The 72089-nt window shown below is 42.2% G+C and overlaps 1 protein-coding gene across 1 annotated transcript; it reads right to left on the bottom strand.

Annotated features, from left to right (window-relative positions):
* Positions 1-19331: 19331 nt before the first annotated feature.
* Positions 19332-67999, bottom strand: MCM6 (minichromosome maintenance complex component 6). The gene is made up of 17 exons (XM_002712120.5): positions 67787-67999; positions 63709-63855; positions 61034-61144; positions 59609-59858; positions 54100-54265; positions 53688-53833; positions 51888-52038; positions 44683-44824; positions 40090-40231; positions 39309-39416; positions 38390-38545; positions 36827-36955; positions 33556-33717; positions 28400-28535; positions 27058-27213; positions 24132-24271; positions 19332-19831 (listed from the first exon to the last, which is right to left on the bottom strand). Exons 1-17 carry the CDS (start codon positions 67891-67893, stop codon positions 19715-19717), a joined length of 2466 nt encoding a protein of 821 aa, XP_002712166.2. The 5' UTR covers positions 67894-67999; the 3' UTR covers positions 19332-19714.
* Positions 68000-72089: the final 4090 nt, after the last annotated feature.

The following is a 72089-nucleotide window of genomic DNA, read 5'->3' as shown; positions in this document are numbered from 1 at the left end:
AAATGCCAGGATTTCATTGTTTTTTACTGCTGTGTAGTGTTCCATAGAGTACATATCCCATAGTTTCTTTATCCAGTCATCCGTTGATGGACATTTAGGTTGATTCCATGTCTTAGCTATTGTGAATTGAGCTGCAACAAATATTGAGGTGCAAATGGCTCTTTTTTTTTCCCCTTTAATTCCATTTGGGTAAATTCCAAGGAATGGGATGGTTGGGTCCTGTGGTAGTGCTATATTCAGGTTTCTGAGGACTCTCCAAACTGTCTTCCATAGTGGCTTTACCAGTTTGCATTCCCACCAACAGTGGATTAGTGTCCCTTTTCCCCCACATCCTCGCAAGCATCTGTTGTTGGTTGATTTCTGTATGTAAGCCAATCTAACCGGAGTGAGGTAAAACCTCATTGTGGTTTTGATCTGCATTTCCCTGATGGCTAGGGATCATGAGCATTTTTTCATGTGTCTGTTGGCCATTTGGATTTCCTCTTTTGAAAAATGTCTGTTAAGGTCCTTGCCCTATTTTTTTATTGGGTTGTTTGTTTTGATTTTGTGGTATTTTTGATCATTTTATAGATTCTAGTTGTTAATCCTTTATCTGTTGTGTACTTTGCGAATAACATCTCCCATTCTGTTGGTTGCCTCTTCACTTTCCTGACTGTTTCCTTTGCTGTAAAGAAACTCTTCAATCTGAGGTAATCCCATTTGTTTATTTTATCTTTGATTACCCATGCCTCTGGGGTCTTCTCCAGGAATTCTTTGCCTGTTCCAATATCTTGAAGGGTTTCTCCTATGCTCTCAATTAGTTTCATGGTGACGTGACGCATCTCTAGTTCTTTGATCCATGTTGAGTGGATTTTTGTATAAGGTGTAAGGTAGGGGTCTTGCTTCATACTTCGACATGTGGACATCCAGTTTTCCCAGCACCATTTGTTGAAGAGGCTGTCCTTGTTCCAGGGGTTGGTTTTAGGTCCTTTGTCGAATATGAGTTGGTTATAGATGTTTGGATTGATCTCCGGTGTTTCTATTCTGTTCCATTGGTCTATCCGTCTGTTTTTGTACCAGTACCAGGCTGTTTTGATTACAACTGCCCTTGAAGTTGTCTTGAAGTCTTGAATTGTATGTCTTGAAGTCTGGAATTGTGATGCCTCCAGCCTTGTTTTATTGTAAAGGATTGCTTTAGCTATTCTCGGTCTCCTGTTTCTCCATATGAATTTCAGCATCGTTTTTTCTAGGTCTTTGAAGAATGACTTTGGTATTTTGATTGGTATTGCATTGAACTTGTAAATTGCTTTTGGAAGAATGGACATTTTGATAATATTGATTCTTCCAATCCATGAGCATGGCAGGTTTTTCCATTTTTTTGTGTCGTCTTCTATTTCTTTCTTTAGTGTTTTGTAATTTTCATCATAGAGGTCTTTGACATCCTTGGTTAAATTTATTCCAAGGTACTTTATTATTTTTACACTTGATCTTAGCCAAAAGGTCGAGAAGCGATGGTACTTTATTGTTTTTGTGGCTATCGTGAATGGGATTGATCTTAGAAGTTCTTCTTCAACCCTGGCATTATCTGTGTATACAAAGGCTGTTGATTTCTGAGCGTTGATTTTGTATCCTGCTACTTTACCAAACTCTTCTATGAGTTCCAATAGTCTCTTATAGGAGTTTATCGGGTCCTCTATATATAGTATCATGTCATCTGCAAATAGGGATAATTTAAATTCCTCCTTTCCCATTTGTATCCCTTTAATTTCTTTTCATTGCCTGATGGCCCTAGCTAACACTTCTAGGACTATATTGAATAGCAATGGTGAGAGTGGGCATCCCTGTCTGGTGCCAGTTTTCAATGGAAATGCCTCCAACTTTTCCCCATTCAATATGATGCTGGCCATTGGTTTATCATAGACTGCCTTAATTGTGTTGAGGAATGTTCCTTCTAACCCCAATTTGCTTAGGGTTTTCATCATGAAAGGGTGTTGTATTTTGTCAAATGCTTTCTCTGCATCTATTGAGATAATTGTATAATTTTTATTTCTCAATTTATTAATGTGATGTATTACATTGATTGACTTTCAAATATTGAACCATCCCTGCATACCAGGGATAAATCCCACTTGGTCCAGGTGAATGATCTTTCTGATGTGCAGTTGGATTCGGTTTGCCAGAATTTTGTTGAGTATTTTTGCATCTATGGTCATCAGGGAGATAGGTATGTAGTTTTCTTTCTCCTTTGTGTCTTTTCCGGGCTTAGGAATTAAGGTGATATTGGCTTCGTAGAAGGAATTTGGAAGGATTCCCTCTCTTTCAATTGTTTTGAATAATTTGAGAAGAACTGGAGTTAGTTGTTCTCTAAATGTCTGGTAAAATTCGGCGGTGAAGCCATCCAGTCCTGGGCTCTTCTTTTTTGGTAGTGCGTTTATTACTGATTCAATTTCTTCCATAGTTATGGGTCTGTTTAGATTTTCTACATCTTCACGGCTCAGTTTAGGAAGGTTGCATGTGTCCAGGAATCTATCCATTTCTTCCAGGTTCCCCAATTTGTTAGCATACATCTCTTTGTAGTGGTTTCTGATGATTCTTTTTATTTCTGTTGTGTCTGTTTCCATTACTATCTTTGATTTTTACAGATTTGGGTCTTCTCTCTCCTTTTTTTGGTTAGTTGGGCCAATGGTGTGTCGATTTTGTTTATTTTTTCAAAGAACCAGCTCCTGGTTTTGTTAATCTTTTGTATTGGTTTTTTTTTTTGTTTGTTTCAATTCTGTTTATTTCTTCTCTAATCTTTAGTATTTCTTTCCTCCTTCTAGATTTGGGCTTGATTTGCTGCTGTTTTTCTAAATCCTTGAGGTGCATAGAGAGTTCATTTGTTTGGTTCCTTTCCAGCTTCTTGATGTAGACACCAATTGTTATAAACTTTCCTCTTAGCACTGCTTTTGCTGTGTCCCACAGGTTTTGATAGGTTGTGTTATCATTTTCATTTGTTTCTAGAAATCTTTTGATTTCTCTTTTAATTTCTTCAATGACCCACTGTTCGTTTAGGATCATGTTGTCCATTCTCCATATATTTGCATATGGTGTAGAGATTCTTGGGTTGTTGATTTTGAGTTTCACCGTGTGATAGTCTGAAAAGCTGCATGGTATAGTTTCGATTTTTTTGAATTTGTTGAGGCCCACTTTATGGCCTAGCAAGCATATGGTCAATCCTAGAGAACGTTCCATGTACGGGGGAGAAATACGTGAACTCTATGGCTGTGGGGTGGAAGGTTCTGAAGATATCTATTAGGTCTATTTGGTCTATAGCGTCAATTAGCTCTGTTGTTTCCTTGTTGAATTTCTATCTGGTTGATCTGTCCATTGGTGAGAGTGGGGTGTTGAAGTCCCCTGTTACTATTGTATTTGAATCTATATCTCCCTTTAAATCCTTTAGTAATTCTTTCAGGTAGCCAGTCGCCCTGTAATTAGGTGCGTATACATTTATAATAGTAATGTCTTCCTGTTGGATAGATCCTTTAATCATTATATAGTGCCCTTCTCTGTCTCTTTTAATAGTTTTTATGTTAAAGTCTATTTTGTCTGATATCAGGATGGCCACACCAGCTCTTTTTTGGTTTCTGTTAGCTTGGAGTATCTTTTTCCATCCTTTCACTTTCAGTCTGCATGCATCTTTGCTGATAAGGTGTGTCTCCTGAAGGCAGCATATAGATGGATTCTCTTTCTTGATCCAATCAGCTAGTCTATGTCTTTTGGTAGTAGAATTAAGACTATTCACATTCAGTGTGATTACTGTTAAGTACTGTCTTTTCCCATTCATGTTTCCTAAACAAGCTGTTTATGTATTTTGAACTTCGTTTGTAGGTTACTCTACATTCGCTGTTTTTTTTGTAGTGAAGTTCTTGTTTTTGTATTTCTGTGTGCAGCACGTCTTTGAGCAAGTGTTGTAGGGTTGGGCGCGTGGATACAAATTCTTTCAGTTTTTGTTTGTCTTGGAAGATCTTTATTTCCCCTTCATTCATAAATGATAGCTTTGCAGGGTATAGTATTCTAGGTTGGCATTGTTTGTCTTTTAAAACTTGAAATATATCATGCCATTGTCTCCTTGCCTGTAGTGTTTGCGATGAGAAGTCTGGGGTGAGTCTGATTAACTTACCCGTGAATGTGATTTGTCGTTTTTCTCTGGCACATTTTAGGATTTGTTCTTTGTGTGTCACTGAGCTGAGTGTTGCCGCAATGTGTCGCAGTGAATTTCTCTTCTGGTCTACCCTGTTCGGAGTCCTGGCTATCTGTTGAATTTGCCTGTTGTTATCCAGCTGCCTTTGTTTGAAGTTTTCTGATATTATTTCATTGAAAGCATCTTCCAATCCATTCTCTCTTTCCACCCCCTCAGGGACTCCTATTACCTGAACATTACACCATTTGATTGAATCTTGTAGGTCTCCGACCATATTTTTTAATTTTTTAATTTCTTCTTCCTGCATTTGAACTGACTGTATTATTTCTGGAAGTTTGTCTTCGAATTCTGATATTTGGTCTTCTATTTCATCTGTTAGATTTCCGAGGGATTCCATGGTGTTTTTTATCTGGTCAATTGAGTTTTTCATTTCCAGTATTTCATTCTGGCTTCTCTTTAGGATCTCTAATCCTTGGGCTTGTTTTTCGTTCAGCTCTCGACACTGTTTCTCATTATTTCTAAGTAATCTGATTATTAATTTTCTGAATTCTTTTTCTGGCATAGTTTCAAATTCTTCTTCTTCAGCCTCTGTTATGCTTGGTTTAGCCTGCTCCATTGGCAAGTTTATATGTTCTTCTATATTCTTATTGTGGGTTTTTGTTTTGTTTTTTTTTGGCATTCCGTATGGGTGGTTTTTCAGGTTGATTTCCTTCTGCTATGGGCTGCTGTGAGTCTGTACCAATATCCAGTGTAAGCAGGCTGCTCTGCCTTCTAGAGTTTGTTTATTTTTTACTTATTTATTTATTTAGTAACTTGAGTGGGCTGGTGTCAGGGCTTTGAGGTGCCAATCTCCACCCCTTGGGGGCCAGTTTCCTTGTTCCTATGTTCACCCTTAGGTGTCTGTGCCTGGGGTTCGTTGGTCAGCCACTCTTTTTCACTGCACCTCCTGTGTGAGGAGTGTTAAGTAGCCCCAGACCACCTTTGGACTCTGCCCCTGCTGCTTCCTCCTTTGGAGCAGAGGCCAGCCTCCTTTAAGCTCGAATGTAAACAAACAAGATGGCTGCACTCTGCCCGCTGCAGCTCTGATTGTGGGTTGGGCAGTTCCTAAGGATCCTGGCGTTTTTGATCCCTCAGTTCGTCCCCTTGGATCCTGCCCTCTTCCCACGGGCGCTATTCAAAATTTTTTTTTCTAGTAACTTGAGTAGACTGGTGTCAGGGCTTTGAGCTGCCCTCCCTCACTGCCCGCCCCTGTGCAAGGAGTGTCCTGTCGCCACCTTTGGGCTCCACCTCCGAAGGTTAGTGCAGAGGCAGAGGCAGTTCTCCTTTAAGCCCGAATGTAAACAAACAAGATGGCTGCTTCCCGCCAGCTGCAGCTCCAATTTGGGGGAGGATTCCTGGATTGTTTAGTCCCTCAATTAGACACCCTGAATCACGCACTCTTTCCGCAGGCACTACTCATTCTTTTCCGTTTTCTATTTCCTCCCCCACTCAGTCGTGCTGTGTCTCAGTGTCCATCCCAGGGTGGGTTGGGGGAGGGGCGGCGGCGGCTGTTACAGCAGTGCTGGGCGAGTGCGCCATCTCACCTCGGCTTCCAGCGCTGGTGTGTACACACTCCTGCTGGTGTCCTGCTCTTCAGGCGTCAGCGTCCTCCTCGCAGGTCCATCCTGTCTCCCCTGTTTTGGAAGAGCTTCCCTTTCCCCAAAACTACAAATTCTCACCCCTCTTTGAACCTTGCCTTCCCGGACCATCGGTGTGCTCCCTCCCTATTCCGCCATCTTGGAGTTCACCATCTATGACTGGGTTTAAATATCACCTGGCAAAAGTTACTTTCTGTGTTTATCTCCTCCCCTATAGAAAAGGCATAATTGGGGCAGGCACTGTGGTACATAGTATATACCATTGCTTGGGATGCCTGAGTCCTGAATCAGAGTGGGACGTGTCCCGGGTCCTCTATTTTTGATCCAGCTTCCTGCTAATGTGCCTGGGAAGGCAATGGTTGATGGCCCAAGTACCAAAGTCCCTGCCACCCATGTGGGAGACCAGAATGGAGTTCCTGGCTGGCATTTAGGGATAGAACTAGCAGATGGTGAATCTCTAATTCTCCCTTATTTGGTCATTCTGCCTTTTGAATAAATAGATTCTTAAAAAATAAAACAATTCTTTTAGCCTGTTTAAAACAATGCAGCTCAGTGGTAATCATTGTCACTTATACACAGATACATACATATGTGTATAATATTTGATTTTCTTTTTAATATTTAATTTCTATAACAAGCTAACATATTCACAATCACAATAATATGTATTGTCCCTCAGCTTTCTTTTTCTCACTCAATAGCTCTGGGAGCTCAGAAAATATAGATTTACCTTTTTTTTTTTTTTTTTTTTTTGACAGGCAGAGTTAGACGGTGAGAGAGAGAGAGAGAGAGAGAAAGGTCTTCCTTCTGTTGGTTCACCCTCCAAATGGCTGCCACGGCTGGCACACTGTGCCGATCCGAAGCCAGGAGACAGGTGCTTCCTCCTGGTCTCCCATGCGGGTGCAGGGCCCAAGGATCTGGGCCATCCTCCACTGCACTCCCAGACCACAGCAGAGAGCTGGACTGGAAGAGGAGCAACCGGGACTAGAACTCGGGGTGCCGGCACTGCAGGCGGAGGATTAGCCTAGTGAGCACGACGCCAGACACATTTTTTTTTTTATTTATTTATTTTTTTTTTATTTTTTATTTTTTTGACAGGCAGAGTGGACAGTGAGAGGGAGAGACAGAGAGAAAGGTCTTCCTTTGCCGTTGGTTCACTCTCCAATGGCTGCCGCGGCCGGCGCGCTGCGGCCAGCGCACCGCGCTGATCCGATGGCAGGAGCCAGGAGCCAGGTGCTTTTCCTGGTCTCCCATGGGGTGCAGGGCCCAAGCACCTGGGCCATCCTCCACTGCACTCCCGGGCCACAGCAGAGAGCTGGCCTGGAAGAGGGGAAACCGGGACAGAATCCGGCGCCCCGACCGGGACTAGAACCCGGTGTGCCAGCGCCGCTAGGCGGAGGATTAGCCTAGTGAGCCGCGGCGCCGGCCTACATTTTTTTTTTTTAATTAAAGATTTTTTATTTATTTAGTTGAGAGGTAGAGCTTCAGAGAGAGAGAGGGAGAGACAAAAATGACTTCCATCCACTGTTTCACTCCCCAAATGGCCACAACAGCTGAAGCTGGGTTGATCCAAAGCCAGTAACTAGGTGCTTCTGGGTCTCCCACACAGGTGCAGGGACACAAGCATTTGGGCTATCTACTGTTTTCCTAGGCTATAGCAGAGATCAGAAGAGGAACAGCTGTGACATGAACTGGTGTCCATATGGGATGCCGGCACTGCAGGCAGAGGCTTAGCCTACTATGCTACAGCACTGGCCCTTAGACTCACCTTTTTACAAATGCATAGCCTTCCATAAGGATGGCCCATATTGAACATTGAGGTTTTAAGTTTCATTTATTTATTTATTTTTTGACAGGCAGAGTGGACAGTGAGAGAGACAGACAGACAGAAAGGTCTTCCTTTTGCTGTTGGTTCACCCTCCAATGGCCGCCACGGCTGGCGCGCTGCAGCCAGGGCATCCTGCTGATCCGAAGCCAGGAGCCAGGTGCTTCTCCTGGTCTCCCATGTGGGTGCAGGGCCCAAGGACTTGGGCCATCCTCCACTGCATTCCCAGGCCACAGCAGAGAGCTGGCCTAGAAGAGGGGCAACCAGGACAGAATCCGGCGCCCCGACCGGGACTAGAACCTGGTGTGCTGGCGCCACAGGTGGAGGATTAGCCTATTGAGCCACGGCACCGGCCTTAAGTTTCATTTAATTAATTAATTTATGTTTAAATACTTATTAATTTATTTTAAAGAATTACAGAAAGGGAGAGAAAGAGAGAGCAATTCCATCTGGTTCACTCCCCAACATGGTAGCAATGGCTGGGGTTGGCCAGGCTGAAGCCAGGAGCTTGGAACTCCATATAGTCTGCCATATTGGTATAGGGGCCCAAGTACTTGGGCCATCTTCTGCTGCTTTCGCAGGTGCACGGCAGGTATCTGGATAGGAAGTAGAGCATACAGGACTGGAACCAGGGCCCATATGGGATGCCAGTACCTCTATGGGATGCCAGTGTTCCAGATTGTGGTTTAAACTGCTGCACCACAACACTGGCCCCACCTTTTAAGTTTTCACATGTAACAAACAATGCTGTAAATGAATATCCTTTCATGCATCAGTCTACTTGTATATTCTCTTTTTTAAAAAAAGATTTATTTATTTATTTATTTGAAAGGCAGAGTTACAGAGAAAGAGGGAGAGAAAGAGAGAGGTGTCTTCCATCTGCTGGTTCACTCCCTAAATGACTACCATGGCCGGAGTTGGACTGGTCCAAGGCCAAGAGCCAGGAGCTTCTTCTAGGTCTCCCACATGGGTGCAAGGGCCCAATTACTTGGGCTATCTTCTGCTTTCCCAGGGATCGGCCGAAGCAGCACCGATCTGAAGCCAGGAGCCAGGAGCTTCTTCTGGGTCTCCCACGTGGGTGCAGAGGCCCAAGGACTTGGGCCATCTTCTACTGCTTTCCCAGGCCATAGCAGAGAGCTGTATCAGAAGTGGAGCAGCTGGGTCTCGATCCAGCGCCCATATGGGATGCCAACACTTCAGGCCAAGGTGTTAACCCACTGGACCACAGCGCCGGCCCTGGAACCCTAATTTTTTTTTTAAACTTTTATTTAATGAATATAAATTTCCAAAGTACAACTTATGGATTACAATGGCTTCCCCCCCATACTGTCCCTCCCACCCACAACCCTCCCCTTTCCCACTCCCTCTCCCCTTCCATTCACATCAAGATTCATTTTCGATTATCTTAATATACAGATGATCAGCTTAGTATACATTAAGTATGGATTTCAACAGTTTGCTCCCACACAGAAACATAAAGTGAAAAATAATAGATGATTTTTTTAAATGATGATGAAATCAGATCAGACCTATTGTCATGTTTAATCCCAGTGAGATTCAAGTTGGGAATTGATAATTTCTTTTCTTTTCTTTTTTTTTTTTTTTACAGAGGATCAGTTTAGTATGCATTAAGTAAGGATTTCAACAGTTTGCACCCCCATAGAAACACAAAGTGAAATATATTGTTTGAGTACTCGTTATAGCATTAAATCTCAATGTACAGCACATTAAGGATAGAGATCCTACATGAGGAGTAAGTGCACAGTGACTCCTGTTGTTGACTTTACAAATTGACACTCCAGTCTATGGCATCAGTAATCTCCCTATGCTCCAGTCATGAGTTTCCAAGGCTATGGAAGCCCTCTGAGTTCTCCGACTCTTATCTTGTTTAGACAAGGTCATAGTCAAAGTGGAGGTTCTCTCCTCCCTTCAGAGAAAGGTACCTCCTTCTTTGATGACCTGTTCTTTCCACTGAGATCTCACTCGCAGAGATCTTTTGCCAGAGTGTCTTGGCTTTCCATGCCTGAAATACTCTCATGAGCTTTTCAGCCAGCTCCGAATGCCTTTAGGGCTGATTCTGAGGCCAGAGTGCTATTTAGGACATCTGCCATTCTATGAGTCTGCTGAGTATCTCACTTCCCATGTTGGATCACTCTCCCCTTTATTTACTCCATCAGTTAGTGTTAGCAGGTACTAGACTTGTCTATGTGCTCCCTTTGACTCCCAGTCCCTTCACCATGACCAACTGTGAACTGAAACTGATCACCTGGAACAGTGAGATGGCATTGGTACATGCCACCTCGATGGGATTGAATTGGAATCCCCTGGTATGCTTCCAACTCCACCACTTGGGGCAAGTCAGCCTGAGCATGTCCCAAATTATACATTTCTTCCCTCTCCCATTCCCACCACCATGTTCAACAGGGATCACATTTCAGTTAATTTTCAACACTTAAGAATAACTGTGCATCAATTACAGATCTAAACCAGTCATATTAAGTAGAACAGATAAAAAAACTACTAAGAGGGATAATGTATTTAGTTGTTCATTAACAGTCAGGGCTATGCTGATCAAGCCACCATTTCCCATAGTGTCCACCTCACTCCAACAGGTTTCCCTCTTGGTGTTCAGTCAGTCGTCACCGATCAGGGAGAACATATGGTATTTGTCCCTTTGGGACTGCCTTATTTCACTCAGCATGATGTGTTCCAGATTCCTCCATTTTGTTGCAAATGACTGGATTTCGTTGTTTCTTACTGCGGTATAGTATTCTAAAGAGTACATATCCCATAATTTCTTTATCCAGTCTATCGTTGATGGGCATTTAGGTTGGTTCCAGGTCTTAGCTATTGTGAATTGAGCTGCAATAAACATTAGGCTGCAGACCGCTTTTTTGTTTGCCAATTTAAATTCCTTTGGGTAAATTCCAAGGAGTGGGATGGCTGGGTCGAACGGTAGGGTTATCTTCAGGTTTCTGAGGAATCTCCAGACTGACTTCCATAGTGGCTTGACCAGTTTGCATTCCCACCAACAGTGGGTTAGTGTCCCTTTTTCCCCACATCCTCGCCAGCATCTGTTGTTGGTAGATTTCTGAATGTGAGCCATTCTAACCGGGGTGAGGTGAAACCTCATTGTGGTTTTGATTTGCATTTCCCTGATTGCTAATGACCTTGAACATTTTTTCATGTGTCTGTTGGCCATTTGGATTTCCTCTTTTGAAAAATGTCTATTGAGGTCCTTGGCCCATCTCTTAAGTGGGTTGTTGGTTTTGTTTTTGTGGAGTTTCTTGATCTCTTTGTAGATTCTGGTTATTAACCCTTTGTCTGTTGCATAGTTTGTAAATATTTTTTCCCATTCTGTCGGTTGTCTTTTCACTCTCCTGACTGTTTCTTTTGCAGTACAGAAACTTCTCAATTTGATGCAATCCCAATAGTTGATTTTGGCTTTGACTGCCTGTGCCTCCCGGGTCTTTTCCAGAAATTCTTTGCCTGTGCCAATATCTTGAAGGGTTTCTCCAATGTTCTCTAGTAACTTGATGGTGTCAGGTCGTAGATTTAGGTCTTTAATCCATGTTGAGTGGATTTTTGTGTAAGGTGTAAGGTAGGGGTCTTGCTTCATGATTCTGCACGTGGAAATCCAATTTTCCCAGCACCATTTATTGAATAGACTGTCCTTGCTCCAGGAATTAGTTTTAGATCCTTGATCAAATATAAGTTGGCTGTAGATGTTTGGGTTGATTTCTGGTGTTTCAATTCTGTTCCATTGGTCTATCCATCTGTTTCTGTACCAGTACCATGCTGTTTTAATTACAACTGCCCTGTAGTATGTCCTGAAATCTGGTATTGTGATGCCTCCGGCTTTGTTTTTGTTGTACAAGATTGCTTTAGCTATTCGAGGTCTCTTGTGCCTCCATATAAATTTCAGCATCATTTTTTCCAGATCTGAGAAGAAGGTCTTCGGTATCTTGATTGGTATTGCATTGAATCTGTAAATTGCTTTTGGGAGAATGGACATTTTGATGATATTGATTCTTCCAATCCATGAGCATGGAAGATTTTTCCATTTCTTGGTATCCTCTTCTATTTCTTTCTTTAAGGTTTTGTAATTTTCATCGTAGAGATCTTTAACGTCTTTGGTTAAGTTTATTCCAAGGTATTTGATTGTTTTTGTAGCTATTGTGAATGGGATTGATCTTAGAAGTTCTTCCTCAGCCATGGCATTGTCTGTGTATACAAAGGCTGTTGATTTTTGTGCATTGATTTTATACCCTGCTACTTTGCCAAACTCTTCTATGAGTTCCAATAGTCTCTTAGTAGAGTTCTTTGGGTCCCCTAAATACAGAATCATGTCATCTGCAAAGAGGGATAGTTTGAGTTCTTCCTTCCCAATTTGTATCCCTTTAATTTCTTTTTCTTGCCTAATAGCTCTGGCTAGAACCTCCAGAACTATATTGAATAGCAGTGGTGAGAGTGGGCATCCCTCTCTGGTTCCAGATCTCAGTGGAAATGCTTCCAACTTTTCCCCATTCAATAGGATGTTGGCTGTGGGTTTTTCATAGATTGCTTTGATTGTATTGAGGAATGTTCCTTCCAAACCCAGTTTGCTTAGAGTTTTCATCATGAACGGGTGTTGTATTTTATCAAATGCTTTCTCGGCATCTATTGAGATAATCATATGGTTTTTCTTCTGCAGTCTGTTAATGTGGTGTATCACATTGATTGTCTTGCGCACATTAAACCATCCCTGCATACCAGGGATAAATCCCACTTGGTCTGGGTGGATGATCTTTCTGATGTGTTGTTGCATTCTATTGGCGAGAATTTTATTGAGGATTTTTGCATCTATGTTCATCAGGGATATTGGTCTGTAATTCTCTTTCAGTGCTGCATCTTTTTCTGGCTTAGGAATTAAGGTGATGCTGGCTTCATAGAAAGAATTTGGGAGGACTCCCTCTTCTTCGATTGTTCTGAGTAGTTTGAGAAGAAATGGGATTAGTTCTTCTTTAAATGTCTGGTAGAATTCAGCAGTGAATCCATCTGGTCCTGGGCTTTTCTTTGTTGGGAGGGCCTTTATTACTGTTTCAATTTCTGTCTCAGTTATGGGTCTGTTTAGGTTTTCGATGTCTTCCTGGTTCAATTTAGGCAGTTTGCATGTGTCCAGGAATCTATCCATTTCTGATAGGTTTCCCTGTTTGCTGGCATACAAGTCCTTGTAGTAATTTCTGATGATTCTTTTTATTTCTGTGGTGTCTGTTGTTACATTTCCTTTTTCATCTCTGATTTTATTGATTTGGGTCTTTTCTCTTCTTTTTTTAGTTAGTTGGGCCAATGGGGTGTCAATTTTGTTTATTTTTTCAAAAAACCAGCTCTTCGTTTGGCTGATTTTTTGTAATGTTTTTCTTGATTCAATCCTGTTGATTTCTTCTCTGATGTTAATTATTTCTCTTCTCCTACTAGATTTGGGTCTGATTTGCTGTAGGTTTTCTAGATCCTTGAGGTGAACTGAAAGCTCATCTATTTGGTGTCTTTCCAATTTCTTGATGTAGGCACCTATTGATATAAACTTTCCTCTTAACACTGCTTTTGCTGTGTCCCATAAGTTTTGGTATGTTGTGCTGTTATCCTCATTTACTTCCAGAAAGTTTTTGATTTCTCTTTTGATTTCTTCTATGACCCATTGTTCATTCAGGAGCATGTTGTTCAATCTCCATGTGTTTGCGTATGCTCTAGGGATTCCTGAGTTGCTAATTTCCAACTTCATTCCTTTATGGTCTGAGAAGCTGCATGGTATGATTCTAATTCTTTTGAATTTGCTGAGACTTGCTTTATGGCCTAGAGCAAGTCTCAGCAAATTCAAAAGAATTAGAATCATACCATGCAGCTTCTCAGACCATTGGAACCCTAATTTTTTAAGGTTTCCATGTCAAACCCACTTAAGGGTTTCTGTACTTTTTTTTTTTTTTTTTTTTTTTTTAATCTTTAGATCTTCAACCACTGTGAATTCCAGCTTTGGCAGGTCAAGTTTTTTTTTTTTTTTTTTTTTTTTTTTTTAAGATTTATTTATTTGAAAGGCAGAATTATAGAGAAAGAGGAACAGTCAGAGAGAGAGAGAGAGAGTGTGTTTCTCTGCTCCATCACTCCCCAGACGGTCGCAACAGCCAGGGCTGGACCAGGCCAAATCCAGGAGTCACATCCAACTCTTCCATGTTTGTGGGAGGGGCCTCTTCCACTGCTTTTTCCAGGCCATTAGCAGGGAACTAGATTGCAAGTGGAAGAGCTGGGTCAGGAATTGGTGCCTGTATGGAATGCTGGCATCACAGGCAGCAGCTTTACCTGCTCTGCACAAGGCCAGCCCCATGGCAGGTCAATTTGTAACACATTGAATAGACTATTCCCTCCCCACTATTTGAAATGCCATCTTAACAGTAATGAAAAATCGATAGATGTAGATGTTTCTGGACTTTGATTAATTTATCTATTCCTGTGCTAATACCACACAACCTTAATTACCATAGTGCAGTAAGTACTTTCTGTTTCTGATAGGACAAGGCCTTTAAGATCTTGCTTTTTTTCCCCCTAAATCTTCTTGGTTATATTTGCATATCTTTTTGCATATGACCTGGATATAATTCCCTTTCAGAACATCTACATCTACCTCATTTTTGTGTGTATACCGCAGTAGTATAGTTATGTCACAACTTATGTAATGATTTCCTTATTGATAGACATCTGTTGGGATTTGATTGACAGTCATTATATTTACAGATCAGTTGACAATTTAAAATATCCAAACCTTCCCATTCTAGAACATTACATCTATTTCTTTATCTGAAATATTTACCTAATTGTCTTCATAAAGATCTCATATACATTTCTGCTAGCGTAGGCAGACAGCTAGATATGAGTGGAGCCCAGATGTCCCAGGAAGTCTCCAGGACTTTCCATATCATAACAACTCAGAAACTACAGGGTTGGCAAATTACCATACCATCAGTCTTATCGTGACCTTAATTAACTCTAGGTTCATTATAATATAAGCATTGTGGTTTTGGCTGCCACCTGCCTCTAGAACCACCATGACAGATACAAAAGGACCTCATTAGGAAAGAAAATACGTGGCACCTCTATTTCAGGAAAGCCTCATCTATTCCCAGAGTTCTCTCTATCCCATGCATATTCTTGTCCTATCATTACAAGTTGAAAAGAAAAAAAAAAAAAAAAACCCTCAGACCCTCGGGGCAGATGCTCTTCCAGTCCAAGCCTGCTTGCTCTCCTACTCTGGAGAGTGCACTTTCATTTACAATAAATTGCTTGCTTTAGTTAATCTTGATGAGCCACATGATTCTTGGAGCAGCAAAAAGAACCTGGACATATCCTCTGGGGACACATCATTATCCATTAATCCCTTCACCTTCCTGACAAGTACCGGTAGAGGGGCTGGTTTTGGCATCCCATATTGCAGCTCCGGTTCAAGTTCTGGCTGTTCCACTTCAGAACCAGCTCCCCGCTAATGTGCCTGAGAAAGCAATAGATGACTCAAGTACTTGGGCCCCTGTCATACATGTGGGAGACCCAGATGGAGTTCCTGGTTCCTGGCATCAGCCTGGCTCAGCCCCTGCTGTTGTGGCCTCTTGGGGAGTGAACCAGTGGATGGAAGCTCTCTCTCTTCCTTTCTCTGTCACTCTGCCTTTCAAATAACTCAGTATAGACACAGGTTCCCTAACTGGCCTCAACTCCCTTAACTCCCTAACTCCCTTAACTGGCTGTTAAAGGCTGTTGCAATAAGAACTGCTGGATCCTAACTTACCTGATGGTAGCTAAGTCTCAGTAATTGTTAGGCTCAGAAACCGGCAGGATCATAAAGAGTAATGTTTTTTCCTGGATGAAAGCCATAAAATGGGGACACCTTGTAATACAGAAAACTCATATTTTCCCTTAAAAAACCTGAAAATAACGCTCTGATTTTCTTCTTAAGGCACAGAAATAAACAGGCACCCCGGGTTCTAGTCCCAGTCGGGGCACCAGATTCTGTCCCGGTCGCTCCTCTTCCAGTCCAGCTCCCTGCTGTGGCCCGGGAGTGCAGTGGAGGATGGCCCAAGTCCTTGGGCCCTGCACCCACATGGGAGACCAGGAGAAGCACCTGGCTCCTGGCTTCAGATCAGTGTGGTGTGCCGGCCACAGCGGCCATTGGGGGATGAACCAACGGAAAAAGGAAGACCTTTCTCTCCATCTCTCTCACTGTCCACTCTGCCTGTCAAAAAAAAAAAAGAGTAATAAGGGGCTGAAGCACCTGCAGTGCTGGCATCCCATATGGGTGCCAGTTTGAGTCCCAGCTACTCTACTTCTGATCCAGCTCTCTGCTATGGCCAGGAAAAGCAGTGGAAGATGGCCCAAGTGCGTGGGCCCCTGCACCCACATGGGATACCTGGAGGAGGCTCCTGGCTCCCGTCTTTGGATTGACCCAGCTCCGCTTCTTGCGGCCATTTAGGGCGGATGGAAATCTCTGCCTTTGCCTCTCTGTAACTCTTTCAAATAAATAAATAATTCCTTACAAAAATATTAATGAAACAATGCAACAAACTTTTGTTTTTAAACTATCTTACGAGCAACCTTCGACCCCTCTGATGTGTGAGCTGGTAGAGGTAGGGGCTGGAGGAGAGTGAGGAGCTTAAGTTAGGAGACCTGTGCCTGACCAGGAGTAGCTAGCTGTAGGGAAGGGTGGAAATTGGCTGGAGGAGGTCCTGGGGAGCCCCTGCTTTAGGAGCGGGATCTTGCCAAGCAGGCAGTCTGGGGGTAAGCAGCAGCCGCTTGCTGGGTGGGTCGCACTTCAAGCGCACTTTGGGCCCCATGCCTTGGCCATGGTACTGAGCTAGGTGAAACCAGTATGGGTGTCCTTTCTTTAATGCCCGTTAAGTGTGTGGTGCCTTGAGCAGAATTTGGGTCTCTCAACCAGCTCTGATGTCTATAGCACTTGCTGTTGTGCCACGCATACACTTGTTCAACTACACACTTTTATGTTCTCCTTTGTACTGCCTGTCCCCTCGCTTCAGTACTGATGTATTGGTTTGCACTTGACAATACATTGGAGTTAACAATGAATGCACATGCAACCTGTCCTATAAACAATTACCTTAATCCCCAGCTAGAGTGGGTACTTCAGTAAGATTTACTCTAATGTGCCTTGGATTCAGGTTTTCAGATTTCCATATTAGCTGCCTTATGTTCAGTAACTGATACACTTACTGGTTATTCAATTCATCCAGTGTTAACTTTTTTTATTTGTCCACTGTTATCAATTAGAAATGCAATCTGAACTCTGCTTATCCCTTTTGCTGTTGTTGGAAGAATTATTTAAATATTTAAATTACTTGCTTTGAATGAGAAGTTTTGTATTTTTCAGCAGAGTATTTTTAAAATTTATTTGAAAGGCAGAGAAATCAATTGTCTTCCATCTGCTGGCTCACTCTCCTAAATGCCCCCCAACAGCCATGCTGGTTCAGACTGAAAGGAGTCAGGAACTCCGTTTGTCTCCCACATAGGTGGCAGGAACCCAAGTACTTGGTTATCATCTGCAGCTTCACAGAACATGAGCAGAAAGCTGGTTTGAAAGTAGCCAGGAATTGATCTCAGGCACTCACAAAGGGATGTAGGTGTGTTAAGTGGGCTTCAGTTGCTGGCCACAGTGTCCACTCTAGCAGAATATTTGATTACTAACCAAAGATGGGGTTTTAAACTGCTATACCCATTATTACTTATTTAAAGTTTTCAAGAAAGCATTTCACGGCTGGCGCCGCGGCACACTAGGCTAATCCTCCGCCTTGCGGTGCCGGCACACCAGGTTCTAGTCCCGGTCGGGGCGCTGGATTCTGTCCCAGTTGCCCCTCTTCCAGGCCAGCTCTCTGCTGTGGCCAGGGAGTGCAGTGGAAGATGGCCCAAGTCCTTGGGCCCTGCACCCACATGGGAGACCAGGAGAAGCACCTGGCTCCTGGCTTAGGACCAGCGCGGTGCGCTGGCCGTAGCACGCCGGCCGCGGCAGCCATTGGAGGGTGAACCAACAGCAAAAGGAAGACCTTTCTGTCTCTCTCTCACTGTCCACTCTGTCAAAAAAAAAAAAAAAAAAAGCATTTCAAAGAGTGAGACAATCTTTTATCTACTGGTTCAGTCGCCAAATGGCCCAGCAGTCTGGGCTGGGCCAGGCTGAAGAGAGGAGTCAAGAACTTCATCATGGTCTCCAAAGTGGGTGGCAGGAACTAAAATACTTGAGCCATCACCCACTGGTTCTCAAGCACAGTAGCAGGGAGTTGGATCAAAGCACAGCAAAAATGCCTGAAACCCACAGTCCAATATGGGATGTGGTGACCCAAGAACAGCTCAACCCACTGTGCTACAATGCCTGCCTGTTAATTTATTAGGTTGTTTTCTTTGAAGTATCACATATTTGACTACTTGTTAAGGACTTTTTGAACTTTCATCTACAAGGATAGTTAGGCTCCAATTTGGCATGATCTACCTCTTTGAAAACTTAAGAACTTTAAAAACTACCTTTTTGAAAACTTAAGCAATCATTGATTAGTTGATGATTATGTTAAAACCATCTGCATGTCATCACTTAAAAAAAAATCATTCACTACCAAAGGAAAAAATTTTTTAAAAATTTAAAAATCCTGAACTTTAGAAAAATTGCCTCCAAGACTTAATTTTTTTTCAAAGATTTATTTATTTGAAAGTCAGAGTTAGCACAGAGGAGAGGCAGACAGAGACAGAGGTCTTCCATCTGTTGGTTCACTCCCCTATTGGCTGCAATGGCTGGAGCTGCGCTGATCCAAAGCCAAGAGCTTCTTCTGGGACCCCCATGGGTGTGCAGGGGCCCAAGGACATGGGCCATCTTCCAGTGCTTTTCCAGGCCATAGCAGAGAGCTGGATTGGAAGACGAGCAACCAGGACTTGAACTGGCACCCATATGGGATGCTGGCACTGTAGGCTGTGGCTACACTCGCTATGCCACAGCGCAGGCCCCAAGACTTTATTATTTTACTTATTTATTTTTTGACAGGCAGAGTGGACAGTGAGAGAGAGACAGAGAGAAAGGTCTTCCTTTGCCGTTGGTTCACCCTCCAATGGCCGCCGCGGCTGGCGCGCTGCGGCTGGCGCACCGCGCTGATCCGAAGCCAGGAGCCAGGTACTTCTCCTGGTCTCCCATGGGGTGCAGGGCCCAAGGACTTGGGCCATCCTCCACTGCACTCCCTGGCCACAGCAGAGAGCTGGCCTGGAAGAGGGGCAACTGGGACAGAATCCGGCACCCTGACCGTGACTAGAACCTGGTGTGCTGGCGCCACAAGGCGGAGGATTAGCCTAGTGAGCTGCGGCGCCGGCTGCCCCAAGACTTTTAATTTTCATATTCATTCTCTAATGACTCCTTGACAGGAAATGGGATGTCTGGCCTGCAGGTTATATAAGGCCCCCAAAATCATTTGATTTGGCCCTGCCAAGGCAACCACAAAAAGGACTTGAAGTTCAATTAATCTACAGCAGGCTAATTTTTAGGTTGATAATTTTGTGTAGCCCATGAATATCCAAATAGACCTTGAAAGAAAAAAGGTTCCCATCCCTTCTTTTCAGGAACCAAATCCTAAACTGTAATGCCATACTTTTACTCCTCCACCCCAGATTGAGCACAAACAGAAGCAATAACAAGCCTAGGAGAAATAACTTGTTTCAATAAACTGGATTTATTTTATTTTTATGAATAAAAGCAATAGCTGGCAATTTAAAAAGTTATTTCTTCAGTAACATATCACATACAATCACAGTAATGGGCCTGTTCTTATTCATGAAAACTAGTCTTACACATTATTGGGTTCCAATTATACTAGAACAAAAAGCACACTAAAGAAAAGTGGTAAAGCCTACTGTTGGTATCAAAGCATAGGATAGGGATGTGACATATACAGGGCCAACTCAGTTCTTGTTTTTCAAAACAAATCCTGAAGCATCACTTGCAGAGACACTTCTTTCTCTAGCAGGAACCATCCAGGCTTCAGATAGGAGGTGGTGTGCACAGTTCCCCAGCTCTGGTCAGTAACTTCGAATATCTCAATCTTGGAGCAAGTAGTTAGGGTTAACTACCAAGTAGGGATCTTCTTCATAGCTCTCACTTCCCTCTGTGGAGCCTTTCAATCCAGCTTGGGTGAGCTCAATTAGAACATGATCCTGTCAAACATGAACATTTGTCCTCAGGTCTCCAGCAATATTATGGAAATGTCCATATACACTGATGCTTCTGAATGCTTGCTACTGACATTTTCTTTCATGTCCCCCCTCGCAACATTTTTTTAAAGGTACCTGTATTTCACTTGCTTTTCTTGTTTCTTTTTTAAACAAGATTATTTGAAAGGCAGAGTTACAAAAACAGAGAGATCGAGAGCCAGAGAGATCTCCCATCTGCTGGTTCACTCCCCAAGTGGCCACAATGACCAGGGCTGAATGCAGCTGAAGCCAGGAGCTTCATTTGGGTCTCCCACGTGGGTGGGCAGGCACATTAGCAGGGAGCTGGAATAGAAGTAGAGCAGCCAGGATACAAACTAGCAACCATATGGGATGCCAGTGTCATAGGAGACAGCTTAATTTACTAAACCACCAGTCCAGGACTGTATCTTAAAAATCACTATTAACATTCTCTTAAGGAGCCAGCACTGTGGCACGGTAGGTTAATCCAACGCCTGTGGCACCAGCATCCCATATGGGCATTGATTCTAGTCCCAGCTGTACCTCTTCTGATCAAGCTCTCTGCTACGGCCTGGGAAAGCAGTGGAGGATAGACCAAGTCCTTGGGCCCCTGCACCCACATGGGAGACCCGCAGAAGCTCCTGGCTCTTTGCTTTAGATCAGCCCAGCTCTGGATGTTGCAGCCATCTGGAGAGTGAACCAGCGATGGATGACCTTTCTCTCTGTCTCTCCCTCTCCCTGTCTGTAACTCTACTTGTCAAACAAATAAATAAAATCTTAAAAAACAAAAACAAAAAAACACAACATTCTCCTAAATCCCTTTTTATAAGGATGTTGACCTTTTCATATATTTCCTTTCTGAAAAGTTAAATTCAACAGATACAGTGATTTTACTAAGATTTCAAGGCTCATTATATAAAATGCTTATAAATTTATGAAGACAGAAGTAATATTTGAATTTTAAGATTACATGATTATGCAAAATTCTACAAAATATTTAAAGGTGTATTTAATTTTATTTAATATTAGTTACTTTTTAATTGCTGGCTACTGAATGTATTCATATACCACCCATTCATAATTCAGTTAGATGTAGACTCAAGAGAATTCATTGAACATTTTTCACCTGAGCTAATAAAAAAAAAGTAGATTATCATCTAGCTTCAAATCTTGGTTACAGATTTCAAGCCCATAGTATACATATCAGCTAAAAATGTCTACTATGAGACCTCACAGGCAAGCCCATGGAAATGAACTCCAAAGAGACTTATTTAACCCTAAGATGGGCAAAGCCCCACAGTATGTGCACTGAGGCCACCAAGGGAATCTGGATACTTTGAAGCCCACACTGCACATACTAGCACACCTTCTCACATAGCACATTTGATCAGCACAGTATAAGTTCTATGGTCTTCTGAAGCAAGGCAGCTGTGCTGAGAAAGGTAATCCTGCTTTATCAATTTCATGATGTGTTCTGGAGTCCTGGTGTGGGTTTTAAACTGGATCATTTTCCACTACACTGATCCCAAGGGGCACAAAGGAGGGAGGGGCTGGCCCATGCTAGAACATTATCCACCACTAGAAAGGTTAACACTGTGCATGCTCCACTTTAGATTTAGCTTGATATTCATATATCTCATATATTAATTCTGATCGGAGTAGCTGTTTTCAATTTCCTACACACACACACACACACACACACACACAGTAACCATGTGCTGATCTAACCCCACAAGTAAGCAGTTTTTCAGATAACACAATCCTGATACATGCTTCAAAAAGTTAATGGAAAAATACAAATAAAACTTAAATTTACTTTGGTGCTAAGAATTTCAAAATCCATGCATATAAAGGACATTCAAATATTTTGTGGAAAATGCCAATCATAAATAAACCATGTATGGATTCTAAAAAATTTGTGTACCTAAAATAAACTTATCCTTTAATTCCATTCTTCCAAGGATCTACAAGTACCCTCATATATAATAAGCACTGCGAAAATAAATTGTCGTGATGGTTGAACCTCTGCCATTTGAACAGAAAAATTAAATCACTCAACAAATATTTGATCTCTCTTATGTGCCAGGCATCACTGCAAATTCTGGGAATACTGTAGTAAGTCCCAGGGCTGGCACTGTGGCGAAGTGGGTTAAACCACTGCCTATAGTGCCAACATTCCATACAGGTGAGCTGGTTCAAGTCTTGGCTGCTCCATTTCCACTCCAGCACCTACAAATGTGGCTGGGAAAGCAGCGGAAGATGGCTCAAGTCCTTAGGACCCTGAACTCACTTGGGAGACCTGGAAGAAGCCCTGGGTCCTGGTTTTGGCTTGGCCTATCCTGGGTTATTGTGGCCATTTGGAGAGTGAACCAGCTGATGGAAGACCTCAATGTCATTCCCTCTCTAACTCTACCTTAATAAAAAAAAAAAAAAAAAAAAAGGCCCCGCACCATGGAATTTACTTTCTAAGAAAGACAAACTAATTAACTACATACAGAATCACTATCAGGCAATGACAAGCATTTTGAAATCAAAGCTTCCAATGGCCCAAGTCCTTGGGCCCCTGTACCCATGTGGGAGACCCAGAAGAAGCTCCTGGCTCCTGGCTATGGATCGGTACAGCTCTGGCCATTGCAGCCATCTGGGGAGTGAACCAGCAGATGGAAGACCTCTCTCTTTGTCTCTACCTCTCTCTGTAACTCTGTCTTTCAAATAAATAAAATAAATCTTTAAAAAAAAAAAAAAAAAAAAAAAAAAAAAAAAAAAAAGAAATCAAAGCTTCCAAAGAGTAATGTCTCTGCTAACACTAGTATGGATGTGGATATCTGGGAAAAGAGAAAAAGGACAAATGCAAAGGCCTTCGTGTTTGGTCTAAGAACAGGGACAAGGCCAGTGTTACTAGGGGAGAGTAGACAAGAGGAAGAGTGCTGTGGTATGAGGTGCATAAGGGAGACAGAGCTAGATTTTGTAGGGTTCTGCAGTCAAGGGTGAGAAGACTAGATTTTATTTTAAATGTGAGAGAAACACTGACAAGCAGGGCAGTAAAACTATGTTTTAAAAAGACAAATGGAAAAAAAAGACAATTGATACTAGGCAAAGAGCCAATAAAAAGGGGTCAGGAGGTGCCCGAGGGAATCCAGGCATGGTGCCTTGGGTGGGCTGCTGAGGCAGTGAACAGAGAATATAAACACACTGAAGGGAGGCTCACAGGATTTGCTGCTAAAGAATAATTCTGAAGGGACAGTAAAACTAAGAAATCAAGAATGAGTCCAAGATGTCTGGCTTACAGCAACTGAGTAAAATGGGGACACGGAGGTGGGAAACTGTTGCATGAAATGCCTGTTAGTAGGTAACTGGCTGCATCTATCTCAGGTTCAGCGGAGATGTAAGAAATGAAGACAGAAACTTGGGAGTCATCAGCAGATGGAAAATTCTTAAAACCAAGTAGATTAGGCAATGAATGCAAATGGTCTAGAGTACAGCAAGAAAAAGTTTCAGGAAAAAGGATTCAAGATATATCCAGTGAGACAGAAGACCCAGGAGAATGAGGTGACTCAGAAGTCCAGGGACTTCTAGAAGATTAGTCTAGAAAGAATGATCAACTGTGACAAATTTTGCTGACAGGCTGAATACCTAGAATGACGAGTTGACAAATGGAGAAAATGTATTAGGGCCTTTAAAAGAGTGGATGAATGCATCAACTAGGAACTGCATCATGCTATTATGAGTTTGACCAGACAAAAGTTATGAAATACCTGCTTGAAACTTGTGGTCATGAATTTAAATAAAATGGGATATGTGGTTATATACTTTTCTCTGAGTACTTTTAGCTACCCAGAGATAAATTTAACCAAGGGTTGGGTTCTGCCAAGTAAGGAAGACAAAAAAGGACAAAGTTCAAAGTATGAGACAACAGGGATTACTGGGCTGTGTAAGGTGTGAACTAAGGATATCAGGAAGATAAAACCTAGGAAATAGGTGGTCAGGATACTTAAAGGTTTACTGTATGACCATGGGTGCATAAGGTTGCTGGGGTGGGAAACAAAAACATTCAGATAGCAGCTCCAAAGCAACATTCCTAGATTTAACTTGATTTTATGTTCTGACTATTTTAGTAGAGGAAATAAGTCACTTGCTGCTAATTCTCCCTTGTTTTACAATGAGTAATTCTGATCACATTCTAGTAACACAAATATCAAAAAACATTCTCTAATGAACCTACAAAAATATAAGACATGAACACTCTCCTTCATTAATACTATGCCAAGTGCAGTTAGGTACGTACATAGTGCGTGAGTCGATGAATAACTTTCTCGATGATTCTCTTTTTGTTTATAAGTTCCTCTTCAGAATCTATTTCTGATTCGATTTCCTTCAAGTACCAGTTAACAAGCTTGCTTCTCTTTAATGCTGACTCATCCTCTTCTGCAACAAAAAGCATGTTTTAAAAGGATTATTTTCTGGCAAACTGTATTGCCAAAACAAATTGAACTGCCAATCTTGTTGTCTACATACACAACAAGGTCTTGTACACATTAGATAACTGTCAACCTATCAATAGTACATCTGATGAAATAAGGTTTACAATGTTAATTATATGACTGAAATAACCTGTCACAGTACCATATCCAGAAAAGGAAGAATTCTAAATAAAATAGAAACAGGTTTCTTAAAACCTATTAACATTTCGAAGTATGAAGGTTTTTTCTTCATGCTTTATTAGCTATGAAAAAGTCTGCCAACAGCAAGTGAAAGAATAAATTAGGAATGAAACAGCAGCAAACAAAACTTAAATGTGAGGCCACCGTTGTGGAGTAATGGGTTAGGACACTGTCTGCAACACCATCATCCATATGGGAGGACACCAGTTCAAGTCCCAATTGTTCTACTTCTGATCCAACTCCCTGCTAATGCACCTGGGAAAGCATCGGGAAACGGTCCAGGTCCTTGGGCTCCTTCATTCACATGGGAGACCAGGATGAAGCTCCTGGTTGTTGTGGCCATTTGGAAAGTCAATCAGCAGATGGCAGATCTCTAACTCCGCCTTTCAAATAAATAAAATCAATCTCAGAAAAATGAACAAAGCTTAAATGTAACTTTTCCTCTTTGGGAAGAAAGACTTTGAGTCAACCAAGAATCCGTGGGTTTTCACCTAAAATAATAAACTACCAGTTTATTTTAAGAAAGTCTAGCCATAGAAACTCTGTTTCTTAAAAACATGAAAGTTACAGCCAGTGCCATGGCTCAATAGGCTAATCCTCTGCCTGTGGCGCTGGTACACTGGGTTCTAGTCCCAGTCCGGGCGCCAGATTCTGTCCTGGTTGCTCCTCTTCCAGTCCAGCTTTCTGCTGTGGCCCGGGAGTGCAATGGAGGATGGCCCAAGTCCTTGGGCCCAGCACCTGCATGGGAGACCAGGAGAGGCTCCTGGCTTTGGATCAGCGCGGTGTGCCGGCCACAGTGGCCATTGTGGGGTGAACTAATGGAAAAGGAAGACCTTTCTCTCTGTCTCTCTCTCTCTCTCTCTCACTGTCCATTCTGCCTGTCAAAAAAAAATTTTTTTTAATTAAAAAAAAAAAAAAAAAAAAAAAAACCAACAACAACAACAACAACAAAAAAACACCATGAAAGTTACACTCTCATCAGAAAAATTGAGGCCTGAATACCATATCTATCTCAGAAATAAAGTGAATAGAAGAAAATTCTAGTTTCGATTCCAGCCATCACAAAAAATGAGGGGCAGGGAGGACGGTTTAGCCTTACCATAATAATGGCTTTGAAAAGTTTTATGAAAGCTGTACTAAAACTTCCGTGAGTGGGTGCTAACTTTACCTTTGTTCCATCAATGGTCATCTACATCTAAAACAGTCCCATGAGAGAGAAAGAAAATAATGAGATGTAAATAAACATAAGAACATATTGAGTCCCCAAAGCTCTTGAGAAGAAAGTGAGAATAAAACCTGATGTGCAATGCAGTGGCCACATTACTGCCTTCTCTTCTCGCACTTGTCCAGAGTTCCCAAGAACAAGCCCAGAAACTACAAGTCTCAGATCTTTACTAAGCTAAGACAACTGCCAATGTTTTCTTTCTCTATAACAAAATGGACACTGTGATGGAAAAAAAAATCTAGAAGCCAGCATAGTTATCTTTTAAAATTTTAAATAAGAATTACCTGATGATTAGCTATCAAATGGAAATTTAAGTTCTATTCAATTACATTGTTTTTCCATCTGCCTTGTGTCTAACTTCTGGGTAATAAAATTTTGAATAAATAATGTGGTAAAGCAGTTAAGGTAGAAATGTACTTGTATCCATATACTGCACTGAGTGATAGACACCATGCTTTACTGGTCTGCTACTGCCTTTGCATTGTGTAGATTTCTTGGGCTCATTTTGCATGTGAAGAACAAATACTGGGGCCAGTGTTGTGGCATGGGGGGAAAGTTGCCACCTGTGAAGTTAGCATCCCAAATGGACATCTATCTTTCCCTCTCTCCCTCCATAACTCTCTCAAATAAATAAATCTTAAAAAAAAAAAAAAAAAAAAAACTCTGGGAGTCCATCTATTTTAAATAAAGCCATTGTGGGTAGTAATTCTGTATCTATAAAATAAATCATGGGGCCAGCACTGTGGCAAAGCAGATAAAACTGCCACCTGCAGTGCCAGCATCCCACGTGAGCCCGCCAGTTCAAGTCCCAGCTGCTCCACTTCTGATCCAGTTGTCTGCTATGGCCTGGGAAAGCAGAAGATGGTCCAAGTCCTTGGGCCCCTGCACCCACATGGGAGACCTGGAAGAAGCTCCTGGTTTTGGATTGGCCCAGCTCTGGCTATTGCGGCCATCAGGGGAGTGAACTAACAAAAGGAAGACCTCTCTCCTTTCAAGTAAGTAAATAAATCTTTAAAAAAATAAATAAATAAATAAATCTGTGTGCTTATTTATGTTATCAGGTTCCAAATTCTGCTTTAAAGCTAGTAACACAGGCCCAGAATATTAACAAGAATGATCCATAAGCCTTTGTCTGACAATGAGCTTGTAGGAAAACGTTCAGGCCAGCAGGTATGCTGACATTCCAAATTTACCTTGTTAATGTGAGCCTAACAACTTACCATCTTTTCTAATAGAATACAATTGTGCAGTAACCAGAAGTGAACTATGCAAATACAGCTTGTGTAAATGAGTAAACATGTACACAGTGCTATGAATCGTCTTACCTTCTTCCATCTTTCTGAGGTGAAGCACTATTAGGTTAGAGATGCGGCAGTATTCAGAGAAGCCCAATCGTAAGCAGGGTTTGGGTACAGGATCTTGATTTACAGCTTCACTGTAGCCATTGATTCCATTCACAGGAGCAGGGCTGTCAGCATGACCTAAGTGAAAAAGTAACTACCTGAATGTTGTTTTAGTGCCTGCAACAGGCTCTTATCAAGTGTTAACACAGACAAATACCCTACTTATACTAATTTCAAAGCAATACAGTTATGCACAACACCTAATAATTTTACAAAAAATTGGAAGGAAATTTATAAACTTTACTAGTGAATACAAAAACTCAGTTGGTATGAACGTGGAGTGGTAGATATAAAGATTTCATGATTTAAAAGTTCACTTATTGGGGCTGGTGTTATGGTGTAGTGGGTTAAGCCAGCATCTCATATAGGTGCTGGTTTGAGTTCCAGATGCTCCACTTCTGATCCAGCTCCCTGCTAATGCACCTGGGAAAGCACAGGAAGACGGCCTAGGTCCTTGGGCCCCTATGGGAGAACTAGATTAAACTCTTAGCTTCAGCATGGCCCAGCCTTGACTGTTGGAGCCATTTGAGGAGTGAACCAGTGGATGGAAGATCTGTCTTTCCCTCTTTTTAACTCAAAATAAAAACATCTTTAAAAAAAATTCATTTGTACTACTGTGTACAAAATAAAAAAAAATCCTGGCATTTGTCTGCTCTACTGGGCTTCTAAAACGTTTTTAGGGACCAGTGCTATGGCATAGCAGGTTAGGCCTCCGCTTATGGCACTAGGATCCCTTATGGGTGCTGGTTTGTGCCCTAGATGCTCCTCTCCCAATCCAGCTCTCTGCTATGGCTTGTGAAAGCAGAAGACGGCCTCAATGTTTGGGCTCCCGAACCTGTGTGGGAGACCCCAGAAGAAGCTCCTGGCTTTCTATTGGTTCAGCTCTGGCAGTTGCAGCCTTTGGGGAAGTCAACCAGTGAATGAAAGACCTTTTTCTTTGTTTGTAACTCTACCTCTCAAATAAATAAAAATCTTAAAAGTTTTTAATTAAAAAAGCAAAATAACAACATAAATAAGGGTCTAGGCCAAGCAATTTTAAGTCTGCTACCACCATTTTGGTGTTATTTTCTTTCACCCATTCAAGCACATATATTATATAAATGGTTTAATTTTACTTTAACTTGCAAACAATTCAATTCAAATGCATTTTCTTCTCTTCTGCGACAAAGACTTTATAACCACTCAAACCTGCACTTTCACCATCATGGCAGCTCAGAAAACTTTTTGGTTCCCATCTGCAGAACAGTCATATAAAATATCTCACCATTGATGCCAACTGGACCCTCATCTACCTCCATCTGGGTCTCTTCCTCTTGATCTAGATTGACATCAGGTGTTTCTACACGGATGATTGATTTATTCAGTAACCGGAAAGCTTCCTTCACATGTTTAGGTTGGACCTAACCCAATAAAAAGGAGGTAATTCAGTTAACTGAGTTTTCTTGATGTACCAGATGGTCTTTAGATGATCTCTCTCACCACAAAAACACAACGTGATATGCTAGCACAACAAAGTTTTTTGTATCAGAATTGCTGAAATGGTGGACATTACTAAGTGTTGACAACAATGCACAACTCTCATTCATTACAGGCGAGAATATAAACTGTTAAAACTCTATGGCATTTTTAACACAACACATGCAAAATCTACTATCTGACAATTCCACTCCTTAGTGTATAGTCACAGAAATGTAAACATATATGCATTATATTATCCAAATGTCTGTAACAGGAGAACTGGTGAATAAATTATGGGAATTCACCAATATTGCATGACAATAAGAACAAAAAATGAAATGGAAAAATGATTTTATGTTAAAAACCAAGAAAAACAGCAAAATACCAACATGTTGCATGTTCAACAAGAAACATGCAAAAACTTATGAAAAGAACTGCTTAAAACACTGAAACAAAATAGTTAGGTGCAAAGATACTATTGGCAGTAGTCATCACAACTACTCATAAATGTTTGCTGTTCTCATTCATCCACTTGGTTAAGAGGCACTTCCATACCCAAACTTAGATATGGACAAACTTTTCTGGCCAGTGAAATATCAGAAGTGTAATTTCTGGAAAGATGGCTAAGAGTTGCTTTGTGGCTCACCACCTTTTCTCCTTCCTGTCTTCTGTCATCATGGAAACATATGTCAAGATTGAACCTTTGTGTCTGACTCTGAATGACACAAGGACGATATCCTGTTGACCCAACAGACTTGCAGAATCAGCAAAAAATATTTTAAGCAGCTATGATTTTTACAGTAGCACAATCTAGCCTGTTCTAACTACTACAATATTCTAGAATAGGAAAAATCACTATAAAGATGTCAATTGTTCAAGTTAATATATAAATTTAATGAAAAATAACCAATAATATTAATAATAAAAAGCCTAAGTATGTAACAGCCAAAAAGAGAACACACGGGAACCAGCCTAACATTTAAAATGTAAAGCCCCTTGGGCTGCCATTGTGGCCCAATAGGTAGAGCTACCACCTACAATGCTAGCATCCCAAGTGAGTGCCAGTTCAAATCCCAGCTGCTCCATTTCTGATTCAGCTCCCTGCTGAAGCACCTGGGAAAGCAGTAGAAAATGGCTGAAGTGCCTGGGCCAACATGACACCCACCTATAAAAGAGAACCAGGATGGGAGTTCCAGGTTCCTGGCTTTGGCCTGGCCCAGGACCAAATGCTACAACCATTTGGAGAGGACCAAAGATGTCTAACTATTTCAGATAAATAGAAAACTTAAATTCATTAAAATATCTTGTCAATGTAAGATATGAACAGACTCAATGGGATACAACAGAAAGTCTAAAAGAGATCTTAATAAACCAAGAATGTACAATAAAAGTATACCAAACTAGAGTGAAAAAGATGATTCAATAAAGTGTTTTGGAACAACAAGTAAACAACTGAGGAGAATACAGTGATTCACACTTCACATTTTATAGCAGAAAAAGTATCAAACATTTGAATGATTTTAAATGCAAACAATGAAATATATACTTGCTAGAGAAAATCATGGGTGTATTGTTCTATAATCTTTCTTTTAAAAAATTTTTTTAGACAGGCAGAGTTAGCTAGTGAGAGAGACAGACAGACAGAAAGGTCTTCTTTTCCATTGGTTCACCCCACAATGGCTGCTATGGCCAGTGCACTGCGCCAATCCGAAGCCAGGAACAGGTACTTCCTCCTGTTCTCCCATGCGGGTACAGATCCAAGCACTTGGGCCATCCTCCACTGCTTTCCCAGGCCACAGCAGAGAGCTGGACTGGAAGAGGAGCAACCGGGACAGAATCCTGCGCCCAGACCGGGACTAGAACCCAGTGTGCCAGGATTAGCCAAGTGAGCTGCGGCACCGGCCTGTTCTATAATCTTAAAAATGAGGAAGGTATAGGGGTTGGCACTGTGGCCTAGCAGACAGCCTCTGCCTGCAGCAACAACATCCCATATGAGCACAGCTTTGTATCCAGGCTGTTCCGCTTCCAATCCAGCTCTCTATGGTCTGTGAAAGCAGAAGATGGCCCAAGTGCTTGGACCCCACCACCCACATGGGAGACCCAGATAAAGCTCCTGGCTTTGGACAGGCCCAGCTCTGGCCATTGCAGCTACTTGGGAGTAAACCAGTGGATAGAAGATCACTTTCAAATACATAAACTAATTAAAAAAAGAGAGAGAGGCAGCAAATACCTTACATTTATGCAGAATTTTTCATATCATATGCTTCAAATACTCAATTTTCTTCAGAGAATATATTCATGTGTGCCTGAAATGTGTGCATTGAATTTTTTTTAACTTATTTGACAGGTAGAGTTACAGACAGTGAGAGAGAGACAAAGGTCTTCCTTCCATTGGTTCACTTCCCAAATGGTCACCACAGCTGGCGTTGCGCCGATCCAAAGCCAGGAGCCAGGTGCTTCTTGCTGGTCTCCCATGCGGGTACAGGGGCCCAAGCACCTGGGCCATCCTCCACTGCTTTCCCAGGCCACAGCAGAGAGCTGGACTGGAAATGGAGCAACTGGGACTAGAACCCAGCGCCCATATGGAATGCCAGCACTGCAGGTGGAGGATTACCCAAGCGAGCCACGGCACCGGCCCCTATATTATGTAAATTTGGTACCTAAAGATTAGTTTTTATTTTCAAAATTTTCATTTACTCAAAAGGGAGACAGACATATAGAAAGTGAGGTCTCTTTGCCCCCAAATTATGTTGGACATATGTATTAACTTGGCATTTGTTCCTCTTGGGGCTTGAAATGTCAATCCTCTTTAGACTATACAATGAAAGCCATTTTCTAAATAGATATATTTACAATGACTAAGTTAGTATTGCTTAGTAGATAGAATTGATGCTTCTTGCCTTTAATCTCCTTGCTATGTGTTGGACCACTGCCTACACCTTGCCTGATTGGTAATAAATTGTTTTTGTTTTCATAGTAAAAAAAAAAAAAAAAAAAAAAAAGGCAAGTGAGGTCTCAATCACTAGTTCACCCCCAAAATGCCTGTGATGTCTAGCACTGGATTGGGCCAAAGGTAGAACTCCAATCCAGTTCTCCCTTGTAGGTTACTTGACCCCATCACAGCTGCCATTAGCAAGAAGCTAGACTCAGGAACCAGAGACCAGTATTACACCCAGGCACTCCCATATGGGTTGCAGGCATCTTAACTGCTAGACCATACACCTGCCCCAGGATGAAATTTTTTTTTATTTTATTTTTTGACAGGCAGAGTGGACAGTGAGAGAGAGTGAGAGTGAGAGAGAGAGAGAGAGAGAGACAGAGAGGCAGAGAGACAGAGAGAAAGGTCTTCCTTTTGCCATTGGTTCACCCTCCAATGGCCGCTGCAGCCAGCGCACTGCACTGATCCAAAGCCAGGAGCCAGGTGCTTCTTGCAGGTCTCCCATGCGGGTGCAGGGCCCAATTACTTGGGCCATCCTCCACTGCACTCCCAGGCCACAGCAGAGAGCTGGCCTGGAAGAGGGGCAACCGGGACAGAATCCAGCACCCCGACCAGGACTAGAACCCAGTGTGCTGGCGCTGCAGGCGGAGGATTAGCCTATTGAGCCACGGTGCCGGCCCCAAGATGAAATTTTTTAAAATGACCAAAATTATTACAGCTTGCTCTAACACAATACCAATTTTACAACTCATTCAGAAAACAGCACAATTCCCAAAAAGTATAAATGTCAGCATGGTTGTTAAGAATCCCCTTTATATATTCCTCCAGGTATTCTGTGGTCTCACTAAACTTTCACCCTAGAATGCCCTTTCCTCAAAGATCTCTTGCCTATCAAAACTCTACACACCCATTAGTGATTAGAATTCAGTATCAGCACTTCTACAACCTCCTCCCCCTTCCTTTAGGGATAAAGGAATTGATCTCTGTACTCTTCGCTTGTGATGTTCTATCACAGGGTCACAGGGATTTTCCTTGCATTTTTCAGAAGCTTAATGAAATACATATCTTGTCCCCACCACATTATCAGAAAAGGAAAGCAAGGGCTCTCTTACTCATCTTTTTTCCCAGACAAATGCCTATTAAATGTCAGGTAAATCAAATAATACTAGATAAGTTTGTGTGAAACTACTTTGATAGCAAAGCACCAGATAGCAAAGAATTTGAAAACTTAAATGGGGAAATTTTTAAGCCAAAAATTTCATCTAGGGTAAAAAAAAATGGTGATTGAAATCAGAGTAACAGACACTTCTAGGGAAGAAGGTGAAGCCTGGCAAAGGGGAACTTTCTAGGATGATGGAAATGGTTTCTATCTTGTGCTCACCGGTCACAAGACATTCAAATATATGTATTTTACATATACCTATATATAATACATACAAAAACATATTATATGTCACCAATCTGTACATTGCCTTCTATGTAAATTATACCTCAATTAGACTACAAAAAACACCAAAACCAAACTATTACAAATGTAATATCTAAACTAGATAAAAGGGGGTTTTGATTGAAGAACTACAGAGCTTTGACACCCTTTCCCTCCACCTCTCCAACACCCACTGACATATGCTTGTAGCATCCAATGCTCAAGCAACAGTTTAAAAACTGTACATTATACAAACCTAGGAGGAGAGTTCTCTTTAAACCCAGAGGCTGCATTATCTTATCTGTATTCCAAGCCCAGCACAAAATATATGGTCTCAAAATGCTTTTCCTGAATGAATGGTTGTGAGTGGTAACTCAACTCTATAAACACTCAATAATCTATGATGTGATTATATCACTATTAATCACTTGATAAAAACCTTGTTAAACAGAAAGTCCCAGGGTCATGTGTCCTGTGAGCACTCTACAGTTATAAATAAATATGCAGTAAAGTTTGGTATGTCCCATATTGAAGATAAAAACACGCCTACAAGGCAACAAATTTGTCTTTGATCTCATCATGTCCAAGTGACTGATACCTCATCACAACAGTGCATCCGGGCCATAGCTTCAGAGAGACGGATCATGCTCTCAAGCTGTCTCACTGTAATCCTCCACGATGACTTGGTTACTCCAGATCCATCCCTCTGGCGGAGCCTTTTATACTGTTCCACAATGAAATCCTCTGATTCTTTGGAAATCTGTTTCGGAACATCAGTGAAATTAGAGACACTTTTATTTGGTGACAGGTACTTTAATAAGCTTACAGGTCATTCAGGTGGCAACATTTTGGGGAACTAAGCTAGGTGAAATTCTGATATCAGTGATAGTGAATTACTATTAAAAAGACTTCTGAGGTGCCAGTGCTGTGGCATGGTGGGTACAGCTGCTGTCTGTGGTGCCAGCATTATATATATTGAGAGAGAGAGAGAGAGAATATTTGAATCCACTACAACATTGCTGAGAAATCAACAGCAACATCTGGCGCCCAACGTGGGGCTCGAACCCACGACCCTGAGATTATTGAGTCTCATGCTCTACTGACTGAGCTAGCTGGGCCAGCGTATACATCACAGGAATTTAATTCCTTCCTGAAATCTTGGCACATACAGTCTGCCACAGGAATCCCATACAACCCACAGGGACAGGCAATCATAACTCATAGGATGATTAAAGATCTCTTACAAAGACAGAAAAACAATCATATGCCCCCAGACCCACAGCTTGCTTTGACTGACGTCCTTTTCACTATCAGTTTTCTTACTTTTGATTCCAAAGGGATCAGCCCAGCTTATAAACACTGGGGATCCTTTCCATCCCAGACCCCAGACCCTATGGTTAGGTGGAAAGACCCCCTGACAGGAGAATGGAAAGGACCACACCCTCTGCTAACCAAGGGTCAAGGATATGCTTGTGTCTTTCCAGAGAATGAGGAACAGCCCATTTGGGTACCAGCCAGAAACATCAAGCCTGCAACTGACAGCCAACCAGAACCAGATGAACAAGACTGAGAATCCGCCTTGTTAGCATATGCACCTGCCCTATCATCCTACCCTGAGAAACTGCCCATAACCATATTTGTTACTGTTTTATACCCCACTAACTCTGGTCAGCCACTTGAACGGCCCACAGCCTGTGTGCGGTCACGCCATTCCTGATTACCATTATTCCTCATTCCTACCCCTATCTGAGCAAGCACTCCTGTGGTCTCTCGATTTGAGCGCTGGTTAGTCAATGACGGGTAAGATCCCCTGGGGGACAACCTAAGACAGGCACAGCGGCATACAGAGACCACATGGAAATGGGGTCAACAACGGTATGGCCAAGAATCATGCCTCCCGCTGCTCAAAAATAAACAAAAAGGGGGAAATGTGGTGGAATGAGGTGAAAAGGTCATATCAAGATGGCTGCTGAGGTGAAAAGCTCATGCCAAGATGGCCACTGACGAAAGAAACTGCCTGGCAACAGGCCATGATTGGATGGCTTCGGAAACCACATGACAACAGAGCCTGACTGACGGTAGGCAGTGATTGGATGGTTTCAGAAACTGCCTGGCAACAGCCTGACTGGCAACAGGCTGTGTTTGGATGGCTTTGGAAACTGCATGGCAACAGGCTGTGATTGGTTAGGGCATAGACTGCCCCTTGACCAGATTGGCTGGTCTTGGCTATATAAGCTGTTGTACTAATTAAAATAAACGAGTCTGCGGGCTGCTCGCCTCAGGCCTGCTTTCACCTGACTCCCGGTGTCTGTATGGTGACTCCGTGCCTCTTGCCCCCACCACGCTCCTCCTCTCAGAAATGAATCAATTGCAACATTGTTGAGAAATCAACTGCAACACTGAGGTGCCAGTGCTGTGGCATGGTGGGTACAGCTGCTGTCTGAGGTGCCAGCATTATATATATTGAGAGAGAGAGAGAGAGAGAGAGAGAGAGAGAGAGAGAGAATATTCTACCTGCTGGTTCACTCCCCAAATGGCTGCAACAGCCTAGCATAGCTGGTCGATCCAAAGTGAGGAGCCAGGAGCTTCTTTGGGGTCTTCCATGTGGGTACAGGGGCCCAAGGACTTGGGCCATCTTCTACTGCTTTCCCAGGTGCATTAGCAGGGAACTGGACTGGAAATGGAGCAGCTGGGATTCAAACCACGCCCATATGGGATGCCGGCATTGCAGGTGGCGGCTTTACTTCTTAGGCCACAGCGCCAGCTCCTGGACATTTATTTTTAAAAATAAATGGCCAGGTAGGTATCCTGGATACCCCAACAGATTGAGTCCAGTAAACTACATCATTTATTAAACCTAGTGATTCATATTTGTCATAGTTACTTGGAAGAATCCAGTAAGTTTTCCCCAGAGAACCTATTCAAGAACATTCAACAGACTACTTAAATAATTTTAAGATTCTTAAAAATGGAGGAAATAAAAGGATGTCATGGTCTGCAATAATTCCCTACCTTTCCCAATTAAAAGAAAGTGTAATTAATACCTCACAAATAAAATATATGGAATATAGATGAAATAAACTGCTTTCTAAAATGAAAAAAAAAAGGGGAGGTGGGGTGGTCAATGCTGCAGTGTAGTGGGTAAAGCTGCTGCATGCAGCGCTGGCATCCAATACAGGTGCCAATTTGAGTCCGGGATGCTTTCCTTCTGATCCAGCTCCCTGCTTACGTGCCCAGGAAAGCAGTAAAGGATCACCCAAGTTCTTGGGGCCCCTGCCTTTGGACCCCATTGAGGCCATCTGGGGAGTGCACCAGCAATGGAAGATCTCTCTCTCTGCTTCTCCGTTTCTCTCTGTAACTCTTTCAAATAAATAAATCATAAAAAAATTAAAATAACAAATTAAAAACAGGTTTAAAAACTTAGATTGAGGGGGCCGGCGCTGTGGTGTGGTGGGTTAACACCCTGGCTCGAAGCACCAGCATCCCATATGGGTGCCAGTTGGAGACCCAGCTGCTCCATTTCCCATCCAGCTCTCTGCTATGGCCTGGGAAAGCAGTAGAAGATGGCCCAGGTCCTTGGACCCCTGCACCCACCTGGGAGACCTGGAAGAAGCTCCTGGCTCCTGGCTTCAGATCGGCACAGCTCTGGCTGTTGCGGTCAACTAGGGAGTGAACCAGCAGATGGAAGACCTCTCTCTCTACCTCTCCTCTCTCTGTTTCACTCTGACTTTCAAATAAATAAATAAATCTTTAAAAAAAAAAAAACCCTTAGATTGATAAAACAAGTATTAGTTACTGCCATATAACCTATTCGTTTAAATTCCACTTTAATATACTCATGCTTTACCCCAATACAAAAGAGCAGTTACCTTGGGTTTAAACTGTCTTGCAAAAAGAAGATACCTCCTGATATCATCAAGGGAATAGACACGATCAATAAAGTCCTCAACACTTGAATGCAAGTCCACTATCCGCCTGGCAATAGCATAATCTGTAACCTAATGCAAAATAAGAAAATCACTTTAACCATCACATCTACTTCAGACGATCCCCAAAAGAAATGATTCATTGCTAAAAACAAGCTCTAATATGCAACTGAAAGAAGCATTAATAGGCACACCAAGTTTGTGAGAAAAGTCTGATAGTAAGTTTGATATGCCTCACTCTATTCCTGAATATCCAATTTTAATAACAATAGCAGAGCTAACATTTAAAGGGCCCTGAGTATATGCCTGACATGGTTGCCATGACCATATCCAAAAATATTAACTTATGCAATCTTCACAAAAACCTTAGTACGTAAGTCATATTATCCTCATTTCTCAGATGAGCAAATCTAGGCCCACAGAATTTGTTCAAGTTCACAGTGAGTAGTTGAGTCAAGATTTCAATAGTCTCCCTTCAGTGTCTGTGCTTTTAGTCACCATGTTCAGAAAATAATCACACAGAATTGTTAACAAAAAAAAGCTACCAAAAATATATAACTTGTTCTGAAATAGCTCAGTAACAAAAATGTGTACATACTGAAAAGCAAATGAGCAGTTAACAGTTAACACGAACAAGGTCAACAGGAAATAAAGTGTTCTACACACCAGTATTTTTCTTGTAACTCCAAGTGTGAAATTATTTCCAGTTAAAGTTCTATAAAACTATTTTCTCTAATGCTTTAATGCAGCCTAACCTAATCACCCCAAAACTAATTTAATCAGTCATGTGCTGAGATGCACAAAATCAGGCAACCCCATTATCTGTGGTTAAATACATTTGTAGAGGAAAAGAAAAAAAGACAGCCACTCACAAAATAGATGACTTTTAAAGTTCCCATGATAAACAAAAGCTGGGCATTGTGCTGAATGGAATGTAGAACACCTCCATATTCAGTAATTAAAATATAGCCAATAGTATTAGTATGAGCTGTGACACCTTGTCATTTAGTAGTTCAGTTTATATCTGAGCTGTGCAATATTTATCAATATTTAAGTATAAGTAGTTCTAATGAAGTATAACAGAATTCAAGTAAACTCAATTTTTCACTCAATCTTTAAACTACCACATAACCAGGGGAAAAAAACTAATACATTCAACAGCTTGAAGGGAGGAAATGGGAAAATGAATGATTCATCATGAAAAAAAACTTCCCTGGCATCCAAGTGTTTTCAAGGTGACTGAAAAAACAAAACCACCACCAACAAAAAAACCTGTTTTATAAAAATCTAAAAGCATATGGACAGCAGCTGATTGTAATTTGTTTCTTTTTTTGAAAATTAAAATAGTACTTACCAAACTCTTTACCCAATCCTGTGTCACATTTAGGGTAACAAAAGGTCAGTACACATCAGTACAATATCAGGTGTCAGGCAGTGTATTTTCCAGCCCTGTGTTAATTATTCAAAATGAAAAAGGAAGCTAGCAGTGACAGCTCACGTGATTACCTCATTGCATTCATCCACAAGGATAAAGAAGAGATCAAATCGGGACATGATGGGAGCCGACAAATTTATGTTCTGTTTCAATGATTTTGATCTGTCATAGTGTCCACTGATTGGGTTTGCTGCTGCCAAAATGGATGTTCTGGCATTTAGAGTAGCCTGACCACAAAAGAAAGAATTGTGACAGTGTTAAAAGAACATCTGGACTAGCTGATAAACATGCAATAATATGCTCAATCTTCCTCATAATTTGTTATTTTTCACCTGTTGGATCAGTAAAAATTTAAAGTAAAGTAATACACAGTGCAGCCTACTGGAACTCCTATATAATTTTGATGATATGATGTGCGCACCTCAACAATTTGTTTGGAATTTATTCTGTAAGCATTAGTAAACCTATGTTCAAGGATGTTTACTACAATACTTCTTGTAATACGGAAGACTGAAAATGATTCAAATGTGGCTCTATAGGATTCAAAAGAACCAAATTGTGTGGTACATTCGACTGAGTACCAAGGAGTAATTAAAAAAACAGAGTTGATCTAAAATGTATTGGCAAAGAAAAAGTGTCAAAATGTGTTGGTTACACTCCTTGTTTAATTTTCAGTTAAGCAACTTGATTGGTTATTTTTGTTTTAACTGGAAATATGCTTTATCAAAGAATACAGAAACTACACTCATGAATATTTTGAGAGGTGAAATGCTAAAATTTTCACAAGTACTTCCTTTACCTTCTGTCACAGGAACATATTTAATAGTATTTCAACCAACTATCACAAATTGGGATTAATAATTCTCAGGAATGTATTTTCCATTTTACTGAACAGCAATACATGATGAAGTAAAGGACTTCATCCAGATGCGTTTTTCTAGTACCACATCAATCTACAAAGCATTACACAGTGGAACAAAACAGACATACCTTTACTCCTGCTTTGGTGATGGATATGGTTTGCTGTTCCATAGCTTCATGAATGGCAACTTGATCCCGCATGTCCATTTTGTCAAATTCATCGATACAACACACACCCTGTAACCAAACAAATCTAGCATAACAAATTGCCTTTCAGATGTGATATGACAAGCACACCCAAATTACACTACAATATCTTTCTATCCCAATAAGTGAAAAATAGGTAAGTATTCTCAACTCCTTTTTCCAGACAAGACTATTCATCGATCCCAGAACTACAAAGGAATCACATACTTGACTCATTTAAAACTAAGAGCAAAACTAAAAAATATACAATTACACTTTAATTGAATGTTGAAACTTCATGTACAACTCAGTATCAAGACATCCTAAGTCATCTCAGCATTGATTTAACGCTAAGAGAAAGGTGAAGGTGGAGTATAATGAATCTAAGTGTGTATACCTACCATTCACATGAAGTCAAATGTTCAAATGCAGTGAGTGTCTATGTTAGGACCTATTCATGTAAGTTGTTACAATCTAGAAAGGATAAATGCTGGAAAGTATCAGTCACAGCAATTACCCATGCTCAGCTCAGGGCAGGCAACACATTCTAGAATAGCTCATAAAGTGATGATTAATGAAGAGAATCCAATTAGATTCTAGATTAATAAACTAATTTATCAAAGAATACTTTCATTTTGAAGGATGTCTTTTTACTAGAAACTTAGAGGCCTTTACTAAGAGGGTAGGAGGCATTCCAACTTCTTTATATGTAAAATGTTCTTACATTGTCAGCCAACATCAGAGCTCCAGCCTCAATGACAAACTCATGAGATTCTTCATCTCTCACAACAGCTGCTGTTAAGCCAGCAGCACTGGATGCTTTGCCACTGGTGTAGACAGCTCTGGGGCTGAACTCTTCCACGTGCCTGTTCAAGATGATCAGACAGACTCATTAATATGTAAATATCAAGCAGGCTTTCTAGTAATACCAACTGGCAGGAGTTACATCAAGGAATGTTTAAAATTTCTGAAAGAACACCTGAAAGTGGCAATTAACCTGAAATGAGGCATAAAGACACATGACACAGACTAAATGGAAGCCTTTGGCTTTTCAAATATATTCAAATCTTGGGGCTGGCACTGTGGTGTAGTGGGTAAAGCCACCACCTGCAGTGCTAGCATCCCATGTGGGCACTGGTTTAATTCCCGGCTGCTCCACTTCCGATCCAGCTCCCTGCTATGGCCTGGGAAAGCAGAAGATGGCACTGCTTGGACCCCTGCAACCCTGTGGGAAATCTGGAGGAAGCTCCTGGCTTCAGATTGGTGCAGCTCCAGCCATTGCAGCTAACTGGGGAGTGAACCAACAGAAGACCTCTCTCTCTCTGCCTCTCCTTCTCTGTATAATTCTGATTTTCAAATAAATAAATCTTTTTTTTTTTTTTTAAAAAAAGCACAATATTGGCCTTAAGATAGACATATGCATGCAGGACAGGCACTGTTGTGCAGCGGATTGAAGTCCTGGGTTGTGTCCCAGCACGAGTCCTGGCTGCTCCACTTTTTTTTTTTTTTCTTAAAGTTTTATTGTATTTATTTCAAAAACAGAGTTGCAAAGCATGGCAGAGTCAGAGAGAAAGGGAGGTTTTCCATGCACTGGTTCACTCCCCCAAGTAACGGCAATGGCCAGAGCAGAGCTGATCTGAAGCCAGGAGCCTCTCTGCAGGTCTCCCCAATGGGTACAGGGGCCCAAGGACTTGAACCATCTTCTACTGATTTCCCAGGCCACAGAAAAGAGCTGGATAGGAAGCGCAGCAGCCAGGACTCGAACTGGCACCTACATGGGATGCCAGCACTGCAGGCCATGGCTTTAACCCGCTGTGCCACAGCGCCGGCCCCTACTCTACTTCTGATCCAGCTACCTGCCAATGTGCCTGGGAAAGCAACATCCATGTGAGAGACCTGTAATAAGCTCCTGGCTTCAGATCAGCTGAGCTCCAGCCGTTGCAACCATCTGGGGAGTCAATCAGTGGATGGAAGACCTCTCTCTGTTTCTACCTCTCTCGGTAACTCTTTAAAAGAAATAAAATAAATCAAAAAGGGGAGGGGAGGGGAGGGAAGGGGAGGGGAGGGGAGGAAGGAAGGAAGGAAGAAAAGGACTTATGAGCAGGCTTTCCAAAGTTTGTTGAAACAGAATTAAAAGATGAACTTATTTTGGTTCTAAAAATTTTCAATTCATTCCTAACTTTTTGATAAGAATGTTTTTTTATTTTTTATTTTATTTTATTTTTTTTACAGGCAGAGTGGATAGTGAGAGAGAGAGAGAGAAAGGTCTTCCTTTTGCCATTGGTTCACCCTCCAATGGCCGCCACGGCTGGCGCGCTGCGGCCGGCGCACCGCGCTGATCCGAAGCCAGGAGCCAGGTACTTATCCTGGTCTCCCATGGGTGCAGGGCCCAAGTACTTGGGCCATCCTCCACTGCACTCCCTGGCCACAGCAGAGAGCTGGCCTGGAAGAGGGGCAACCGGGACAGAATCTGGTGCCCCGACCGGGACTAGAACCCGGTGTGCCGGCACTGCTAGGTGGAGGATTAGCCTATTAAGCCGCGGTGCCAGCCGATAAGCATTTTCAATGGATTTGTTGAAGACACCCTAAGAGAGGTTAATGGAATATAACTAAATGTTCAGAAATAAACTGACATTTATGGTCCATTCATTTTCAACAAGGGTACCAAAGCAATTCTGTAAGAAAAAGTACAGTCTTAGCGTTGAGTCAACTGGATACCTCTATGCATATGAAGGTGGACATCATGGACATCACATACAAAAATTAATTCAAAATGGAAAGACCTAAATTTACAAGTGAAAACTATTTAAAATAATTGAAATAATTGAATAATTGAAAGCAGAGACTCAGATATCTGACAGGCCAATATTCACAATAACAGTATTTACACAAGGTAAAAGGTAGAACTACCCATATGTACATTTATGGATGACATAAAAGACAGTGTATATACACAAAGGAGTATTAGCCTTAAAGACATTCTGGCACATGTTATTGGATAAAGCTTGAAGATACTATACTATGTCAAACAAGCTAGAAACAAAAAGGATAGGCTTAAGCCACCACTTGAGATGCCTATATCCCATCAAAGTCCCAGCTACTGCATTTGCAATCCAGCTTCTTGTTAATGCACTTGTAAGGCAACAGATAATAGAACCTGGGTTCTTGCCACCCAAATAGTAGACCAGAATGGAATGTCTATCTCAGCTTCAGTCTAGCCAGTTTCAGCTGCTTCAAGCATTTGGGGAGTGAATCAATACAGAAGATCTTCCTGTGCCTTTCAAAAAAATCATACTTATTCATTTAGAATCTTTAAGAATACAGTTTCAATTTGGGAAGATGAAAAAACTACAGATGGATGATGGCTACACAACATAAATGTACTTTATGCCATTGAACTGCATGCTTAAAAATGGTTAAAATAACAATTCTTACATGTATTTTATCACAATTCTAAAAAATTGAAAAAAAATTAGTCATTGCTCATAGCAGTATTATTCTTAAAAGCTAAAAAGTAGAAACAAGTTAAATGCCCACAACTGGGAAATAAATTAAGTGTGGTATATCCACAGGACAGAATGTTATTTGGCAATAAAAGGAAATGAAGCACTGATATGAGGCTTATACGAAGCACTGATAAATTCTACAACATGGCTGAACCTTGAAAACATTATACTAAGTGGAAGCCAGTCAGGCTTAGATAACATGTTCCAATAGAGACAGTGAAGCAGATTAGCAGTTGTTCATGGCTGGGGGAACAATGCAGGATGACAGCTATTGGGTACAGAATTTCTTTTTGGTTAATGAAAATTTTCTAAACTTAGTTTGATAATGGTTATATAATCCTGGGGAAATGCTAAAAAAACATTAAACTGTACATTTTAAGGCAACGAATTTTATGACATGTAAACCATACTACAATAAAGATGTTAAAAAAGCCAGTTATAAAAAGCTATTTCTGCCCAATACAATCACATACAATATAATACTGCTACAAGAGGCAAGATTACAGACAGGTTTCTGTGTTGTTTTTTTGAGTAGAAATGAGAACAGAAGGGGGAAAAAAAGTATCCCTCTTTAACATAGAACTATCATCCTCAATCTAATCATAACAAAGGAACTACTTAATTATAAAAGCTCCAAAATAACTAGAAATGTTCTATGATATATAGCAGTATCATGTTAAATTGCCAAAACAATTAAAAGAAAGGCATCTTAATGTCATATGAAGCTTTTCTTGTGTTTTCGGCAAACAGATTAGTTTTAATACTCATGGCTCAATGTTTTCACCTACAATGAGTTCAGCATGTTACTAAAGCTGAGAGTTTTTGCTTGCCTCCCTGAAAAAAAGGGTTTAATTCACATGCCCATCTGGATGCAGCCAAGACAAACATTTCTATCTCTCACACACACCCCACCCAGAATGTAGCAGGTTTTCAGCACCTGGTTGAGTTTGGAAATACAGGTGGGTGTTTGGTGTAGTTATTAAGATGCCACTTGGAGGACTGGTGCTGTAGTACAGTGAGTGAAGCTGCTGACTGCGGTACTGGCATCCCACATGGACACCGGTCCAAGTCCCAGCTGCTCCACTTCCTGGGAAAGCAGTGGAGGATGGCCCAAGCTCTTGGGCCCCTACATCCACATGGGAGACCTGGAGGTGGCTCTTGGCTCCTGGCTTTGGATTACAGCAGCTCTGGCCACTGCGGCCATCTGGGGAGTGAACCAGCAGATGGAAGACCTCTCCCTCCCTCCCTCCCTCCCTCTCTCTCTGTGTATAACTCTGACTTTCAAATAAATAAATCTTAAAGATTTTTTTTGTATTCTTAGTTTCAGCAATTCTATACATAGGAATTTCCCCAAAGCAAACAAACAAAATGTATGAATACATTTATGATTATCAATGTGTAATCACTACGATAAATTACCCTGTTAAAATGTCTCACAGCGTTAGGGAAATAATCTTTAGTATATGCCAACAACAAAAAAGGCAATTATAAAAATAAATATGGGAAAATGTTTAGAGTACATTAATATAAAAATATGTACACTGAGATTTATAACAACAAATATATATTCATGAATTCTAAGACTTTTATGTAAAGATTATACAAAGGTTAATTCTAGGCAGGACTGGAATCAGGCAATTTTTCCCTCTTCCAAAAAAATTGCAAAATATTACATCTAATTTTAAAATTTACTAATATTTAATTTATGAGTTATACAGTCAATTTACATTTTTCTCACTCTAGTATACCGACTACATTTGTGGTAGCACAGCAAGTCTAGGACTACACACACTTTCTTTGTTGTCACTTACTTAAGAAACTGGCTCTTAGCTGTACTCGGGTCACCAACAATACAAACATTTATGTCCCCTCGAAGAGAGGTCCCTTCCCCTGTTGTCTTTGGAACTCCACCAAAGAGCATCAGCAGGACACCCCGTTTTACTTCATCATTGCCTAAAATCAAAAAAAGCTACAGATTAAGAAGTAGTAATTGTTCAACATGAAGTTAAAACACTTCCACAGGAAACTACAAAGCCATGTTACCAACCAAAAGGCAGAGGTAGCTGAGGCAAGGTATTAGACTGGAGTCAAAACACCAGGCTTCCCATCTTGGTTTGTGCTATGTGCTAAGTCACCCAACTACTTCAATGTCTTCTCGAACCACAGAAGTCAGATTCCAATGCTCACCATCCTATCAGCCTTTCCTTGTCCTTGAGTCCTACTTCCTACACAAAGCCTCTCCCAATGTATGAGTTCTCAAACATCTCTCTTCTTAACTGAACTAAGAGGGGTCTAAGAATGGGTCATGGAAAAACTATGCATGGATTTTTTTTTTTGTGCCAAAATAAACATCTTTTAATTCCTTTTTCCTGTACACTCTTAATTTTTCCTCTATCTCAACAACAGTCTACCACATTTGTTCTAATGAAAGCCCTTGTTGTTTCATCAAGAATTTGAAGAAATGGGGCTGGAGTTGTGGTTCACAGGGTTAAGGTGCTGCCTAAGACACTGGCATCCCAAACGAACCCTGGTTTGAGTCCCTAACTGCTCTGCTTCCAATCCAGTTCCTTGCTAATGTGCGTGGGAAGGCAGTGAAAGAAGGCCCCTGTTACCCACACGGGTAACCTGGATGGAGTTCCTGGTTCCTGGTTCTGGTCTGGCCCAGCCCCAGGCACTGCAGCCATTTAGGGAGTGAAGCAGCAGATGGAAAATCTCTATCTTTAATTGCTTTTCAAGTAAACACCCCCTGACCAAAAAAAAAGTTTAAGGAAATGGTTTATGACATTTCTTTTTTTATCACCTAAATACAGGCTAACGGAACTGATATGGATTAAATAAGACGCTGAATGCAATCTATAGCTGCTTCTATCTAAAACCTATTCATAAAATCAGTAAGAAGGAAGCCTACAATTATTTTAGAGTATTATGCTATTAAAGGAAATTTTTTTGAAGGATTGTTATCTGTCAACTCCATCAACAAAGTACTGGCATATTTATACAAAATGATTTTTTTTCCTCCCCTTCCCCCGCCCCACAAACTGATTTTTTTTTTTAAGTTTTTTTTTGAGAAGTAGAGTTACAGACAGAAAGGGAGAGAGAAAGGTCTTCCATCCATTCTTAAAAAATAGGAAGTTATGAGCATTGTGGTATAACAGATGAAGCTGCCACCTGCAATGCTGGCATTCCATATAGGCACCACTTTGAGTGCCAGCTGCTCCACTTACAATCTAGCTCCTTGCTGATGTACCTGGGAAAACAGCAGAAGATGACATAAGTCCCTGGGCCCCTGCATGCATGTGGGAGATGAACCAGCAGGTGGATACTTTCTCTATATTTCCTTCTAACACTGCCTTTCAAATAAATAAACCTTAAAGGGGCCAGTGCCGTGGTATAGTAGGTAAAGCTGCTGCCTGCAGTGCCTGCACCCCATATGGGCACCAGTTTGAGTCCCAGCTGCTCCATTTCCAATCCAGCTCTCTGGGAATGACCTGGGAAAGCAGCAGAGACTAGCCCAAGTGCTTGTACACCTGAACCCACATGGGAGACCTGGAAGAAGCTCCTGGCTCCTAGCTTCAGATTGGCCCAGCTCCAACCGTTGCAGCTATTTCGGGAGTGAACCAGTGGATGGAAGATCTTGCTATCTGTCTCTAACTCTGCGCTTCAAATAAATGTAAAAAAAAAAAAAATTAGAAAGTTGGCCAGAGCCGTGGCTCAATAGGCTAATCCTCCGCCTAGCGGCACCGGCACACCGGGTTCTAGTCCCAGTCGGAGCGCTGGATTCTGTCCCGGTTGCCCCTCTTCCAGGCCAGCTCTCTGCTGTGGCCCGGGAGTGCAGTGGAGGATGGCCCAAGTCCTTGGGCCCTGCACCCTATGGGAGACCAGGAGAAGCACCTGGCTCCTGCCTTTGGATCAGCGTGGTGCACCTGCCACAGCGCGCCAGCCGCGGCAGCCATTGGAGGGTGAACCAACAGCAAAAGGAAGACCTTTCTCTAGATCTCTCTCTCTCACTATCCACTCTGCCTGTCAAAAAAAAAAAAAAAAAAAAAAAAAAAAAAAAAAAGTTAAAAATCCAGGTGAAGGCTGACTATGCAAATATTTAGGCAATCTGAGGGCTGCAGTGCCCTAAGGTTTGTCTCTGTAATATCTTTCTTATGAAAAGATATATAAAAAAAAAATCACACATCAGTGAACCAGCAAGATCTGGATTCAGGCAGTAGTACAACTGATGTGGAAACTGTTGCAGACATTAAAGAACTTATTAAAATAATGTCAAGAAACATGGAAAAATAAGGAAGAACAGGCCGGTGCCGCGGCTCACTAGACTAATCCTCCGCCTTGCAGCGCCGGCACACCAGGTTCTAGTCCCGGTCGGGGCACCGGATTCTGTCCAGGTTGCCCCTCTTCCAGGCCAGCTCTCTGCTGTGGCCAGGGAGTGCAGTGGAGGATGGCCCAGGTGCTTGGGCCCTGCACCCCATGGGAGACCAGGAGAAGTACCTGGCTCCTGCCATCAGATCAGCGCGGTGCGCCGACCGCAGCGCGCCAGCCGCAGTGGCCATTGGAGGGTGAACCAATGGCAAAAGGAAGACCTTTCTCTCTGTCTCTCTCTCACTGTCCACTCTGCCTGTCAAAAAAAAAAAAAAAAAAAAAATCAAGGAAAAGTAAGGAAGAATGGCAGAACTACTGCTTACAAGAAGTGACACTCTCACTGATTCAAATATTCATGCAAGTGAAATGTCTGACTGCTGAATTTGGTAAATAGCACAAAGAAGCACCTGAAATAATTATTCCCTTAACTGAAGATGTTCTGTTAACAGGAAAAGAAGAGTTTCAATGCTTGAGGCATCGGGGCTGGCACTGTGGTGCAGCAGGTTAACGCCCTGGCCTGACACGCCAGCATCCCACATGGGCACTGGTTCTAGTACCAGCTGCTCCTCTTCCGATCCAGCTCTCTGCTATGGCCTAGGAAAGCAGTAGAAGATGGCCCAAGTCCTTGGGCACCTGCACTTGTGTGGGAGACCTGGAAGAAGCTCCTGGCTCCTGGCTTCGGATCAGTGCAACTCTGTCCGTTATGGCCATCTGGGGAGTGAACCAGCTGATGGAACGCCTCTCCCTCTCTCTCTCTGCCTCTCCTCTCTCTGTGTACCTCTGACTTTCAAATAAATAAATAAATCTTAAAAAAAAAAAATCATCTTTAGAGAGTCTTATCTGCTATTCAAAACATGAAAAAATTAAAGGAAACTTATGAAGGGAGAAAGAGTGTTTGGTTGAACAAATAATGGGATTTCTTAACGTACTACATGGTAAACTGAAAAATTAAGTTGTGACATTTTCTGAACCAAGAATCTCTAATAGGTGCCAGTGCTGTGGCATAGTGGGTATAGCCGCTGCCTGCAGTGCTGGCAAACCATATGCGTGCCGGTTAGAGTCCTGGCTTCCCCACTTCTGATCCAGCTCTCTGCTATGGCCTGGGAAAGCAGTAGAAGACGGCCCAAGTCTTTGGACCCCTATTTGGGAGACCAGAAAGAAGCTCCTGGCTCCTGGTGTCTGACTAGCCCATCTCCAGCCATTGTGGCCATTTGGAAGTGAACCAGCAGGTGGAAAACCTCTCTCTGCCTCTCAAATAAATAAATATTTTAACAAATCTCTAATAAGCTGAAAATTAAAATGTTTAACATAAAATATAAGGAGAAACTATTGATTACCTTGGGTGAGTTTCTAGAAGACCATTTACCTCTGCCTAAGGGAAGTGTTAAAAAGATTTCTATTAATAATATTTCTCGTGATCCCTATAACATAATTAGGGATTCCTTTTGGTCACCTCATATTGAGCTTCTGCTGCATACTGGAAATGTCTTGAGATATCCAGAAGAGCCAAAAGTAAAATTAGAAGCCATCAGTAAAAGAACAGTCTCTTATTCACCAATAAAACAATCTTGGCATCCAAATATAATGGAAACACAGAATTATTTGGATTGAGAACATTATTTACAAATGAAAGCACAGTCCATCTTCCCTTTATCCTTAAATGATACATGCTACCATCCATTATTATTTTAAAATGGTCTTTTCTTATTCAGTCAGTGCTTTGGTGTTTTAAACTGTATTAGGTAAAATATAAGTAAAAAATATTCCTGAATTAAAAACATTTAATGTACCTTATATAATATTCTTTGGAAAATTATTTATTTATTATACTGCTAATAACATTTTTCTTTTAAAATCTATGACAGTATCTTTATGCATTTTGAGTTCCATCCAGTGCAAAATCCTTTATATTCAGTAATGGAAAGGCATTTAATTGGCCGATAAATTTTAAAAAATTAAAAGATTTATGTATTTATTTATTTGAGGGGCAGAGTTAGACAGAGGGAAAGACAGGAAGAGTTCTTCCATCCACTAGTTCACTCCCCAAATGGCTGCCAACAGCTAGGGCTGGACAGACCTGCAGCCAGGAGCCTCTTCTGGGTCCTGACACGGGTACAAGGGCCAACACACTTGGGCCACCTTCCACTGCTTTCCTAGGACACCAGCAGGGAGCAGCTGGATTGGAAGTGGAGCAGTTGGGACTTGAACCAGCACCCATATGGGATGCTGGCACTGCAGGTGGAGGCTTAACTTATTGTGTCACGGCACCAGTCTCTGCAGATAGTTTTTAAATTGAAGTCTTATCAATGTAGAAGACTATGTAATTTAAAATATTTAGCAAATTTGTTTTACGCATGCTGCCTTATTTCCAGATCCGCTAAAACGAAATACAGTGTGCAAAGCCAGCCTAAAAACTAAATGGAAACAGGTATTATATGAGAAGTGACATTATTAATCCACTTGAGTCTGCTGATTATCAATAAGAGGTATTCACTAAATTTTGTTAATTCTTTGTGAATTTTCTGTAAAATAAAATTCTCTCAAAAAAAAAAAAAAAAAAAACCCACCCCAAAAACTTAAAGATGCAAAATGTTTTGAGGGTATGGTGGTTTTCAAATAACCCGCAAGTTGTTTGACATGCCTCAGTGTAAGTGATCAAATTTAGTTCTTTTTCCATGAGTGTCAGCTGCACTTGCTTTTAACAAATAGCACACAGAAGTAAAGGTCTATAACTTCTGAGCCTAGGTCAGGAGACATTTTACTTCCTCCTTATTTTGCTCCCTTGTATCAAGTGCTCTGTAAAAAGCAAGCTGCTATGTCATGAAAATACTCAAAGAGCCCTCCCATATCCATGTACTGGTTCACAACTAGTACTAACTGGTAAGCCATCTGAGTAAGCCTCCTTCAAAGTGGTTCCTCTATCCCCAGTCAAGTCTTCAGACAACAAAAGGCTCTGCCAATGTCTTCACTGCAACTTCAGTGAGAGATCTGGAACCAGAATCATTCAGGTAAGGCTCTCTAAATTCTGACCCACAGACTGTTCAGGTAATGCTTGTTGTTTCAAGTTAGTAGGTTGCACAGCAATTGATTAACTTATGAGGGGAGTATAAAGCATAAAAATGTTGACATAGACTCACTGCAAGGGAATAGTCTAATATCTATGAAGAGTTAACATAAAAGGTTTCAATTGTTCCACTGATCAAAGGTGCAGACAGAAAAAAAAAGTTAATTTTAAATAACTGAAAATATTTACCCAACAGAAATACTCATAACCTTATGAGTGTTTTCTACAATTCCAATTAAGTAGGGACAACAAGGACAGAAGAGTTAAAGGGTTGGGGCCAGCACTGTGGCACAGTGGGTTAAAGCCCCAGCCTGAAGCACGCATCCCATTTGGTTGCCAGTTCTAGTTCCTGCTGCTCCATTTCTGATATAGCTCTCTGCCAAGGCCTGGGAAAGCATCAGATGGCCCAGGTCCTTGGGCCCCTGCACCCACATGGGAGACCCGGAAGAAGCTCCTGGCTTCGGACCGGCTCAGTTCCAGCCATAGTGGCCATTTGGGGAGTGAACCAGAGGATGGAAGACTTCTCTACCTCTACCTCTCTCTGTAACTCCGTATTTCAAATAAACAAAAATAAACCTTAAAAAAAAAAAAAAAAAAAAAAGTTAAAGGGTGAAAGAACAAACCTGAATATTTAATTTTATCTTTCAATACATGAAGGGGATTTAATAATAGTGAGCAGCTGGCAGGAGCGACATGAGCCAACCTCATTAAGGTTTTGGTCAAGAATATACAAGCATATACTATGGGGGTCCCATAAGATTACAGTGAAACTGAAAAATTTTTATCTTCTACTGATTGTACCATTTTGATAGTCCATCTATTTTTGATGAAGCTATTGTCAACAATCTCATTGTGCTACAGTCACACAAAAGTACAGCAGTTTTGTACAATACATAATACTTGAACATGATACTAAATGACTGTTACTAGTTTATGTATTTAAAGTGCAGTTCTGCCATAAGGTAAGGAAAAGACTAAACAAATTTTATTTTAAAAATTTTCTGACAAAATACAAGGACATTTCAAGAATTTCATGACAAAGATACAAAAATATGGAGTTTATTGTGGTGTAAAATTTTTTGAAATCCATGCATAGTTTTTCCATATCTATTTTCCATGCATTATGAAAAAAATCTTTGTACCAAAATATTAATACTTTCAATTCCATTTTCCTAAGAATTTTTGAAGTATCCTCATATACATAAAATTTACCGTTTTAAACCTTTTTAAGTGTGTCAGTTACCTGGTGTTAATGTTAAATTATTTAACAATTACTATCCCTTTTCCAGAACTTTTTCATTATCTCAAACAGAAACTCTATCCATTAAATACTAACTCTATTTCCCCAACTTCTACAGTACCTGATAACCTCTGTTCTACTTTGCCTCCTTGCATCTATCTATTCTGGGTCGTTCATCTAAGTTGAATCATAATTATCTGTCCTTTTGTAAATGACTCCTACCAAATCCACTAAAAATTTTTCATATGACTTAGTGCTTTACAATCATTGTATATATAAAAACATTAATGCTGTTTATAATCATTATGCTGATTTTAAGCTTCAGCCACAAACGGAAGAACTCTTACCATGTATAGTAGGAAACAAGCTGGTACAAAGATTGTGGTATAGATTTTTATCTTGACTCATTTCAAATACTTTCTCCCACTCCTTCACAGTCATTTGGTTCTTAATGCTCTCAGCTGTCTGTTCCTCATCTCTGAGCTCTTTCCCTCCAAACTGAGGGATGGAGAAAAAAGGAAAAAAATATTAGTAAAGAAGAAGCCAAGGGGCGGGCGCTGTAGTGTAGTGGGATAAGCCTCCGCCTGCAGCGCTGGCATCCCTTAACGGGCGCGCCAGTTTGACTCCCTGCTGCTCTACTTTCGACCCAGCTCTCTTCTATGGCCTGGGAAAGCAGAAGTAGATGGCCCAAGTTCTTGGGCCCCTGTACCCACGTGGGAGACCTGGAGGAAGTTCCTGGCTTGGCCCAACTCCAGCTGTTGCAGACATTTGGGGAGCAAACCAGTGGATGGAAGACTTTTCTCTCTCTGCCTCTCCCTCTCTGTAACTCTGCCTTTCAAATAAATAAATCTTTAAAAAAAAAAAAAAAGCATCCAAAATAATATTAAGAAAAAACTTCACTACAAACAGAAAATAGACTTGGTAAGTCAACATAATTTGACTATAAAGTTCCATTATTATTTTTTTTTAATTCCTAAAGTTAATAAGACCTCAGTTTACAAGAAATACTTAAGGCTTTGTCATTATCCATTCAGTTGAAAAAAGCTATCACGAGGGACCAATGCTGTGGTATAGAGGTTAAGCCACTACCTGCAGCACTGGCATCCCATATGGGCACTGCTAATTTGAATCTGTTCCACTTCCCATCCAGCTAGCTTCCTGCTAATGCACCTGGGAAAGCAGTGCAAAGTCAGTCTAAGTCCGTGGGTCTCTGCACCCATGTGGGAGACCCAGAAGCTCCAGGCTCCTGACTTTAGCCTGGGCCAGCCCTGGCAGTTACAGCCATTTGGGGACTGATCCAGAGGACGGAAGATCTCTCTCTTTGTCTCTTCTTTTCTCTAACTCTGCCTTTCAAATAAATAAAAATTTTAAGACAGCTATCACTATTTCAAAATATTATTTAGAATGGATATGAATACTCAAGAGATGAGCCATAGAATGCTAATCACTGATTTATTTGAAGAGCAGATTATGTTCATCCCTTTTCTAATACTGGATTATTGGGACAGGCACTGTGGTATACCGGGTTAAGCTGCTGACTGCAGCGCCAGCATCCCACATGTGCACTGGTTCAAGACCCAGCTGCTCCACTCCCAACCCAGCTCCCTACTAATGTGCCAGGGAAAGCAGTGGAGGGATGGCCCAAGTGCTTGGAGAGATCTGGAGAATAAGTGGGAGATCTGGAGGAGAATTCTAACTCCTGGCTTCAGCCTGGCCCAGTCCTGGCATTCCAACCATATGGGGAATAAAATCAACAGATGTTTCTCCCTCTCTAATTCTAACTTATAAATAAAATAAATCTTAAAAAATATATACTGGGTTATTTTCTAAACCCTTTCCCACTCAGGACACAGAACTAAGTTAACTGAATGACAGTTTCGCCAGGAAACCATCACCCTCAGAAACAGCAATTAACTTCACTTCCCACATTGCTGCTAAACTTTATTTATTCAGGACACAGGAACTATGACAACACAAAACCAAAAACAATACTGATAATATGCATGGCATTTAAAGCACTGAGCTCTTCAGGAAAATCTAAGAATTAGTTTTAAATGTGAAGAATCAAATTAAACCTCAAACCCCTACTTTTAATTCTGGCAGCTTAAGAAGAGGTGTTTTTTAAACTCAGCCACATTAAGACTTACCCTTGGGTTTGTTGGTGCAACAAAGCAGGCAAGAAAGACCAGCCTGTAAGAAAGGTCCCTGACACCAAGAGCCCGGAGTCCTCGAATACCTTCTGTCTCATAACCATCAACACCACTGACACGGGAATTAGTTTCTGCACGTGCTCCTGAAAGATTGAATGGTAGGTTGCATTGCAGATCTAACATTAAATGTGCTGAGAACCAAAACTGATCAATCAAATGAAAGCAATAAATTTAAAGATTTCACATAAACTTTGAAAACTTTCAGAACAGCATCATTTGTAGCAAAGGCATTTTTTTTCTTCATATTGCCTTCCTCAACTTCTGATTGGTGGTCAAAAAGACAAGATATAAAAAGCTAGGTAACCTACAGTTCAGGTAACAGAATTTATTTCAGACACAGATTACTGACCTGGTGTGCTAAGCTTGGAGACGTCAGGCACAACTATCAATGTCCCTGTGAAGTCACATTTGTCACCAGCTTGAGCGGATTCCACAGCCTCGGCCCTCAAGATTACTTCTAAACTGCGGGGGATACTCCCTCGAGGAAGCTCAGCTTGAGTCTCCTGAATGCGAACCTGCAACAAACAGCCAAGAATGATGCCATGCAATACAAATTAACTGCCGTACGTAACAAAGTGTTTATTTTGAACCATCTTACTGCTTAAAGTTTTTTTCAAGGGCTTTTTTTTAAAAAAAATATTTTATTTATTTGAAAGTCAGAGTTACACACACAGAGAAGCAAAGGCGAAGAAGACAAAGAGGTATTCTATCTGCTGGTCCATTCCCCAACTGGCCACAACGGCCAGAGCTGCATTGATCCAAAGCCAGGAGCCTCCTCCAGGTCTTCCCATGCTGTTGCAGGGGCCCAAGGACTTGGGCCATCTTCTACTGCTTTCCCAGGCCATAGCTGGATAGGAAGTGGAACAGCTGGTCTCAAACCGGCACCTAATATGGGATGCTGGCACTGCAGGTGGTGGCATTACCTGCTATGCCACAGTGCCAGCCCCTTTTTTTAAAGTTACTTAAGAGGCAGATAGTGTGCTCTCCTTACCTTCCACTGGTACTTCCCAAATGGCTTGGGCAGGGTTGGGATGAGGCTAGGAACCCAACCAATCCAAGTGTCCCACAAGTGGGAGAAACTCAATTAATTGCAGCCAACGTTGTAACATAGCAGGTTTAAGCTGCTGCTTGTAATGATGGCATCCCACATCAAGAGTGCCAGTGGGGATTCCCAGCTACTCTGCTTCCAATTCAGCTTCCAGCTAATGTCTCTGAGAAGGCATAGGCTAATAGCACAAATACTTGGGCCCCTGCCATCCATGTGAGAGACTTGGATGCAGTTGCTGGCTGCTGGCTTCAGTCTGGCCCATCCCTGGTAGTGCTGGACATTTAGGGAGTGAACCACCACATGAAAGATCTCTGTTGTTCTGCCTTTTAAATAAATGAATGAATAAATCTTAAAAACAAAAGATCAAACTACTTTAGCCATGACTCCTGCCTCCCAGGGTGCACACACATTAGCAGGAAGTTGACAGAAGCAGAGCTGGGACTCAAACTCAAGTACTCTAACATGGAATGGGAATGTCCCAAGTAGCATCTTAACTGCTATGCCAAACTCCCATACCACTAATGGTCTTTTCTAATCTGTCAACATTCATCCTAAAAATTCCCACCCTTAATCCTATTTTAGTCAAACTCAATTTGGTGAGAGATCACCTCTATTAAAAACCTTTAGGGAAATGCATGAAGTTTGTATTTCTTAAATAAAAGGTTTCTTTGGGGGCGGGGGGAGGGGGGGAATAAATTGCTTTTTAACAACAAAAAAACCCTTCAGGAATAAGTGTTTGGCCTAGCTGTGAAGATGCCAGTTAAGACACATTTGTTTTATATTAGGGTACTTAGGTTCAATACCTGCCTAAGGCTTGACTACCTTCATTAATAATGGAGACAGTAAGAGGCAGCAATAATGTTGTAAGTCATTAGGTTTTGTCACCCACAGGGGAGAGCTAGAATGTGTTCTCAACTGTTTTCTGTTGTGGGCATCTGGGGAGTGAACCAGTAGATGGGAGCTATGTTTAATGAACTTACAAAATTGAAAAACTTTACTCTTAAAAATAATGGTTTTCTTTCCCTGTGTTCCAAATAACTCCTGTAAATATCTATTTTGTTTCACTTCTCCTAAACTTCTCAAGTGAATTTTATAAAAAAAATTTCAGGCCGGCGCCGCGGCTCAATCTGCTAATCCTCCGCCTTGCAGCACCAGCACACCGGGTTCTAGTCCCAGTCGGGGCGCTGGATTCTGTCCCAGTTGCCCCTCTTCCAGGCCAGCTCTCTGCTATGGCCCGGGAGTGCAGTGGAGGATGGCCCAAGTGCTTGGGCCCTGCACCCCATGGGAGACCAGCAAGAAGCACCTGGTTCCTGGCTTCGGATCAGCGCGGTGCGCTGGCCGCAGCGTGCCGGCCACGGCGGCCACTGGAGGGTGAACCAACGGCAAAGGAAGACCTTTCTCCCTGTCTCTCTCTCACTGTCCACTCTGCCTGTCAAAAAAAAAAAAAAAAAAAAAAATTCAAACATACCTTTATACCCTCCACTGCAATGCAACAATTGTTAACCATAACAGGTAGACGCTAATGGAGTTTTACAGTACTATTTTAAAGTATAAACATCAAAACTTTGCCCAGAATATTTTAGCACTTATTTCTAAAATAAAGACAATCTTTTATGTAATACCACTATCACACTAGAGAATTAAACAATGGTTAACCCCGTTAATATCTTCCACTATCAAATGTCCCCAGTTGTCAAAATCAACTTTATTTTATTTGAAAGGCAGAGATGAGGGAAGGATACTCCCCAAGTACTTATAACTGGAGTTGGGCAAGGCTGTAGCCATAGGTCTGAACTCAATCTAGGTCTCCCACATGGGTGGCAGTGGGACCCAGAACTCAAGGCATCATCTGCAGCTTCCCATAAAGTGTAGTTAGCAGGAAGAGGGAATCGGAATCAAAGTCAAGACATAAGCCTGGACATTCTGATATAGAAACAGGTGTCCCAAGTGGCTTGTGTTTTTTTTAATTTGAAAGGCAAAATGACACTGCAAGATAGACAGATAGTGAGAAATCTTCTATCCACTGGCTGACCTCTCAAAAGGCCTCAATTGGGCAGGGCTGAGCCAGGTCGAAGCCAGAAGCCAGAAACTCCATCCTGATTGCACACATGAGTGGGAGGGGACCAAGCACTTAGGCCATCATCCAGTTTTCCCAGGTGCATTTTTGCAGGCAGTAGCTTAACCCGGCTCCAAAGTAGCTTTCTAAAAAACTTTAAAAATTTTTATTTATTTGAAATTCAGAGTTACAGAGAGAGAGGGAGATACAGAGAGAGAGAGAGATTTTCCATCTCCTGGTCTATTCCCCAAATGGTCCCAAGAGTCGGAACTGGACCAGTCTGAAGCAAGGAGCCAGGAGCTACTTCCAGGAATCTCATGTGGATGCAGGGCACCAAGCACTTGGGCCATCCTCCGCTGCTTTCCCGGGCACATTAGCAGGGAGCTGGATCGTAAGCGGAACAGCTGAGACAAACCAATGTCCACATGGGATGCTGTTTCAGGCGGCGGCTTATCTTCTACACCATAGCACCAGCCCCCTAAGTGGCTTCTTAACTGCTGTACCAAATGTCAGCTCCAAGAACATCCTTTATTATAGTTATGTTCTTTCCCCCAAACCAAGACCTAGTCTAGACACATGCTTTGTATCTCACAGTCACATCATGTGGTAGACACACAGTTATCTTCCATCCTCTGGTTCACTCACCAAATGCCTGCCAACAACCAGGGCTGAGCCTCAACTTCATCCAAGTCTCCCATAATGGCAGGGGACCAAGCACTTGAGCCACCATCTGCTGCCTCTCAGGATGCATTAGCAGGAATGCCAGACTGGACATGGAGCAGCCATGACTTGAACTAGCACTCCAATATGAGATGCAGGCATTTGAAGCAGTGGTTCAACCTGCTGTGCCACAACACATGGCCCGCATCATGTTCTTTTAATAAACTCTCTCCTAAAGTATTGATGCTTCTTATAAATTATCAGATTGGCTTAAGAAAATTAAGCTTAAGAAAACTGCCTTAAGAAAAACAGAATTCAACTTTACTCGTTTTACTCTGATCATTTCTCCATGCTAAAGCTTCTCTTCTTTGCATATCCTATAGAAATTTACCAAGGTCTGAGAGCTTCTCTCTCTTTTTTAGAAATTTATTGGAGTCGGTGCTGTGGCACAGTGGGTTGGTTACACCTCGATCCACGGTGTTGGCATGCCATATGGGTGCTGGTTCATGTCCTGGCTGCTCCACTTTCAATCCCGCTCCCTGCTAGTAAGCCTAGGGAAACAATGGAAGATGGGAGACCCGGAAGAAGCTCCTGGCTGCAGACTTCAGCAAGGCCCAGCCCTGGTCATTGTGGCCATTTAGGGAGTGAACCAGCAGATGAAAGATCTCCCCTCACCTCTAATTATACATTTATTTGAAAGGCAGAGTTAGAGATAGGAAGAGACAGGAAGAGATCTTCCACCTGCTGGTTCACTTCCGAAGTGGCCCCAACGGACAGGACTGTGGCAGGCTGAAGGTAGGAATCTGGAACCCCATCCAGGTCTCCCACATGGGCATCAGGGGCCCAAATGCTTGAGCCATCTTCCACTGCTTTCCCATGCACATTAGCATAGAGCTGGATCAGAAGTGGAGTAGCTGGGACTCACACTGGTGCTCATATGGAAATACCAGCATCACAGGTGGTGGTTCAACCCTGAGCCATGATGCTGACTCCTCCTCTTCATTCTTACTACCATCGCTTCTTACCCAGGCAACTAAAACTACCTGTTAAGATTTATTAAACACTGTCCCATTAAATTTCCCCTGGAAAAAAAAAAAAAAAAAGAAAAAAAAAAAAAGAAAAGAAAATCTGAGTCAGTGTTTGGTCTTCAAATCAGAGTACCTGACTTCAAGTCAGGAATCTGCTCCTGATTCCAACTTCCTGCTAAAGCACATCCTGGAATGTAGCAGGTGATGGTTCAAGTGGTTGAGTTCCTGCCACCCATCAAGTACAAATGGACTGAATTCCCAGATCCTAGGTTCAGCCTGGCCCAATCCAGGCATCCTGGGCATTTGGGGAATGAACCAGGAGATGAGGACTTTGCCTCTTAAATAATATAGCTGTATCTCCAATTCTTACAGACAGTGCTGAACTTGTCAACTAAGATTTAAGGATCCAAACACCTATAGGCTTCATATGAAATCATCTCTCAGCTGACCTCCAATTTGGATCTTAACACTTCAATCATGATCATCTCATAGCTTCCATCTTAGCCTGTCCATTCACTCATGCTTTTTTTTTAACCAATTCAAAGTTTTATACTAATATATTGCTACTTCTCCTAAGTTTTCTTAACTCCAATTCTTCTTCATCATTATCATAATAGCTACTGTTTATTCTTTGACAAATATATTTCTTTCCTTTCTCCCCTTTCATATTTATTTGGAAGAAAGAGAGACAAACAGACAGTGCTCCCATCTGGTTCACTCCCCAAATGCCCACAATGACAGACTAGGCCAGGTGCCAAAGCCAGGAGCTAGGAACTCAATCCAGCTCTCCCAAGTGGGGGGCAGGAAACTAATTACTTGAGCTATCACTGTTCCCTTCCAAGATCTGCATTAGCAGGAAGCTGGAATCAGGATACAGAACTGAGATTCAAACCCAGGTATTCTGGTATGGGACACAGGAATCTTAACTACTAAACACACATCTCTATGGTCACTTTCAACGATAATTCACATAAAGACTGAATTTAACATTACCTAAATAAACTAATTGCAAGGGCCAGAAAGGGAATCAGAACTGAATCTGGTCTAAAGAAAAGGAAAGAAATACCTTCTGAAAATCAACAAATCTCGATTTATTTGTATCCAGCAAGAATCTTCTCCTATTGGCACAAACTGGGTTTCGGCAGATATTTGGCTGTGTGTATTTGAACTGCTGTTCTACATCCTTGATCACTGTCTGACAGTCCAAGCACAGGAATGTTCCGCTCACTAGCTCTGGGTGAACTGGGTGAGTCCGTACCACCTGCCCACTGATGCGGGTGAGCAAACCAATTCTGGATGAAGTGAGTTCACGAATCCTGTTTAAAGATAAATATCCCACTAGTAAATATTCATTTCTCAACTAAGAAATCTTTCCATCCTAATGAGAAAATTCAATGATAATTTACACTTTAAAAAAAAAGGCAAAGTGTTCTTTGGACACTACTGAAAAAAAACGATTCTTTGTCAACACCCCTATTCCTAAATTACACAGTGCACACATATTCACAACAAAACATATAGATGAATAAATATGAAAAGCTAACTAAAGGACACCAAATAAAGTTAAAATTACAAACAGGATAATCTCAGCTTTGTTTTATATACTGTTTTTGCTTATCTACAATTTCTAAGAAATCATTAATTACTTTCATAATGAAGTTATCAAAGGAAAAAATGTTATACTCAGAAGTTGAAAAACTATTTCACACATACATTTTATATGAAAAACTTGGTAATTTCGTAACATATTTTCAGCAGTTTTAGTTCTCAAAAATACCACTTCAGTTACGCGACCCCCGAGCGGTCGGCGTCCCCCAACTTCTTAGAGGGATAAGTGGCGTTCAGCCACCCGAGATTGAGCAAAAATACCACTTCAATTTCTTTCAATAGTATCTTTTTAACGTAATTACTAAAGACTATTTGAAAGCTTTGTATTTAAGATAACAAAATATTCAGAAGATTTATAAATCTCTACAAGTGTTCTGAGTGCTATTTTCTCATTTTTGCCCCAAGCTTCCCTTTTTAAATGTGCTATAAAATGAACAATCATAAGAATCTGCTTCACTTTACTTACCATCCCATCTTCATAGAAAATCATGTTTTTCTAAAACTAAATGTTCTGTACAACCAGGTGTAACTAGAAAAAAGCCAATCTGTTTACAAAATGTGCACACAAAACACTATTCCTCCCCCCATATTCATCAATTTATAAGTACTTTCTTTTTATTTTTTTCAATTCTTGTCACTACCAAGCATGAATAAGTAATTTTACAGCAAGAAATCTACCTTTTGCATGATTAGGTAGAAAAAAAAATCTAAACCAAAAGATTTTACATATGAAAAACTGAGGCCCCAGGAGGCAAATGTGATTTGTGTGATATTAAACAGCTCGCTATAGCACATCAGTGTAACCTCCCAAATTTTCTGACTGTCAGCTAAATGGTACCAATATTATTTGGTGAATTCCTTTTCTAAGAAGAGTTTTTCTTACTTGTGTCTAGTAGGCAGGTCTTGAAATGCAACATAAAAATCCTTGGCAAGAGGGATCTCTTTCCGGTCTTTGACGAAAGTTTTTAAGGCCCGACACAGGTAAGGGTAAACTCTGAAAAAGAAAAAAGTCAGCTGATAGCTCAGATATCTTACATCTCTCTTGCAACAGCTGAGTCTAAGGAATTTCATCTGGTCACAATCAAGCCCTAGGACTTAACTGTACAGGACATTTCTATCATCTAATCTGGGTTTAAGAGTCTCTTTCAACCCTCTCCCATCCCACCACATAACACCAAAGATAAATGCTATACCTATCTTATCTTTGAGTAATTTAGCACTCACATTCTAGTGACAAAGGTCACTCCTTTGTCCAACACAACTCTACCTAAACCATCTGTCTTGTCAGTATGATGCTGAATACTGTGAGTTTTCACAGGGCTGTTTACAATCTAATTAAGACAACTTCATATTTGTTGTCAGGCCCTAGCATATATAGTAGTTTTTGGTTACATTCTTAACTGATAATGGATGAGGATAAGGGAGAAATTTAGCAAACACGCAGAAATGTTTCACTTGACTGGTTCATCTGGTGTATCTTAAGTCCCCAATAGCTATGGTAGCTTGGTTTAAGGAACAGACCTAGAAAAAAAAAAAAAAGATGGACAGCTCATTTAGGAAGTTTAGCACAGGTACTCACTCCTACCTCTAAACCTAATTTTCTCTCTCTCCCTCACTTGTGAGGATTCTAAGTCTTCAGGGTATATATTCTTCCAACCTTTCTTTTTTTTATAAAGATTTTATTTATCTGAAAGACAGAGCTAGAGAGAGGAGACACAGAGATAAGAGATCTTCCATCCATTGGTTCACTCCCTAAATGGCCACACAGGCCAGGAGGGACCCCGCCAGGATCTAGGAGCTTCTTCCAGGTCTCCCAGTGGATACAGGGGCCCAAGAACTTGGGCTATCTTCCACTGCTTTCCCAGGCACATTAGCAGGGAGCTGGATAGGAAATAGAGCAACCAGGATTCAAAGCAGCACACATATGGGATGCCGGTGCCACAGGCCTTACCACTATGTCATACCCCACAACTTCAGCACCCCTTCCAACTATTCCTGATAGTCAGCTACTACCTAAATACACAAGACAATTCTGTCTCCAAATCCACCAAGAGAGCATAATTCTGGCTACTTATCCCTGGATTTACATTTCTCTTTCATGACTATCCCGTGTTTATTTTAAACTGATTATAAAGACAGTCACATTTACTGTGTACCAGTTCTTGTGTACGAAGATGGTTCTTGCTGTAATAACAATTGAAAGTAGAATGAAACCCTGTATTAGTAAATATAATGCTTAATCACACTATTTCTACTCACCTCGAAAAAAAAAAAAAACACTTAACTATATTAGGAGTTGAGATTATACGATGCCAACATCCTACATGGGCACCAGCTGGAGACCCAGCCACTCCACTTTTGATTCACTTCCCTGCTAATGCACCTGGGAAAGCAGGGGAAGATGGCCCAAGTACTTGAGCCCACGCCACCTACATGGGATACCAGAATGAAGCTCTTGGCTTTGGCCCAGCCCAGCTCCAAGCCTTGCGGCCATTTGGGGAATCAGCAGATGGAAGATACCTCACTGTAACTCTCCCTTCCAAATAAAATAAATAAATACTTAAAAAAAAAAAAAAGAAAAATACTTTATATTGTTAAGTGAAAAGAATGCCCTTTAACATACACAGAGAGCCTTACAAATCATTGCACTTGCAGACTTGGAAGACTTAGAACTTCATTGCTGCAGACCCGCTAATGGTGGTTATTTATGAGTGGTGGAATTACAAGTATGAAGATAGAACTATGGGAGGCTCCCCACTTTCTCTGTTTTGCAAATTTTCTACCATTACAAATGTAATACAAACATTAGGTTTATTATCAGAAAAAAATTAAACTTTATGGGAACAAGAAATAAAACATTACTGCAACAGACACTGCTGGTTCAAGAAGACTTTCTATACTGACAACTTTCTGAAAACATCTGGTTGGGGGTGCTTCCAACAAATGAAACAGCAATAGCACTAAGTACCCGACACAAACTGAGTAGATAGTTTTTCTCTGAGGGAAAAACAGAAAACAAAGGTTTTCAATATTTGTACGTGAGAAAAATTCAGATCCACATAGGCCTAGATTAAGCTTAAAGCAGTACTAGGACCACTGGTTGTTATCAAAGAACCACTCCTTGGAGGGAAATAAGAACTGGGACAGCTATCCTTCAAAAAAACCAACAAACAGAAAACAATCGCAGATTTTATTTATTTGAAAGGAAAAGTGAGAGAGACAGAGAGATGATGTTCCATCCACTGTTTCACTCCCCAAATGGCTGCAACGGGCAGAAGCCAGGAGCCAGGAACTCCATCTGCGTCTTCCAGGTACTTGGGCTATCTTCCACTGTTTTCAAAGGCACAGTAGCAGGGAGCTAAACTGGAAGCTGAGCAGCCAGGACTTGAACTGGTGCTCTGATATGGGATGCAGCCAGTGCAGGCAGTGGCTTACCCTGCTATGCAACAACCCCAGCCACAACAGCTACCTTTTTGTCTCTTCTTAGATTTCTAGTCTTATAGCTGGTTTCCCAGGCTCTACTCCTAATCAAAGTAAGGAAAATTAATATACCCATACCTATAGAATTCCTCTTGAATGGTGGTGGAAAGTTGCTGGTTAAATTGTTCCAGGTCCACAAAACTCACAACCAATGTGTTTCTCTCTGGACGAATTAGCTCCTCTGCTAACTGCAAATACTTAATTTCTCCGTCACTGCTCTGGAACCTGTGGGTAAATGCAGGTCAGATCAGACTGAGGAGTTAAGCAATAAAAACAATCATCTGGATGTCTGAGAACTCCATTTATTAGACAGTCGGCATTTTTTTAAGACAAGCCCCATGTGCAGCTGTTCTTAACTTGGGGCAACTTACCCTTCCAAATATTTTTGTTGTTATTTTTAAAAACAGCTTAGGACATCATCTTACCTCATAAAATTGCTATGAAGATTAAATTATTCTTATGAATTTATCTGCACAATACTCAGAATTTAGTCATTGGATTTGAAACCCAATTTCTTAACATTTTCCAACCAACTATTAACTGTGCTTTTATTAGTTATGTACAATTAAGACTAGGAAACGCTGAATCAAGAAATTCAGGCTAAAAATTCAAAGATTTAATTTCAACAAGAAATTTAAAAACTGACAGATTAGTTGGTGATTTTAAGAATAAAACAAAAACAATGTACTTCACTGCCTAACACGTAAAAAAATGGGAACATGAATACACACAACATAAATTTTTCCCCTGAAATGTCAAGCAGACTATAACACATTTACTTTCTGTTCTTTTAATATACAAATTCTTGTCGAAATACATCATGCTCTGACTCTTCTAAATATTTTATCAAACAACATCAATGTGCAAAATCACTACACCAGAGGTACCTGATGCTTAAAATGGCAATGTTGTTTCTGCCCTAGGGATGACACTCTCACAGAAGACAGGTAAACAAGAGGGGAGAGAGATACTCCTACTACGAAGTGTAAGAGATGCGCTAGGGTAATAAAAACTAACTCTGCCTACTGGAATATCCAGAAAAAGATTCATATACATAAAAGGTCGCATTAAAATTCTGCCACAAAAGACTTAAAAAAAATGTTTTACATATGGAGATCTTTGCTCAATGTATTTTTTTTAAGGATTTATTTATTTAAAAAGCAGTTACAAAGAGAAAGGCAGAAACAATCTTCTATCCACTGGTTCACTCCCTAGATGGCAGCAAGTTCCGGGCTGGGCCAGGAAGAAGCAAGGAGCCAGGAGCTTCATTTGGGTATCTCACCTGAGTGCAGCAGCCCAAGGACTGGGGTCATCCTCCTGCTCTATGCAGGATGGTGATAGATAAGACAAATAGTCTCTGTATTTTTTAAAAGTCAACTCCCTTTCACAAATTCAATTTGATTCACCATTCCTTAAGGAATAAGAGTCCAAATTCTAAACTCTTCTTTCCAATTTCACTTCCAAAACCAGCCTCAAACATCATCCACACTCCTGTGCTTTCTCTATCTTTGTTGCACATTTTAAATGTCTGTAGCCAGTCTCTATCATCTGATTTTCTTTCAAATTTTAGTCTTGAAGCCAGTGCTATGGCACAGCCTGCAGCACTGGCATCCCATATGGGTGCTAGTTGAAGTCCCAGCTGCTCCACATCCAATCCAACTCCCTGCTAATGTGCCTGGGAAAGCAGTGGAGGATGGCCCAAGTACCTGGGCCCCAGTCATCCATGCAGAAGACCTGGATGGAGTTCCAGGCTCCTGGCTTTGGCCTGACCCATTTGGGGAATGAACCAGTGGACAGTCAATTCTGTGTGTCTCTCCCTCTCCTTGCAACTCTTTCAAATATATAAATAAACCTTAAAGAAAGAAAGAAAGAAAGAAAAAAAACACAGAGAAAGAATTGGATTCACATTCCAAAGTGGCTGACAGGTAAAATTAAATTATATGGAAAACAAAGGTTTGGTATTGCTTGAAAGGTTATAGGGTTTCACAAAGTTCTGAGTCTTTAGTTGGGCACTGAAGACTCAGCTGTCAGGCCATATGTATTATTTCCAAAGAGCAGGAAACATAAATTAAATTATGGTTTTAAGTATAGCAGGATTTCCTAAAACAACATTATTCACAGTAGCTGAAAGGTGGAAACAACTTCAGGGTCCATCAGCAGATGAGTAAGCAAAAATGTGATATAGACATACAATGCAATTTTTTAAAAAACAGTTTAATCAATTTCTTTTTTTAAAAAAAGGTGTTTTTGTTTTTTGACAGGCAGAGTTAGATAGTGATAGAGAGAGACAGAGAGAAAGGTCTTCCTTTTTTCCGTTGGTTCACCCCTCAAGAGGCCGCTACGGCCAGCGCATTGTGGCCGGCGCGCTGCACCGATCCGGAGCCAGGAGCTTCCTCCAGTCTCCCAAGCGCGTGCAGGGCCCAAGGACCTGGGCCATCCTCCACTGCACTCCGGGGCCACAGCAGAGAGCTGGACTGGAAGAGGAGCAACCGGGACAGAATCCGGCACCCCAAGCGGGACTAGAACCAGGGGTGCCAGCGCCACAGGCGGAGGATTAGCCTAGTGAGCTGCAGCGCAGGCTATTTTATTTGAAAGACAGAGCACAGGAAGAGGTAGAGACAGAGAGGTCTTCCATCTGCCGGTTCACTCCCCAGGTGGCTGCAATGCCCAGAGCTGCGCCAGGAGCCAGGAGCTTCTTCCAGGTCTCCCACGCAGATGCAGGGGCCCAAGTACTTGGGCCATCTTCTACTGCTCTCCCAGGCCACAGCAGAGAGCTGGATCAGAAGAGGAGCAGCCGGGACCAGAATCGGCGCCCATATGGGATGCCAGCACTTCAAGCCAGGGCTCTAACCCAATCAATTTCTTTGAAAGTGTGATGAGGGAAGGAAGAGATTTATTTTTCAGCCTGTGGTTCACTCTACAAATCCCCACAAAAGCCAGGGGTGGGCCAGGTTGAAGCCAGGAGCTCCATCTGGGTCTCCATTGTGGGTGGCAAGAACCCAAGTACTGGAGCCATGATCTGCTGCCTCCCAGGCATATTTGCCTTAGTGAGAAACTAGATCAGAAGAGGAGGCTGGACTCAATGCTAGGCACTCTGATGAAGAATGCCAAGCAGGGGTTTCCCCTGCCGCACCACAAGGTCAGCCCCACAATGTAATGTTATTCAGCCTTAAAAAGCAGGGAAATTCTGATCCATGCTAAAATACACATTTTGACATTAGGCTGAGTATGAGGCTTTGAAAAACAAGCCAGACCCCTAAGACAAATACTGCATGATTCCACTCATATAATAATCAGAATTCAGTGATAAAGAATGAAGGTTGCCAGGGGCAGGAAAGGGAGGATGAGGGTTAGTTTAATGGGCATAACGTTTCTGTCTAGGAAGATGAAAATAGTTATGGATGTGGATGGTGGTGATGGGTGTGTAACATAAACGCATTAATGTCACTGACCTGCGCAGGCAAAACGGGTTAAAATGCTAACTTGTCAGGTATGTTTCACCACAATTAGGGGAAAAAAAACAAAACACTTCCCTAAGAGTTTATAAGCCACCCAGGAGGCAGCCGAGTCCACCTTTAGGAGGAGAGTTGCTAAGAAATGAAACGCTGGGTGGTGCCAGGCCGGCGGAGGCGTTAGGAGAGACCGGGATCCAAACAGCTGGAAACCCCGCGGCGGGGGCAGGCGGACGAGGAAGGGCTGCAGGCAGGAACCCAAACAGCATTCGCTCCGCCGCTTCGAAACCGGGCCCGGCTCCACAGCCCGAGCAGCCCTCCGACCACAACGTCCACGGTAAACCAAAACTTTCCTCCGCGCAGTCTCCTGGGGCGGCCCCGGACCCCCGGGCAGCCAGCCGTCCTGGCCGAGCCGCAGGTTCCACAGAGGCCACCAGCGCCGTGGGCTGTAAAGGATCGACGCAAAAGCTGAGGATGCCGTGGGGTCCAAGGGCGGAGTGACGCCCCGACATGGCTTCTACCCCAGAAACAAGCCCAGCCCCGTCCCAAGCTCTCTGCGGCTGCCAGGCCTGGAGCCTGCAGTGGGGCGGGGGCTGCTCTTCCCGGGCGCGCGACCCCTGAGCTCCCGAACGCGCGCCGGTCACACGGCCCCGCCCGGCCCGGAGACCCCCGGCTTGGGAGGCCCTGGGCGCCGACCGACTTACTCCTCCAAAAAGTCCAGGAACAGTTTCTGGCACTTTTCGGCCACCTCGTCGCGGACTTCCAGGTGCTGGCTGCCGGCGCCCGGCTCCGCTGCCGCCGCGAGGTCCATAGCTTTCCAGCGTTCAGAGCCGCCACGCTAGACCGCCACGAGCCGCTTCCCCCCGAGACGCTACCGCTTTGCGCGCGCCGCCGCCGCTTCCGTCCCGCCCCCTCTCCCAGCCACAGCCAATCGTGGCGCAGAAGCTCACGGATTTCGCGCCAAACCTGCCCAGTGAACTGCGGCGTCTCACAAAGCTCCACCCTCTGCACGGAGATTTCGCGCCAAATGTAAAGACCTGGAAGAGGCCGGAGCCCGAGGCGGGGGCGGGGGGGGGGGCTTGTCTGCCTTTGCGCCTGCGCAGGGTAGTCGTACCCAAGAGAAGTGGGGGGGGGGGTTCTAGAACGAGTTAAAAACTCGGATCTTTGTATGGGTAGTTTTTCAAAAAGTTCTTCAGATCATTCCACTGATATTAATTGAGCGGTGGGGTTAAGGCTGTGTGAAGGAGAAAAAACCGACGTGAAATGCGTAGTTGAGGAAATAAACTGCAAACCACAGGCTAGAACTTTGTGAGAGGAGCGCGAACAGTTGCTGGTGGAGCAGGCGGTGATGCTGGTTGGTGCTGACCGAGGGGTTGTTGCTTCTTCTGCCTCTTGAGTCGCACCCTCGACTTAATTTCGCTTGCTTCTCCTGCTGTCTACTCTGGCCATTCCTGATTGGCCTGCTTTGTAGGCACCTCTTAAGCGAATCCCACTTGGATATCATCCTATCCCCCACTGGATTTAACTGTGGAGCTGATGACTTTTAAATGTGTTTCTCCAACCAGTACTTCTTTCTGTGCTTCCAAAATATGAGGAAGAAACTGGAGTTTGCCACCACCGCCACCCCCCTTTTAGGTAAATTTGAAAGAGAGGGCATGGGCGGGGGGTTGAAAGAGAAAGGAGTTGAAGGAGAGAGATCTTCCGTCCACTGGTTCACTTCCCAAATGGTGGCAAGAGCCAGGTTTGGGTCATTCCAAAGCCACGAGCCTGGAATTCCATCCTGGTCTCCTACATGAGTGATAGGGATCCAAGAACTTGGACTATGGTCTGCTGTCTTCCCAGGTGCCATAGCAGGAAGCTGGATCCAAAGCAGAGCAGCTGGGACTCAAACCAGCCCTCTGACCCTCCAATAGGAGATGTTGGCATTGCAGATGCCAGCCTCCCACTAGCATTTTTTTTTTTTTTTGAAGCTTGCAGCATATGAAAAGTTTTAAATGCCAGACAGGGTGAACAGGTGTTCAAGTATTTCAACACATACAAATAGTCTACTCACAACATCTTTACAGTGTATAGAAACTGCTCAGTACCAGTGTACTGTAGTGTGTGTGTGTGTGTGTGTCTATGAATTACTTAAAGCCCATAGACATTGGAGTCGTGTATTCCTTGGCCCCACCATCTTCCTGGACATCAACCAGTGCATGTATTTTAGGAACAAGGGACTCAGTAGTGCTTACTGCATGTTCACAGCTATAGTGCACCAAGAATTCCCAAAGGAACAGCTTGCTAACCAGGTTCTGCCTCATCTTCTCAAAAAGACTCATTCTTTAAGAAAATAATAATAATTTGGGGCTGGCATTGTAGAACAATGAGTTAATCTGCTGCCTATGATGCTGGCATCCCATATGCCATGGGTTCATGTCCCAGCTGCCCACTTCCCATCTAGCTCCCTGCTAATGTGCCTTGAAAGCAGCAGAAAATGGCTCAAGTGCTTGGGTCCCTGCCACCCATGTGGGAGACCAGATGGAGTTCCTACCTCATTTAGGGAGCAAACCAGCAGATCTCGCTCTCTCTCTCTCTCTCTCTCTCTTTCAAGTAAATAACTCTTAAAAAAATTCTAAGGGCCAGCACCACAGTGTAGCAGGTTAAGCCTCCACCTGCATTGCCAGTATCCCACATGGTCACCAGTTCATGTCCTGGCTGCTTCTCTGTCCTGCTAGTGGCCTGGGAAGTGCCTGGGCCCCTGTCCCCACAGGGGAGATCTGGAAGAAGCTCCTGGCTCCTGGCTTCAGATGGGCCCAGCTCTGGCAGTAATGGCTATCTGGGGAGTGAACCAGCAGACTGAAGACCTCTCTGTGTCTCTACCTCTGTATGTAACTCTGCCTCTCAAATAAATAAATAAATTAAAAAAAAAATTCTAAGGGCCAGTGTTGTGGTGCAGCAGGTAAAGCTGCCCTCTGTGAGGCTGGCATCCCATTTGGGCGCTGGTTTATGTCCTGACTGCTCCACTTCTGATCCAGCCCTCTGCTAATGTGCCTGGGAAAGCAGCAGAGGACAGCCCAAGTGCTTGTACCCATGTGGGGGACCAGGAAGAAGCTCCTGGCTTGGCCTGGCCCAGCCCAGGCTGTTGTAGCCATTTAGGGAGTGAACCAGCAAATGAAAATCTTCCTGTCTCTTCCTCTCTCCTGTAACTCTGCCTTTCAAATAAATTTTAAAAATCTAACTAATAGTTTCTAGGATTTCTGACACTTCAGTTTGCATTGAATAAAACTGGCAGATTAAACATTTTCAGGATTATTTTGGGTAATGTGCAATAGTCATTAAGATACCTAGCAAATTATATTATGAAATAGTTTCTTCCAATGCAGTCAATTCTCATATTTAATATATTATACTTTTTATTTTTAAAGGATTTCTGCTAGGTTCCACTTGTTTTTAAAATTTTTTTAAATTTTTATTTGAATGGCGGAAAGAGAGATCTTCCATCTGCTGGTTCACTCTTCAAATGCCTGCAACAGTCAAGGCTGAGCCAGGCAAAAACCAGGAGCCTGGAACCCCATCTGGGTCTCCCATGTGGGTGGCAGGGACCCAAGTACTTGAGCCACCGTGTGCTGTCTCCCAGGGTGTGCATTTGGAGTAAGCTGGATCAGAAGCAGAGGCAGAGGGCCGGCTCTGTGGCGTAGTGGGTTAATGCCCTGGCCTGAAGTGCTGGCAAATAAATCTTAAAAAAAAAAAAAAAAAAAAAAAAAAAAAAGGCAGAGGCATGACTTGAACACAGGCACTCTGATAGAAGTGGTGGTTGTCCCAAATGGCAGCTTGGATCTGCTGTACCACAACACCTGACCCTCTCTGTATTTTTTTTTTTTTATTATTATTTTGACAGGCAGAGTAGACAGTGAGAGAGAGAGAGAGACAGAGAGAAAGGTCTTCCTTTTGCCGTTGGTTCACCCTCCAATGGCTGCCGCGGCCGGCGCCCTACGGCCGGCACACCGCGCTGATCCGATGGCAGGAGCCAGGTACTTATCCTGATCTCCCATGGGGTGCAGGGCCCAAGCACTTGGGCCATCCTCCACTGCACTCCCTGGCCACAGCAGAGAGCTGGCCTGGAAGAGGGGCAACTGGGACAGAATCCGGCACCCCGACCGGGACTAGAACCCGGAGTGCCGGCGCCGCTAGGTGGAGGATTAGCCTAGTGAGCCGCGGCGCCGGCCTATTTTTTTTAAAGATTTATTTATTTATTTGAGAGGCTGTGTGTGCGAGAGAGAGAGAGAGAGAGAGCACGTTTCTGTCTGTTGGTTCACTCCTCAAATGCCCACAATAGCAGAAGCTAGGCCAGGCCAAAGTCAGGAACCTGAAACTCCAATAAGGTGTCTCATATGGGTAGTAGTAATCCAAGTACTTGGGCTATCATTCACTGCTTCCCAGATGCATTAGCAATAAATTGGATTAGAAGTGCCAAGTAGCCAGGTCTTGAACCAGGATTCAGGCATTCTGATATGGGATGTGGGGGTACCAAGCGATGGCTTAACCTGCTTACCATAACACTCACCCCTCTATTTCTTATTAACAAAAATTAGTTACTTGCTAGCTGCTGATTGGCTTTTGGCTGTACAGGCCTTTCTAATTACACAGGAAAAGTTTGAACATGATGTCTAACAAAATAAGTGATGAGAACAGTAAGAATGATGGAACTTTTTCTAATTTTTTATTCATTTTATTTGAAAGGTAGACAGAGACAGAGGTCTCCCAATTGCTGATTCATTTTCCAAATGCCCACAGTATCCTAGGGCTGGGTCAGGTCAAAGCTTAGGAGCCCAGAACTCAATCCATATGGGTGGCAGAGATCTAACTACTTGAGCTGTTACCAGATGCCTTCCAGCGTGCACATCAGCAGGAAGCTAGAATCAGAAGCAGGGCCAGGACTTGAGCCTAGGCACTCTGATGTGGGATGTGGTCATCCCACGCAACATCTTCACTGCTCTGCCAAATGCCCACCCCTTTATTTTTTAT

Source organism: Oryctolagus cuniculus, chromosome 3 (assembly GCF_964237555.1).
Source record: "Oryctolagus cuniculus chromosome 3, mOryCun1.1, whole genome shotgun sequence".
NCBI lineage: Eukaryota > Metazoa > Chordata > Mammalia > Lagomorpha > Leporidae > Oryctolagus > Oryctolagus cuniculus.
This window is presented reverse-complemented; position numbering and strand designations above follow the sequence as displayed.

What these genes read in the sequence shown, in the direction of transcription:
- MCM6 (XM_002712120.5), bottom strand. Translation starts at nt 67,893, where the DNA reads ATGGACCTCGCGGCGGCAGCGGAGCCGGGCGCCGGCAGCCAGCACCTG. An exon ending in CTCCAAGCTTAGCACACCAG is followed by an intron (nt 53,834 to 54,099) that starts GTCAGTAATCTG and finishes TCAATCTTTCAG; the next exon opens with GAGCACGTGCAGAAACTAAT. An exon ending in GCTAAGAGCCAGTTTCTTAA is followed by an intron (nt 40,232 to 44,682) that starts GTAAGTGACAAC and finishes CATCTTGAACAG; the next exon opens with GCACGTGGAAGAGTTCAGCC.